General features: G+C 44.5%; 1 protein-coding gene and 1 long non-coding RNA gene across 5 annotated transcripts; both read right to left on the reverse strand.

Annotated features, from left to right (window-relative positions):
• Positions 1-2002: 2002 nt before the first annotated feature.
• On the reverse strand, positions 2003-51455 carry LOC132388054 (NACHT, LRR and PYD domains-containing protein 3-like). Of its 4 annotated transcripts, none has more exons than XM_059960413.1 (10): positions 51270-51455; positions 28713-28946; positions 15693-15859; positions 15264-15435; positions 15101-15166; positions 5363-7076; positions 4242-4328; positions 3597-3767; positions 3274-3441; positions 2003-3106 (listed from the first exon to the last, which is right to left on the reverse strand). In XM_059960413.1, the coding sequence occupies exons 2-10, from the start codon at positions 28927-28929 to the stop codon at positions 3019-3021; spliced, it is 2850 nt and encodes a 949-aa protein (XP_059816396.1). In that variant the 5' UTR covers positions 28930-28946; positions 51270-51455; the 3' UTR covers positions 2003-3018. The 4 variants fall into 4 exon arrangements, with proteins under 4 accessions (XP_059816396.1, XP_059816395.1, XP_059816394.1 ...); XM_059960412.1 differs by lacking the exon at positions 51270-51455 and adding an exon at positions 48067-48189; XM_059960411.1 differs by lacking the exon at positions 51270-51455 and adding an exon at positions 39083-39143.
• A 13499-nt stretch (positions 51456-64954) lies between these two features.
• On the reverse strand, positions 64955-70631 carry LOC132388056 (uncharacterized). The gene is made up of 3 exons (XR_009510127.1): positions 70474-70631; positions 66761-66929; positions 64955-65074 (listed from the first exon to the last, which is right to left on the reverse strand). It is a non-coding gene; the product is annotated as an uncharacterized LOC132388056 (long non-coding RNA).
• Positions 70632-72089: the final 1458 nt, after the last annotated feature.

Here is a 72089-nt window from a genome sequence, read left to right on the forward strand (position 1 = left end):
AAAGGAAAGGAAAGTATAAAACTGATTTGGTAATTGCATTTAACTGCCATGTGATGAAAAAGTATAGTGATTATACTCAGGTCTATACAGATGGTGCCAAGGAACCTGAGACAGCAGTGACAGGGTGTGGGGTGGCTATACCAGCAAAAGCAATTGCAATCAGCAGAAGAACATCTGATAAGTTAGCGGTGTATACAGTGGAGATGTTGGCAGTGTTGGTTGTGTTGCGTTGGGTGGAGAAAACTAAACCAGTCAAAGCGTTGATATGCTCAGATTCATCTTCAGTACTAGCAAGTTTAAGGTCTTTTCACTCAAACAGCCAGCAAGATGTACTTCATGAAGTCCTTCAGTCAGTCACAAGAGTTGCAAATCAGGGAGGTCAGGTAAAATTTCTATGGGTTCCAGCTCATGTAGGGGTGAAGTGCAATGAAAGGGTGGATGAGTTGGCAAAGAGGGCAAGAAAGAAAGAAAATATAGAAATGCACATTATTATCAGTAAAGCAGAATTTAAGTGTATAATCTGTGAATAAATTAACCAAATGTGGCAAGAAAGATAGGACAGGGAGGGGAAAGGGAGGCATTTACATCAAATACAACAAAGTGTTGCAGGTACTAGGGTAGGAAGTAGATACAGAAGAGAGGAAATTGTGCGGAATTGTGCGGACCAGTTTAAGGTTGGGGCACTGTGCACTAAACCAAACATTGAAATTGATAGGGAAACACCAGACAGGACGGTGTGAGGAAAGTCAGGAAGTGGATTCAGTAGAGCATGTAGTTCTGAGTTGCAGGAAGTATGGGATACAGAGAGAGACGATGAGAATTAATCTGAATTTGGGGTGCAGGAATTCACAGGGTTTTGTTTTATAGGATATGATGGATAAACAGAAATAGGGTACTAGGATGGGGAGGATAAAGTGTAGGTTAGGGTATGTGTATGTGTGCGATTGGGTGAAGGGATTTAGAATGTGAGTCCATCGCATACTCTGGAGCAGAAGGAGGCGGGAATGCACCATTAAGCTGGGTGCCAACCGCCGTAATACGATAGAGAGAGAGAGAGAGAGAGAGAGAGAGAGAGAGAGAGAGAGAGAGAGAGAGAGAGAGAGAGAGAGAGAGAGAGAGAGAGAGAGAGAGAGAGAGAGAGAGAGAGAGAGAGAGAGAGCGAGCGCGTAGCGGGGGCTCGTCCCATCAGTCTCCGCTTGGAGTAACCCACCGGTGAAAGGCGAGTACACCCCGAGATTGTGTGATGGGATGGTGTGGAGGGAGGTTCAGTCTTTGTCTGATCCTGGGATTGTGTGATGAGACGGTGTGGAGGGAGCTGTACTCTGTTTGACTCCGGGAGGGTGTGATGGGACGGTCTGGATGGACCTTCAGTCTCTATATGAACCCGTGAGTATGCGGTCGGTCGCTGTTGAGCGATACTGACTCTGTGTCTGACCCTGAGATTGTATGACAGGCAGGTTTGGCGGGAGCCTCCCTTTGTGTCTGTCCCTGTGTGCGTGTGATGGGACGATGCGTGGGCAGCTTCAGTCTGTGTCAGATCCCAAGATTATCTGATGGGACTGTGTGTACGAAACGTCTTTCTGTGTCTGACCACGGGAGAGTGTCATGGGCGGTATGGAGAGAGCTTTACATTGTTTTGATCACGTGATTGTGCTGTGGCAAGAGGCAGAGAGAGTTTGACCCTGGGAGTGTGTGATGGGAAGGTGCGTTGGGAGCTTCACCGCTGCTCTATTGTCCATGCCTCTCCTGTTCGGGGCCTTTGTGGACGCAGGTCAGATTTAATACAATATATGGGCTTTTGTCGTTTTGTCTGCGAGAGCGAGAAGGGTGCGCGGATCTGGGCAGCGACCGAGTTCCTGGGCACCAGACTGTGAGACCGACCTACCTCAGCCTGCAGTTTGAGGCACTATGGACCACTGTTTCTTTGCACTGTTCCGCGGAGCAGCAGTAACCTCAGACCCGTTTCTCTCCTCGAATAAAACTCAAGACCGACACCAAGAAAGGAATTTACATCGGTTTAATGATTGCATCGTGGCAAATGTAAATTCAACAACGTCTGACCTCCATGAATATATGTTGCTCATTATTTTTTTAAACAAAACTATAAAAGTTTATTTGCGCAACGTATACAGAAGACAGGGAGTACACTCAGATTAAAATATGATTACTACCGTCCATTAAACAGTCAGATGCCTGCGGGCCACCGCTCCCGATGATCCCCCAATGTACCTATTGCGATCGGATACTCCCTGTCCAAAGACAGCCGGTCACGAACGTATCGTCGGAAGAGGGGCAAGCAGGCAGATCAGGTAGAATCCTCCATTTTCTGACTGCGAGATCGGTAAATGAGTATCACTGCCAGGCACAGGAGCAAGCGCACCAGGAGCTCCTCCTAGGGTCCCACCCCGTTGTGTACTGGGTGTCCGTATATGAGGAGCGCCGAGCTAAGATGCTGCCAGAACCTAAGCAGTAGTCCCATCAGATACTCAAAGAGGGGCTGCAACCTCCCTGTCAGTCACACATAATTGACTGACCGGCGACAACGAGTGACCGGTTGAATAATCAGTCCCGTTTCTCACCGTCATTCTGGTCGGGGGACCGATGAGTATAAAATCACACTTCACGGAGGTGTCCGAGATCGCTGCAGATCCAGGGTCACTGCCGAGGGATTTGTCAATTTAACATCATTATATCGGCTACACTGTGGAATGTACCGTTTTCAGCCCGAAGTGAGCATAAGGATTCTCTCCCTGGATAATCCATCCCAGGAACACTGAGGTCCCAGACTGTGTAAGTCCCTGGCGCTTCACTTGGAGGAGCTCCCGAAACCAGTCACCAGGAGATAGCAGCGCCGCTGGGCAGGACACGTAATTACGCCAGACCTCTTGTGACGTCACAGGACACTCGGCTGGAGCGTGGTCCGTTGGAAACATTGGTTATTAAATAGGGAAGGCAGCTCTTAAAAGGGAGTACGGGGAAATTCGGCAAAAAATGTCCCAATTCCGTGGGCGCGAATGTTCACACGGATACTCTCAGACCGGGTCTGGTTTCATCCAAAGAACTCAGTTCCTTCCTCCCGGTCTCACTGAACTTATTCACAATCAGCCTGAAACAGATGGGTGGGAGAATAAAGATGAAATAAACAGATTACACAATAGTGTCAGTAACAGGGGACCGGGGTTAATGTTTCAACGACACGCACAGACAACTATCACCAGAATACCCGCGGATCCGCTAATATTTTATCAATTGAACATTCACACAAACACTCACTCGATCCGCTGCAGATTCGGGAGGGTCTGTATGAGGCGGCGAAGAGCAGTCACAGATTGGTCTGTGAGAAAATTGTAACTTAAGTACAGCCCCGTCAGTGATGGGTTTGTACTGAACGCGAAGACAAGGTGGTCGACACCAGCGCTTGTGAGACAGACACGGCACAAACTGGAGATGAGAGAAAGTGAGAGTGAAGGACACAGAGAGACAGGAGACGGTACAAATCCCCAGTGTTTATCTGTAACACAATTACTGATCACATTAATGTTCAGTGTCAGATAGCCAGTGACTGTAAACACAATCTCCCACAGTCTGGTACTTACCACAGTTTCTGTATTTTACACTCTGACTTCCTCAGAGCCGCAGACACCAGTTTCACCCCTGAATCTCCCAGTATATTATCACTCAGATCCAGTACCGTCAGTGATGAGTTTGTACTGAGAGCGGAGGCGAGGTCCTCGGCACCAGAATCTGTGAGACCGACGTCAATCAACCTGCAAATACAAGACAGGGGGTAACGCGCAAGTACACAGGAGACGGTACAAATCCCCAGTGTTTATCAGTAACACAGTTTCTGATCACATTAATGTTCAGTGTCAGACATCTAGTGACTGTAAACACAATCTCCCACAATATGGTACTTACTCCAGTTTCTGTATTTTACCCTTCCACTTCTTCAGAGCCACAGACACCAGTTTCACTCCTGAATCTCCCAATATATTATCACTCAGGTTCAGCTCTGCCAGTGATCGGTTTGTACTGAGAGCGGAGGCGAGATACACGGCACCCGAATCTGTGAGACCGACACGGGTCAACTTGGAGATGAGAGAGAGTGAGGGTGGGCGCAGAGAAACAGGAGACGGTACAAATCCCCAATGTTTATCAGTGACACAATTACTGATCACATTAATGTTCAGTGTCAGACACCCAGTGACTGTAAACACTATCTCCCACAGTCCAGTACTTACCGTAGTTTCTGTATTTCACACCCCGGGTTCTTCAGAGCCGCAGACACCAGTTTCACTCCTGAATCTCCCAGCTTATTGTGACCAAGGCTAAGCACAAACAGAAAAAATGATGAACAAAGTGATTCAAACCGTGGGTCTGAGGGAATTTCTCTCACTCGGATATTTCAGGAAACATTAAACCCTCCAGAAAATCACTGATCAGAGTTCCCATCACTGTCAATGTCCGTCACTGCCCAGCTCAAGGGGATTCACCGAATGTCAGTAATTTAGTCAGTCAATGTGACCCTGCAAACTCCACATATTCTGTCTCATACTCTGAATGATAGAAAAGTGTTCCAGACGTGAAAAGGTGTGGAAGGAGCCCGGGTCAAAAGTGGGAGAGAGTGCCACAGTGAGGAAGATTTGTGAATGGGAAAGTGTCAGTGAGACCCACCTGAGAAAAAGGGATAGGCAGAAAGAATCTGCAGGAGGAAGTGGAATGGGGTGTAGAAGGAAGAAGGAGAGATGGCACAGAATGTATGGGAAATGGGGAGCAGAGAGATCCCCATGAGAAAATGGGATGGGGATGAGCGGTCCCACAGGAGGATATCAATGGGAAAAAAAGAATCTGGCAGACGAGGGGATGGCCTAAAGACATGGCACAGGCGGTGTGGGTTTTCAATGAAGCCCACAATCGGGACAGGTGATACGCCTATGGTTGTGGGCAGGGGTGGAAAATCTCACAATGTTATTTCTTTCTTTCTCACTGGGACAGTGTGATGACGGTCTCTTGTCTCTCACCTGGAAGGTGGTGTGAATCTCTGACCCACCTGCTGCAGTCAGTATCGGTCTGGGTGTCAGTAACAGTGAGAAGGAACATTGTCAATGGACGTGTCACAGGCAGCGAGAAACACGGACATTCCTGTGATTTACTCCCATTAAACCAATGGCCGTTGTTCACTGATCTGATGAAGTCTCCAACATCCCTTCACAAGGAACCACAGAACCCTCCCGTCCTTGGGGAATTACTGACCGATACCCTGGGCATTTGTCACAATTCTTCTCAATCTGATTTACTACAGTTTTACCCAAATCCCTATGGAACAGTTTCACAGATCAGAGTAAAAGATAAATCAAGTTACCTCAAATCCTGGCACTTGTGCAGCCCGGGTCCCAGCCGCTGTATTCCTTCACACTGAATGTGGCAGTTCCCCAGGTCGAGGTGTTTTATTGTATCACAGAGTCCGATGACCTGAGACAGGACCGCGCAGTCAATCGGGGTCAGTGTCATTCCACTGAATGAAAGTGTTTCCACAGATCCCAGTGCGGCCTGAGCCAGTCCACGATTCTGAGACTCAAACAGGTAGTGCAATGTGTTCAGGAAACTCCTTTTACCAGCTTCACTCCATGTGTTTCCACTCTGGCGTTTAACCTCCTCCTTCACCCAGTCAATAACCCGGCAGGTTGTTTGATGAGGAAATGGACCCAGAAACTCCTCCAGGCCCGCAACGGTCATTGGGGAGGAGAGACCAGCAACAAAACGGAGAAATAACTCAAACCGCCCATCTGTCGTGTTGTGGGCTTCAGTGAGGAATTTCAAGATATCCCCGGGATGTGGATTCAGGAATTGTGCGACTGCAGCTACAAACTCTTGGATGGTGAGGTGTGGGAATGTGTACACCACGCTCCGGTCATAATCCTCTCTTTCCAAAAGCTCTATGAGGAACCCGGACAGGAACTGGGAAGGCTGCAGTTTGTAGTTGATCAAATCCCCATCTGTAAACACAATTTTCCTCTCGAACACTCCTCTGAAGGCCATCTGACCAACCCTGAGTAACACATCACGGGGGTTCTCAATCTCACGGCCGTGATTTCTCAGGATGTTGTAAATATAGTAAGAGTACAGTTGGGTGATGGTCTTGGGAACTTGTTGCGGGTCCCTGACTGTTTGTGTGAAGAAGGGGCCCAGTGCCAGAGCGAGGATCCAGCAGTAGGAGGGGTTGTAGCTCATGGTGTACAGGATCTCGTTCTGCTTCACGTGTTTGAAGACAGCTTCTGCCACCGTCTGATCTTCAAAATGCCTGTGGAAATATTTCTCCTGTTCCTCACCAACAAATCCCAGGATTTCAGCACAGAGATTTATCTCCGACTTTTTCAATAATTGTAACGTAGTGGGGCGTGTTGTCACCAGCACCGAACACCCTGGGAGCAGCCTGTGCTGGATTAAACCGACCACAATATCAGACACCTTACACCAGGATTCAGGATCTATGCATGTGTGCTGAGGATCTGTATCTCTCTGACAGTCAGCAAAACCAATTATGTCATTGAATTCATCCAAACCATCGAATATAAACAGCAATCCCTCTGGGTTCTTCAAGACCTCCCTCAGGATATTCCGGAAGTAAGGATACTGATCAAGAATCAATTCCCTCAGGTTTATTCGACAGTTGATAGAGTTTAAATACCGGAATTTAAAACTGAAGACGAACTTGAATTGTTTGTATATTTTCCCTGTGGCCCAGTCATAAACAATCTTTTGTACCATTGTTGTTTTCCCGATCCCAGCGACTCCGGCTACTGCTGCCGAAATCCCAGATTTTGATTTACTCCTGGAAAAGCTGCTCTGGAACAACTGATCGAACCGGAATTTTTCTGTGCAGTCCTCATGGTCTCTGCCTCTTGCCAGCAGCTCATGTTCCACCAGTCTCCGATTTCCAACAGTAGAAATGACCGTGAGCTCAGCGTATCGATCAACCAGCTGGAAAACCTTCACCTTCTCCCTCATCAGGATCGTGTTCACTCTCAGTGTTTCAGTTTGTGCCCGCAGAGTCTCCTTGTGTTTCTGTTGAACATCTTCCATGGGAACAGACAGTGGACAAACTGTTAGATGCCTCAACTCAGAACTCAGTATTTAAGCACATAAGTGTTAGCTCAAAGCTATTGCATTAATTGGATTCATCAATGGATGTTCGTGCAGTAAAGTAAATTCAATTAACAGACTGCCGACTGGACAGAGTGACTTAGTCCAGATAAAAACCAGATCATCACATTTTCATATTAACTGTGCTGTGAAGGTGAGTATTTCCCTGGTAGTTTACTGACCCCCAACTGTCCGGTACTGGACATCCTCCCATTAATGCCAGAGATGTCATTGTTCCTGTGGAAGAACTTTGAAAGTCCAGTATTGACGTGGCGTATGGAGATAGAGAAGAGTGTAGTGGGTATTCAAACAAAGGAGCAGATCGGGAATCACAGCTATCCCTCCCCTCTCCCCGTCATTGATTCAAGAAGTACTGTCTTTGATCAGTATGTCCACTGTGTGGGATGTGATGGGGGGGGAGAAAATGTCATTGTCTTTTCAGGAGATTGAGACAGTCAGCATTTTGACATTAAAAAGCAAACAATCCCCCCCCCCATCATCACAGATGCTGATCAGCTCACTGAGTTCTTCCAGAAAATAGTTGAGCCGACTACACAATTTGGATAGCGGAGGATGAGAGGTGACCTGATAGAGGTGTGTAAGATGATGAGAGGCATTGATCGTGTGGATAGTCAGAGGCTTTTTCCCCAGGGCAGAAATGGTTGCCACAAAAGGACACAGGTTGAAGGTGCTGGGGAGTCGGTACAGAGGAGATGTCAGGGTTAAGTTTTTATTTTACTCAGAGAGTGGTGAGTGCAAGGAATGAGCTGCCGGCAACGGTGGTGGAGGCTGATACGATAGGGTCCTTTAAAATACTTTCAGATAGTACATGGAGCTTAGAAAGATGGAGAGCTATGGGTAAGCCGAGTAATTTCTAAGGTGCGGGCATGTTCCGCGCAAATGTGTGGGTCGAAGTGCTTGTATTGTGCTCTGGCTTTACTATGTTACTATTTTTTCTGTGTTTCTATGGTCTATGACTTTAAATACAAGTTTGGAGACCACGGCGATTTCAAATCGGGTGCTGCAGAAAGCAACTGAGACCGGGAAGTTTCGTTAGCAGGTGGTTCAGGTTTTCAGCTGCTCCAGGACCTGCATGGAACATAGAACAGCACGGGAATGCGAACCTCTGCCAATAACGTTTTAGTGCCAGACTGATGGCACATTAAACTCTGCCTTCCTCAATTTAGCTGCAGACCTGTCCGTATTCACAGCCATATTACAACAGAATTTGTGTTCACTGCTCCCAACGGCTCTCCCAGGCAATATGGGGAGTGCTCAAGGTTAAGACAGATGCGATCATCCCCAGTAGAGATAGAGGATTTGATATGCAGGTAAATTCTGGAAAGATGCAATAGCAGCTAGTTTACTGCAGAAGGTAATTTTAACATTCCATGTGTTGCTGATGACCCAGCATATTCTGTCCCGTCTTTCCTTACTGCAAGTGTATTTCAGGAATCATCTCCGATGGTGGGATGTGTTCTGGGAATAATGTGTGTAATATCTGAACTAATGAAGAGGCCATATTGCAGCTGGTATCTCTACTGGGGATGATCGCATCTGCCTTAACCTTGAGCACTCCCCATATTGCCTTAGTGCTTGAACTCGCCAGAATTTCCTCTCAGTGCAGCTGCCAAATTTCCAAGATCAGTAAATAATGCTCCCCAATCACTTTAACCTCGCCCTCAAATCTGAAATATCAGAACTCTAGAAAATTGGGCTGCCAATTCCGTCTCTCTCAATCAAATAAGATCAACAAATTTTACTACCAAAACTGCACACAATACTGCAGATTCGGCCTCACCGATGCCTTATACAACCTCACCATAACATTCCAACTCTTATACTTAATACGTTGATTTATAAAGGCCAATGTGCCTAAAGCTCTTTTTACGAACCTATCTACCTGTTGAAATTGCTGGGGCCATGGCAGATATATTTAAAAACGTCAGTATCTATGGGTGATGTGCCGGTGGATTGGAGGATAGCTCATGTTGTTCCGTTGTTTAAAAAAGGTTCTAAAATTAAACCGGGAAATTATAAACCGGTAAATTTGCGGTCGGTAGTAGGTAAATTATTGGAAGGAGTATTTGCATAGGCAGGAGCTTATAAGGGAGATTCAACATGTTAGGTCATGCCTACCAAATCTATTCGAGTTTTTCGAGGAGTTCACAAGGAATGTGGATGAAGGGAAGGCAGTGGATGTTGTCTACATGGGCTTCAGTAAAGCCTTTGACAAGGTCCCGCATGGGAGGTTAGTTAGGAAGATTCAGTCGGTAGGAGTACATGGAGAGGTAGTAAATTGGATTACACCTTGGCTTAATGCGAGATGCCAGAATGTGGTAGAGGAGGATTGCTTCTCTGCGTGGAGGCCTGTGACTAGTGGTATGCCACAGGGATCAGTACTGGGTCCATTGTGACTTATCATCTATATCAATGATCTATATGATAATGTAAATTGGATCAGCAATTTTGCTGATGATACAAAGATTGGAGGTGTAGTGGACAGTGAGGAAGGTTTTCGAAGCCTACAGTGGGATTTCGACCAGCTAGAAAGATGGGCTGAGAAACGGCAATTGGAGTTTAATACAGACGAGTGTCAGGCAAGGCACTTTGGAGGGACAAATCATAGTGGAACATACAAGGTAAATGGTCGGGCACTGAGTAGTGCAGTAGAACAGAGAGATGTGGGAATACAGATACAAAGTTCACTAAAAGTGTCGTCTCAGGTAGATTGGGTCATAAAGAGAGCTTTTGGAACGTTGGACTTTATAAATCAAAGTATTGAGTATAAGAGTTGCAATGTTATGGTGAAGTTGTGTAAGGCATTAGTGAGGCCGAACTTGGAGCACTGTGTGCGGTTACGATCAGCAAAATACAGGAAGGATATTACTAAGGTTGAAGGAATACAGAGAAGGTTTACAAGGATGTTGCTGGGACGTGTGAAACTGAGTTAAAGAGAAAGGATCAATAGGTTAGGACTTTATTTCCTGGAGCGTAGACGAATGAAGGGAGATTTGACAGAGGTGTATGAAATTATGATGGGTACAGATAGAGTGAATGCAAGCGGGCTTTTTCCACTGAAAGCTAGGGAATAAAACCAGAGGACATGGGTTAAGAGTGAAGGGGGAAAAGTTTAAAGGGAACATGGGGAGGGGGCTTCTTCACACAGAGAGTGTTAGGAGTGTGGAATGAGCTACCAGTTAAAGTGGTAAATTTGGGCTCACTTTTAACATTTAAGAAAAGCTTGGACAGGTACATGGATGAGAGGGGTATGAAGCGAGATGGTCTAGGTGCAGGTCAGTGGGACTAGGCAGAGAAATGGTTCGGTACAACCAAGAAGGGCCAATGTGCTGTAATGTTCTATGTTTCTATGGTTCTAACATCACACTTCCATGTGCTGATAAACACTCAAAATCCCACTACCTAACCCACAGCTCTTTCCGCTGAACTAACTAGTTCAGACCAAACAATTCCATCATGTTAGTTTTCCTGCCATTGCCGGCCTTACAATAAGTTTTATTAGAATAACCTGTATCTACTAGGCAGGAGATAATGTATCTGGACAAGTGCTTGGAGTGGCGGTGGAGAGCATTGTGTCTCTGTTATGGAAAGGAATGGCGATGCCCTGAATTGAGGACCTGAATTAGGAGAAGGCAGATGTCAATGTAATACATGGTCTGGATGAGGTGTAGGGACAGTTAGTTGCAGCTAAACTACAGATGAGAACAGATTTATATAAGGATGTCGGAAACATGCCAAGTGTGTACAGGAATTCACTGAGATTGCAGAGCCTTTCAGGAGTGTGCAGGATCACAATATGTCAGGACCCTGCCAGGGGTGTGTGGTGTCTCATAGTGTGTCAGGACGCTGTCGGTTGTATGTGGGATCTCACACTGACTCAGTACCCTACTAGGGATGTGTGTGATCTCAGGAACCTGCCGGGGGTTTGTGTGGTCGCAAGAGTGTTCGGAACCAGCCAGGTATGTGTGGTCTAATAGTGTCTTAGGACCCTGTCAGGATGTGTGGGGTCTCACAGTGTCTCAGGACCGTACTAGGGGTGTGGGGGTCTCATGGTGTGTCCGGATCAATTCAGGGGTGTGTTGGGTCACGAAGACAGTCAAGACCCTGCCAGAGGTGTGTGGGGGTCTCACAGTGTTTAGGGTGCTGAAAAAATACACGGAGTTACAAAGGAAGGAAGCTGATAGGTAGGACTGCAAGTGTAGTAATCTCCTAATTCCTACCTGTGCCACCCGACAGTAAGGACAGGTAAACAGTGAGGTATGCATGTCTGAAGAATTGGAGCTGGAAGGAGGGAATCAGATTTCTGAATAATCGGGACAAAAGGGACGTGTTGCACTTAAATTCCGGGAGTGTCAATATTCTTGAAGGCAGATTTACTGAAGCTATTGAAGCAGTATAAACTGATATGGCAGGGGGATTGGAACCAGAATGATAGAGCTGGGGATCAGCCATCAGCTTTACAAGTAGCTGATAGGTGTAACATGAATGGAAGGAAGGACAATCGCATGACTGGCTACAAATGCAGTCAGAGCAAAGAATGAAATTGTATCAACGTTGCAAATTTCAAAAGGACAAAGGATGCAGAATGGAAGGTGCAGTATATAAATGTACGTAGCATTCAGTATAAGGTGGATGAACTTGTTGCACAATTAGAAATCGGTCGGTATGAGATGAAAGGCATTACTGAGTCGTAGGTGAAAGAAGACGACAGTTGGGAGCTTAACGTCAAAAGCTATACTTTCGATCGAAAGGGCCGGCAGGAAGGCTTATAAGGGCTCTGTTGGTAAGTGATAGAATTAAGTCTTTAGAAAGAAGTATTATAGGGTCGGAGAATGTTGATTTTATAGTTGTTGTTAAGAAGTTGCAATAGTTAAGAAAATATTAATGGAGACTTAAATCGGCCTTCAAATATTATCCACACTGGAAAGGCATGCTATAGGGTAATGACAAAATTGCAATGGGGTCTTAAATATGCAAGAGGATTGTGAAACTCAGGTTGGTATTGGATGACAAGAGAGGTAATTTGTTGCACGCCTACGAGATGGCTTTAGAGCAGCTAGTGATTGACACTGCTCTGGAAAGTCTGTCTTCGAGTTGGTACTGTGTAATTAGCCAGATGCTATTAGGAAGCTTAACGTGAAGGAACCCTGAGGAAGCAGTGATCATAATATGATTGAATTCATAGTGCAATTTGAGACCGAGAAGCATAGCTGACTTGTATCTGTATAGCAATGGAATTACAGAGACATGAGAGAGGAGCTTGCAGCGGAGGATTGAAGAAGGATACTTGCGCGGAGCAGAGACGGCGGGAGTTTCTGGGAATAGTTCACAGGGCGCAGGATATGTATGTCCCACAGAGGAATAAGTTCTCAAATGGCAAGGGTAGACAACCGTGGCTAACAAAGGATGTTAAGGACTGCTAAAAGGCTGGGGAAGGGCATATGCTAGCAAAAGTGAGTAAAAGTCGGGTGATTGGCAAGCTTTTAAAATTTAACAAGGCAACTTAAAAACAGCTGTAATAAGTGATCAAGGCTATAGAAAGGAAATTATATTCTGGTTAGATTAACCTCAGTGATTGGCCAAGTGTTGGAGGCTCTTATTAAGGATGAGGTACTTGGAGCCTAATGATAAAATAAGTCAAAGTCAATGTGAAACCTTGCCAAGGGAAATCTTGCCTGAAAAATCTGTTAAGAGTTAAGAGTTGTTATAGGAATTAGCAAGAAAGGTGGGAAAAAAAGAGGCCATGGATTTCATTTACTTGGATTTTGAAAAGACGTTTGATAAAGTGCCATACAAGAGGCTGCCTACCAAGATAAAATTGGAAGAAAGGGAAAAAATTGGCAGATAGAATACAGTGCTGTAAAATATATGATAATGCATTTTTGGTAAAAAAAGAACAACAGAGCCGACATTTATCAAAATGTGGAGAAGGTTCAAACACAAGAGGTGCAGCCTCGTGTAGGACTCTCGGAAGATTAATTTACAGGTTGAGTCTGTGGTAAGGAAGGCAAGTGCAAACGCAATGTGTCAGAATCCTGGAGGGAGTGTGTGCTGTCTCACAGTGTGTCAGCAATCTGACAGCGGGGTCTCAGAGAGTGTCAGGACCCTGTCAGCAGTGTGTGGGGTTTGAAAGTGTGTCAAAACCCTGTTACGGTGTGGGTGTCTGACAGTGTGTCAGGATCCTGTCAGGGGTGTGTGGGATCTCCCTGTGTGTCAGGACCCTGCTGAGAATGTGTGGGTTCTCCATTCAACAGATTTCGGCGAGATGGGGAGCGTGGGAAAACGATGTTTGTTGAAATACAACACGAGTGAATCTGCAGATGCTGGAAATAAATAAAAACACAACATGCTGACAGAACTCAGCGGGCCAGACAGCATCCATGGGAGAAGGTAGTGACGACGTTTCGGGCTGAAGCCCTTCATCAGGAGTCAAAGAACCCTCTCTTCTGTTAAATGTAGCGTTCTGTGATCCAACTCCTTCTGTGATTATGAAGCCTCACAATCTCTTGATCCAATCCTCGGGCTCCACTTTCACCGACACATTGTATTTACGGATGCAGTGAGCTTCTTATACAGACGTTCAGAATTTACATAATCTCAATATTAATTATGATTGTTTTCAGTCCTCTGCACCTTCTTTGCCACAATCCACAACCCTCGGTTTCCCTGTCCTAATTCCCATCTCTCATCCTTCCACAGTGTCCATCACACAACACCGGCAGACAGGAATTTCAGCTTCTGTGTACTGAGCTGTGGAATCTGTCCCCCAGTCTCACCCTCTCTAACACTGTAGCAGTGTTTGCACTAGGGAGTGTAGATGTGAACACAGCGGGTTCATCTACTGCTCTGTGGTTGAACAGACCAGTTGGGATGTTCCCTGCTTTTCTAATTAAAGTGATGCTATTATTACTATTCTGTGACTGGAACTTCAGTGGACGCCCAACTCTGAGAAAATATAATTTGCGGGAACTGGGGGAGTTTGGAAAATGGTTCAGGGTGAGGCTGTTCAGGAGGGGCAGTGCCTGGCAAGGGAAGGTTTTCACTATTTGCTGTGAAGAAATATAAGTTTATTTTCCATTCTCCAGATCGCCCCTTCTCCACTCACTCCGGTGGGGATCTGCAGTTGCAGGCCCCAGAGCGGTGTGACCACTTTCCTCAAACTCGCCAGCTCTCTGCCTCTTTCCACAAAATGTCCTTTGAAAACTCTCCCTCTAGCAAACACGTTTCCCTGTGTCTCACTGTGTTCTCTGTCTCAGTTCCAATATTTACCTGGTCAGATCCTTGGGGCTCAAAAACTGAACCGCCCGACGCAAATTACAACTGTTGGTGGAAACAGAGGCCAAGTTTCAACTTGATGAACTCCGCCTCAGCCTCATCTGGGCCACTGCGTACCGTTCTGATCACCCCACTACCGGAGGGATGTTGAGGCTTTAGAGAGGGAGCAGAAGAAGTTCACCGGGATTCTGCCTGGTTTAGAGGGCATGTGCTATCATGAGAGGCTGGATAAAATTAGCTTGTTTTCTCTGGATCATCGGAGGACGAGGGGGGCTCTGACACAGGTTTACAAGATTATGAGAGGAATAGATCGAGTGGATAGAGAAAATCGGTTTGTCACGGTTGAAATGTCTATTACCAGAGGGAATTCATTGAACGTGAGAGAGTATATAAATGAAGGGGGATGTGAGGGATAGTTTTTTTTTAATCAGTGTCATAGATGCCTGGAAAGCACTGCCTGCTAATTCTTTGAAGTTTTCAAGAGACGTTTGGACAGGCCTATGGATGGAAGGAAGATGGAGGCACATGGACATGGTGCAGGAAGGAAAGACTAGAGTTTGAGTGCATTTGATTTACATCTTAGCTGATTCGGTACAATATTATTTGCCTAATGGCCTATTCCAGTGTATAACCCTTCAATGTTCGATGCATGTTCACTTACCTTTCAGCTCACTGAGAACCTTAAGTAAATCTTGAGCGGGGTTTGATCGATGGGAGGGATCACAGCCTGTATGAATTTGAAGAAATTGAGGGAATAATGTGTAAAATTGTTAAGTGTTCTGTGTTTCAATCCAAATTTAAATTAATCTCTGATATCATCTCACCATATCCCTGTATTTCCTTCAGTATTTTGTCGAACTTTGGGACTGCATTCCGCATTTTGACAAAGGTTTCCCACATCACCCTCCGGGCGCGGGAGCCTTTCTCCATCACCAGGCTCAGGAGGAGTTTAGAACTGTCCGCCCGCTCTCCCTTATCAGCGAGATCAGTGATTTTCTGTGAAGAGTAACGGTGAACATATTGGGGACTGACATCACACAGAGAATAAGAAGTAAATGATGTGCTCTGTAACGGGATCACACTGGGCCGTCACCCTTTTCACCCTTTTCTATCACTGGTTCAGATTCACATGTTTGAGGTTGTATGAACAGTATTTATGTCCTCGCTGTTCTTTTATCTAATTTCATATGCGATGAGACAGATTTCCGACACGTGATGCGCGAGAAGTCAAACCCATTCTCCCTTCCACTCACCCGATGTTCCTCTCCGCTGAACTGATTCTCGACCGTTAACGCCTGGCTCACTTCGTGCACCCCTCCTTCCATCGCCTGCTCCAGCCTGTCCCCGTAGAAGTTCGTCAGCTGCAGCAGCTGGAAATCGTTCCAGCTTGCCAAGAGCTCGGTGATCACTGAACTCGGACCTGTGAAGGAAAATGGGGAGGATTAAGGAAATTACTGAGGCCTGACACCATATCGGGCAGTAACTTTCTCTCTGGTAGCTGAAGATGGTGCGCAGCAGGTCACAAAACATATTCTGAAGTATCTGGGGCAATGGGCGCGGTCCCGGAATGTGTGGTTGGTGGGGTGTGGATTGTGGGGTGTTGGGATGTATAGTTACATCTGCTGAAAGAAGATCTTTCTTGTCCCCGAGAATAAACGTCGACTCTGGAAAGGACACTGCTTATTCCTAAGAATACAGAGACCATTGGACATAACTATCTTCGTACTGCCCATTAGAACTGCTTTGCTCTGGTCAGATTCTGGTGCTCTGCCTGCCTATTCAATCCCTTCCTTGGCAAATCTCTGGGATATTTCACAAAATGTTGGAGGAACTCAGCGGGTCAGGCAGCATCCATGGAGGAGAATAAGCAATTGATATTTCGGGCCAAGGTCATTCATTGGGACTGGAAATGAGGGGACAGAAATTCTAGATTTTGCCACATTACATTCTATTCCTTGTGGTCATGATCTGAAACGTCAACTGTTTATTCCTCACCATGGATGCTTCCTGACCTGTTAAGTTCTGTCAGTATTCAGTGTGTCTTTGTGTTACTTGAAACTTCTAGCATCTGCAGAATGACTTGTGTTCTGGAATACCTCACTGTGTTAATGTGCATCACAGACTGCTAATAAGAACAGCATGTAGACAGTAATTGTACTCCTAAGTTCGCGCAGAGATGTTTCTCTCTCTCTCATCTCTCAGATCAGTCCCTTCACAAATAGTTTGTAAATTGCCGATATTAAATTAAACCCAGACACAGAGTCAAGGCAATATTTATAAATTAAAATAATTCGCCAGCATACCCGTGACCTTTCCCGATATCGTTCTGTTACTCTTGAAAGGGAGCAGTGGAAGACCAGGAAATTATAGACCAGTGAGTCTTACCTCAGTGGTTCATAATTTATAAATATATAACCATATAACAATTACAGCACGGAAACAGGCCATCCCGGCCTTTCTAGTCCGTGCCGAACGCTTAATCTCACCTAAACGGCGCTCAGCCCGTAACCCTCCAATCCTTTCCTGTCCATATACCTATCTAATTTTACTTTAAATGACAATACCGAACCAGCATCTACCACTTCGACTGGAAGCTCGTTCCAGTCAGCTACCACTCTCTGAGTAAAGAAATTCCTCCTCCTGTTACCCTCAAGCTTTTGCCCCCTAAATCTTAACTCATGTTCTCTTGTTCGAATCCCCCTAATCTCGACGGAAAAAAAAGCTTATCCACGTCAACTCTATCTATCTCACTCTTAATTTTAAATGCCTCTATCAAGTTCTCCCTCAACCTTCTACGCTCCAAAGAATAAAGACCTAACTTGTTCAACCTTTCCCTGTAACTTAGGTGCTGAATCCTAGGTAACATTCTAGTAAATGTTCTCTGCACTCTCTCTACTTTGTTGATATAATTCCTATAATTCGGTGACCGCAACTGTACACAATACTCCAAATTCGGCCTTACCAATGACTTGTACAATTTTAACATTACATCCAAACTCCTATATTCAATGCTCTGATTTATAAAGGCCAGCATACAAAAAGCTTTCTTCAACACCCTATCCACATGAGATTCCACCTTAAGGGAACAATTCATTATTATTCCTAGATCACTCTGTTCTGCTGAATTCTTCAATGCTCTACCATTTAATATGTATGTCCTATTTGGATTATTCCTACCAAAATGTAGCACCTCACACTTATCAGCATTAAACTCCATCTGCCATCGTTCAGCCTACGCTTCTAACTGGCCTAAATCTCTCTGAAAGCTTTGAAAACCTACTTCATTATCCACAACGCCACCGACCTTTGTATCATCTGCATACTTACTGGTACAATTTATCACCCCATCATCCAGATCATTAATGTATATGACAAACAACTTTGGACCCAATACAGACCACTGTGGCACACCAGTATTCACCTGCCTCCAACCTGACAAACCATTATCCACAGCTACTCTCTGATATCTCCCATCCAGCCACGGTTGAATCCATTTTACTACTTCAATATTAATACCTAACGATTGAACCTTCCTAACTACCCTTCCGTTCGGAACCATGTTACAAGTCTCACTGGTCCATATAGTCAACATCCGCTGTTTTACCCTGGTCAACTTTCCTCGTAACCTCTTCAAAAATTCAGGTAGTTTGTCAAACTTGACCATCCACGCACAAATCCATGTTGACTGTTCCTAATCAGCACTGTCTATCCAAATAATTATATATAGCATCTCTAATAATATTTTCCTTTAATTTACCCACCACTGACGTCAAACTGACAGGACTGTAATTGCAAGGTTTACTCTTAAAACCCTTCTTAAACAATGGAACCACATGAGCAATACGCCAATCCTCTGGCACCGTCTCCGTTTCTAATGACATTTGAAATATTTCTGTCAGAGCCCCTGCTATTTCTACACTAACTTCCCTCAAGGTGCTAGGGATTATCCTGTCAGGATCTGGAGATTTATCCACTTTTATATTCCTTAAAAGCACCAGTACTTCCTCCTCTTTAATAATTATAGTTTCCATAACTTTCCTACTTGTTTCCTTTATACAATTCAATATCCTGCTCCTCAGTGAATACGAAGAAAATATTTTTTTCAAAATATATCCCATCTCTTTCGGCTCCTCACATAGCTGCCCACTCTGATTCTCTAAGGGACCAATGTTATACCTCACTATCCTGTTGTTATTAATATAACTGTAGAAACCCTTTGGATTTATTTTCACCTTATTTGCCAAAGCAACCTCGTATCTTCTTTTAGCTTTTCTAATCTCTTTCATAGGATTCTTCTTACATTCTTTATAATCCTCGAACACCTCACTTACTCCATGCTGCTGATGTTAATTGTAGATATCTCTCTTTTTACTAAACAAACTTCTAATATGCCTTGAAACCATGTCTCTCTCAAATTTTAACCTTTCCTTTTAACCAAACAGGAACATAAGGATTCTGTACCCTCAAAATTTCAACTTTAAAAGACCTCCAGTTTTCTTTTACATCCTTCCCACAAAACAAATTGTCCCAGTCCACTCCTTTTAAATCCTTTCTCGTCTCCTCAAAGTTGGCCTTTCTCCAATCAAGGATCTCAACCCTGGGTCTATTCCTATCCTTCTCCATTATTATATTGAAACTAATGGTATTGTGATCACTGGACACGAAGTTCTCCCCAATACATACCTCCGTCACCGGACCTATTTCATTCCCTCACAGGAGATCCAACACTGCCCCTTCACTAGTCGGTATCTCTATGTATTGCTGCAAAAAAAAAAACTATCCTGCGTACTTTTTAGAAACTCCAACCCGGTCTATGTGTGGAAAATTAAGATCTCCGACAATCACCGCCCTGTGCCTACTACAAATATCTGCTACCTCTTGCAAATTTGCTCCTCCGATTCTCGCTCCCCATTAGGTGGTCTATAATGCACCCCTATAAGTGTTACTAGACCTTTCCCATTCCTCAATTCCATCTAAATAGCCTCCCTAGACGACCCTCTCATCTATCCCATCGGAGCACTGCTGTAATATTTTCTCTGACAAGCAACGCAACACCTCCCCCACCGCCTTGTCCCTCCGATTCTATCACACCTGAAGCAACGAAATCCAGGAATATTTAGTTCCCAATCAAACCCCTCCTGCAACCATGTTTCACTAATAGCTACAACATCATATTTCCAGGTATAATTCCATGCTCTCTCATCCACCTTTCTTACAATGCTCCTAGCATTAATATAAATGCATTTAAGAAATTCCCCACTTCTTCCGCTCTGTTTATCTCTAACAGTACAAAGAACGTTACTGTCTTCTTATTTTCGCTTCTCCCGTACATCTTTTCCCAAACGCCGGTTCCCCTCCCCCCATCTGATCTAGCTTAAATCCACTGGAGCCTCCCTAGAAAACCTACCTGCAAGAATATTTGTTCCTCTCCAGTTCAGATGTAAATCGTCCCGGCGGAACAGGTTCCACCTTCCCTGGAAAATTGCCCAATTATCTATAAATCTTATAAATATTATCTATAAATCTGAAGCCCTCCCTCCTTCAACATGTCTTCAGCCACGAGTTGATCTGCACTATCTTACTATTTCTAAACCCACCTGCACGTGACACTGGTAGCAATCCTGAGATTGCTATCCTGAAATCGATAGAGAAGATCCTCAGAGGAAGATTTATGGAAATTTGGAAATTAGTCAGCATGGCTTTGTCAAGGGCACGTTGTGCCTTATGAGTCTGATTGTACTTTTTGAGTATGTGTCTGAATACATTGATGAAGGAAGAGCTGTACATGTAGTGTTTATGCATTTCAGCAAGGCATTTGATAAGGTAACCCATGCAAGTCTTATTGAGAAACTAAGGCGGCATGGGATCCAAGGGGACATTGCCTTGTGGATCCAGAACTGGCTTGCCCACAGAAGGCAAAGTGTGGCTGCAGAGGGGTCATACACTGCATGGAGTTTGGTGAATACTGGAGTGCCGTAGGGATCTGTTCTGGGAAACTTACTCTACGTGATTTTTATAAATGACCTGGATGAGGAAATGGAGAGATGACTTAGTAAGTTTGCTGATGACACTAAGGTTGGAAGTGCTCTGGATAGTGTGGAGGGCTGACAGAGGTTAGAGAGGAGCATTGATAGGATGCAAAACTGGGCTCAGAAGTGGCAGATGGAGTTCAACCCAGATAAGTGTTCAGTGGTTCATTTTGGTAAGTCGAATATGATGGCAAAATATAGTATTAATGATAAAACTCTTGGCAGTCTGGAGGATCGGAGGGATCTTGGGGTCCGAGTCCATAGGACGCTCAAAGCAGCTGCGAAGGTTGACTCTGTGGTTAAGAAGGCATATGGTGCATTGGCCTTCATCAATCGTGGAACTGAGTTTAGGCGCAGAGAGGTAATGTGGCAGCTATGTAGGACCCTGGTCAGACCCCACTTGGTGTACTGTGTTCAGCTCTGGTCGACTCACTACAGGAAGGATGTGGAAGCCATAGGAATGATGCAGAGGAGATTTACAAAGATGTTGCCTGGATTGTGGAGCATGCCTTATGAGAATAGTTTGAGTGAACTCGGCCTTTTCACCTTGGCGCGACGGAGGATGAGAGGTGAGTTGACCTGATAGAGGTGTATAAGATGATGAGAGGCATTGATCGTGTGGGTAGTCAGAGGCCTTTTCCCAGGGCAGAAATGGTTGCCACAAGAGGGCACAGGTGTAAGGTGCTTGGGAGTAGGTGCAGAGGAGATATCAGGGCCATTATTTGTACGCAGAGTGTGGTGAGTACATGGAATGGGCTGCCGGCAATAGTGGTGGAGGAGAATACGAAAGGGCCTTTTAAGAGAATTTTGGATAGGTACATGGAGCTTCAAAATAGAGGGCTACGGTAGTCCTAGTAATAGCTAGTGTAGGGTCAGTTTCACCACAACTATAGGTTTTCTAAGTTTCTATGTATTTCGGAGTGGTCTCAGCGAGTTGGCTCAGAGATGACCATGACAAACTGGATTCATTCATCTCCCCAGCTACCAGGGTGGACAATCGTCCAATAGAACGCCATAGTCTTTCTCCTCCTGCCATTCCCACCGCCCCGGCAGAGGAACTCATGCTGCTGGGACGGAACCGCCTTTCTCCCGCTGAGCGGCTCCGGAGACTGAGAGCAGGTGAGTGTCTACATTGCAGCCAGTCCGGCCATTTCCGTGCTACCTATCCCCTTCGGCCCATGAAACTCGCCCCTCTCTTCCTAGGACCTTTCGCGATTGAGCGTATTATAAACCCCATGTCAGTTCGACTCAAACTGCCCAGACCTATGCACATCCATCCTACATTCCATGTTTACCAATTGAAACCGGTCTCTGTCTGCCCTTTGTACCCTCCTGCCCAACACCCTCCATCCGGGCGGATCATTGACGACCACCCACCATACACCGTCTGGCGAATACTGCATGTGGGCCGCCGAGGAAGGGGCATCCGGTACCTGTTCGATTGGGAGGGATACAGCTGGAGCAACGTTTCTGGATTGCCTTCTCCTTCATCTTGTTTGTAGTGAGCTGCTGAAGATGTTCTATCGGTCAGTTGTGGAGAGCGCCCTCTTCTTTGTGGTGGCGTGCTGGGGAGGCAGCATTAAGCAGAGGGACGCCTCACGTCTTAATCAGCTGGTAAGGAAGGCGGGCTCTGTCGTGGGCACAGAACTGGAGAGTATGACATCGGTGGCAGAGAAGAGGGCGCTGAGTAGGCGACGGTCAATCATGGAAAACCCTGAACATCCTCTGCACAGCACCATCCAGAGACAGAGAAGCAGCTTCAGCAGCAGGTTGCTGTCAATGCAATGCTCCTCAGACAGGATGAAGAGATCATTACTCCCCAACGCCATTCGGCTCGACAATTCAACCACCAGGGGCAAGACATGTTAAAGTGCCGGGGTTAGGACTGAGATTAAGTTACCACTCAATGCACTTTAGTAAACTATTTAAGAACTTTTTAAAAGCTATTTATTAATGATTTTTGGGAGGGTGATTTTAGATGCATATATTTATACTGAGTTAAATACTGTATATAATTAGTTTTGCTACAATATGTGTATGGGACACTGGAAAAATGTTGAATTGCCCCTTGGGGATGAATAAAGTAGCTATCTATCTATCTATCTATCTATCTATCTATCTATCTATCTATCTATCTTGGACCCTTCCCTCATTCGTGATTTCCATCCGGCCCATCTGAACAAGCCTGCTGGTTCGCATGGAGGATCCCGTTGAGGGCGGAGGCATTGTCCTGGTCCCGATCGTTAATCCCCTATTCTGCTCCTAATCCCCTTTGATTATGCCTTAATTCCGATTGTTAATTTCCCATTTACTGCTAATTCGTTTTGATGACAGAACACCTGGTCTCCACCAAGAACTGCAGTACAAGAACCTCGGCGTCACAACCACTAGTCTCCAGTCCGTTGGTCTTTTTTCCTATGATGTAACTACGTTCCCTGACCGCTTAGAACCGTTTGTTCTGTCTAGCTCCTTTTTCCGGGTTTACCTCTCAGACTCCACTTCTCTGAGTCAAGGCTCCGCGTCAGGATTTCGTGTCAAGGCTCTAAATCAAGGCTCCATGTCAAGGCTCCATATCAGAGCTCTATTTGCTGTTCGGCGTTTACACCCGTGTAAGAATTTAGACTCAATCTCCGGCCCGTGTCCTGTCCTTGGGTTCGCTCCCTACACTCTTGTAACACTTGGTTTAGTTAAAATTCACCGCTATATTCTCAACAGAAGTTTCTGAATCTGCCGATTATTTCAAATATTCTGAGTTACTTAATGAATACTTTGCTTCAGTATTCACCACGAAATGTGGGGATGACTTACAGTGGACTGAAATCTTGAGTGTATAGCCATTAGGAAAGAGGATGCACTAGAACTTTGGAAAGGTATTAAATTAGATAACCGCCGGGACGAGATATAGCCCAAGCTATTGAGAGAAGCGAGTAGGGAGATTGCTGAGCCTCTGGCGATGATCATTGCATCATCAATAAGGACGGGAGAGGTTCCATCGGATTGGAAGGTTGCAAACATTGTTCCCCTGTTCAAGAAATGGAGTAGAGATAACACAGTAAACTAAAGATCAATGAGACTTACTTCAGTGATAAGCAAAATATTGGAGAAGATACCGAGAGAGCATTTGGAGAGACATAATCTGTTTCGGGTTAGCCAGCATGGCTTTGTGAAGGGCCAGTCATGCCTGATGAACCTGACCGAATTTTTGAGGATGTAACAAAACACGTTGATGAAGAGCGTTGATGTAGAGTATATGGATCTCAGCAAGGCATTTGATAAAGTACCCCATGTAAGGATTATTGAGAAAGTAAGGAGGCATGGGATCCAAGGTGGAAGTTCTAAGCCGTTTCTAGAGTAGGTTACATGGTCATCATAACATTGTGGAACTCTAATATGCTGGAGATTTAATGTGGCTTTTTAACACTGATCAACATAAAAATAATTTTGTGTTCAAAGTAAAAACAGCTCTCTTGAAATGTCATCGGAATTAATAACATATATAAAACACAAAATATTTGATTGCATCGGCATTCATCCTATTTTAACATGAGACACAAAATCAGCACTGGGGCAGCCAATTGGCTTTAGATCTCACATAATTAGTTTAATGGATATCTGTTTTTGGAGTCCTATATATAGTCTAGGTGTTGTAATTGATTGTAGTAAAAATTCAGCTGTATCTGGAAGGCCCAGCTTTCGGTGAGTCAGTATCCTGGCAGAAAATACACCCTAAAGACAAAGGAACACTCAAAGCAACTCCATGAAAAGGTTAGAAGATCGATAAAAGAACATTAACAAGTCAGTAAGTCTCCCTTGGAGTACAGTTAAGTTAATCATGGAGAAATGGAAAGAAAATGACACAGCTGTAAATCTGCCCAGAGCAGATGTTCTCAAAACCTGAGTGCCCGTGCAAGGGCACCAGTGAGGCAGGCCACCAACAGACCTATGACAATGGAGGACTAACAAGCGTCAGTCCCTGAAATGGTGGAGACTGCACAGGCAAGAACTGTTCCTGGGTGCTTCACAAGTCGCAGCTTTATGGGAGAGTGTCAAAGAGAAAGGCACTGTTAAAAACAAAAAAAAAAAAACTCACATTAAATCTCAGCTAGAGTTTGCCAGAAGGCATATGGGAGTCTCTGAAGTCAAGGAGGAGTAGGTTTTAAGGTCTGATAAAAGCAAAATTGAGATTTCTTGACATCAGACTAAATGCTATATTTGAGGGAGGTTAACGGGGTCAGGTCGTGTTCCTTGAGTGGGTTATATGTACAAATTTGGTGCTGAAAATTATGGACGTTGGCTGTTCACCACTGATTTATGCTATCATATCACTATTCCAGACACTGTAGTGAGTTCTGAACCTGTATCCTGCCCAACGTTGATAGAACTGCAGAGTTACGGCAATGCTACCATATCGGCTATTTAAAACTCCACACAGTTCTCTCCTCCTTTCAGCTGCCAGTTTAATTCTTTGACGTGCGATTCTCCCTGGTTCTGCTGTGCAAGGGATTGTATGGGATATCAGGAAGGGGTAGCGCCTCTGGTGGGGAACATGTCGCGTCCTTTTCAGAGAGGTTTGTCCACCTTTGATCCCCACTCTCATTTGTGGTTACCCGCAGCTGTTTGCTTGCGACAGCGGCCACACCCCGGACAACGGGTTCGACAAGCCGGCTAAACCAGGTGAGGGTAGCCGACGGGTATCAAACCCTCGGTGAGATAGGGAGTTGTCTATCCCAGCATGTGAAGGCAGACTCCGGCGGACAGAGCGGACGAGACCAATGGCAGGTCCAACGGTCAAGAAGGCGATCTCTTCAAGCGTCGTGGAACAAGACACAGAAGTTGTCCTGGTCATGCACTGCGCCCAGTCCCATCTCCAGCCGTCTCGACTCTTGTGCTGCCACCGGAACCAGATGGGAATTGGGAAGAGAGTTTGAGGCTGACGTTGTGCAACTCTCCCTCACTTAAATCCAAATTAGGCCCTAGTCTCGACACCATCATCAAATAGTGTCGAGGTCTTCATCGACGACGATGGAAGAGCAGAAGTGTACCCAGGTATCAAAATGGTTGCCAGTCTTCGGATGAAATTTGCCTGATGTTTCTCAACATAAGTAGAACTGTATCAACAGTAAAGGCAAAATTGCGTATTTTAAATCTAACCTGTCAGAAAACGTGTCCACCACTTCCTCAGCCCCTTTCAAGCCCCTTTAAGACCATCCAGCACTGTCTGTTGCAGACTCGGATTCTGCCCTCCGGATAGTGGACCATTGGTCCCCATAAAGGATTTGCTTAAGAAGTTCGGCGGGTAGAGGCAAAGAATATTGTTTGACTTAAGGGTAAGTTTCCTCCTTTTTATTGCACAATCAGAGAGTGAGGATGCCAACACAGTGGAATACACTTCTTGTGGGATGTGAGAATGAAAGACCTCCAGTGTCTTTGCCGACTACATCTGCAAGAAGTTCATCCAGCTGTAGCTTCTGCCAGAGAACATTGCGAAACTGGAGCAGGAGCTGGATGGACTCTGGAATATTTGGGATGCTGAGGATTTGATTGACAGGTAATAAGGACGGGTAGTTATACCTAAGGTGCAGAACACAGTTAATTGTGTAATAGTCAGTAGGGACTAAGCAGATAGTAGACAGTGCAGGGTATCCCTGTCCCCGTTCCTCTCAATAGCATATATACTGATTCGGATACGGTCGGGAGGATGGCTCAGCAGAGGTGATCTGCAGCGTCAGGTGTCTGCCACTGCCTGGCTCTGTGAGGCAGAAGAGACGATGGCAAAGCAGGCAGGCAGTAGTGATAGGGTAGAACAGCATCCCCGATTGTCAGGTTTCCTCCAAGATGCCAGAGACAAGGCCATCTCATATCGAGTCTGTAACATTTTTAACTGGGAGGGTGAGCAGCCTCAGGTATCCGTACACTTCAGTACCGATGAAATAGGTAGGAAGGTAACAAGGTCCTGCAAAGAGTGTTTGGGGACTTGGGTGCTAATTAAATGGCAGGATGACATGACTACCAGGTTTGTTATCTCAGGGAGGTTACCTGTCCCTAGTGCTACCGAGACCAGAAAAAAGGAAGATAACACAGTTTAAAATGTAGCTACCGAGTTGTTTGAGGAGGTATGACCAGATTTGTCGATCATTGGCTCTCTTCCAGGGAAGCTGAGATCTGTATAGACATAGCAGTCTGCACTTTAATTTCACGATGGACGGACTAATATCATTGCGGGGAGGTTTACTATCAGCACTCAGAGGCTTTTTAACTAGAGTTGCAGGGAATGGGAACCACTGGACAGATGGTACGATTACTGGATAATGGGCAGATAGTGGAGGAGCTGCACGGAAAATATGCCAGGCCTGTACATAAATTCATGAATGGAAATTGATTGCAATTGCGTCTATATTAGTGCAGGGAATATTGTTCATAAGGCCTATAAGCTTAGCATATGGATCATAATGTAGCGATTGGTGAGATTTGGTTGAGGGAGAGGCAGGACTGGCAGCTTAATAACCCAGATTTCGGTTCTGGTTGCCTGCTATAGGGAATATATCAATAAGATTGATATAGCGCAGAGAAAAATATACAGCAATGTGCCTGAGTTACAGGACTTCGGTTAGAGGGAATGTTTGAACAGTTTAGGATTTTAGGTTAGGGCGGCATTGTAGCATAGCGGTTAGCAAAGTGTCTTTATGCAGTAGCGACCTGCGTTTAAATCCCGCAGCTGGTTAAGTAGCCTATACGTTCTCCCTGTGTTTCCGGTATCCTACCGAATTCCAAACATGTTTGGGCTAGTAGCTTAATTGATTACTTGCATATATTAGGTGGCGCGAACATATCCTGACGTGTTGTATGAAGGATGGGATGGGGTGTGGTGTACACTGTATGTCAAGTCCACTGGCTCCTGCTCATCGATTTGTCCGGCTACTTTTGATGTGAAGCTTCTAATTAAACATGTCTGCCCTTTGATAAACCTGCTCAAACTGTATGCTATCGTTTCATGAATGTCAGAATCAGTTCTTATGAAGTATTTGACAAGGTACTCAATGGTTTATTTGAAACTATTTTGCAATCTACCAACATGCTTCAGGTTCAAAGCTTCCAGACACTTCCGGAACATCTATGTCAAAGGGAAACCCATTATGAGAATTGGCTCCACTTGTGCATAGCTTTTGAATCTTTGTGTTCATTTTCACTCCATTTTGTGGCATGATCACACTCCTCATGCGGTAGGTTTTCTGATAGAATTTTACTGTGTGCTCCTCCCATTTCGTTTGCTTTGCTATCTGTAAACTTCAAATCCATGTTGAAGCGGAATGAAACACGGAGCTGATGCTGGTTAAGAACTATTAGAAACTGACGCTAGGGAAGATTTATTTGACTACAGTTTCCTGGTCCAATTAAGTGGCAAAATGTCCCAAATAAATGAAATAAATCGCAGATATTTTCTCGATCTGAGTTGTTTTCTTAGGGAGGTGTCTTAAATAAGCGTCCGGCCTATTAATTGATGGCCCAATTAAAGGATTCGACTGCCTTATTAAAGTAATCAATCCCACCCTAGAGTCACATAAATGTTTATTACAACCAGAGATGTTGATCGATTTAAATGATACTTCTTTATTTGTGGATCACGTGCTCCTTTACACAATGGAAACAAAAAAAATGGTAAAGTATGAAAAAGTTAAAATTTAATAAGTGAAATGTTGAACAGTATTCATCCCGCTTTGCCCAGTACTTAGCTGACACTTCTCATGCTGTAATTACAGCCAACATCCGTTTCGGATAAATCCCTTTTAGCTTTGCAAAATATGACTGAGCAGGGTATGCTCATATTTCCTTGCAAGGTTGTTCAACTTGTGCCAGGTTTGTTGTGAAGAGGCTCTGCCTATGGGGTCGATATTTCTCTGCGTGAACGCATGGGCTTCCGGTTTTCTTCCACACTCCAAAGACGTTTGGGCTGATAGGTTAGTTCGACGTATGCGTATAATTGGCGGCATGGATTTTTACCCCGTGCTCGATGTAGGAACGGATGGAGAAATACGTTGTATGACATGCCCACTGACTCACGCTCATCTACCTCAACAGCTACATTTTATAAAAATGTCCAGCAGAGTAATCAAACGTGTCTGTCCTTTTATAATCTGCTGACATAGTAAGCTGTCTTCTCACCAATTTCAGAATTAGGCAGTGTTCTTATGTAATATTTTACATGATACTCAATGGTTAATTTGAAACTGCTTGAAATTTACTAACCTGCTCTATTTCCAAAGCTTTCAGACGATTCCAAAACATCTGTGCTGAAAGCAGCCTCTTCATGTAAAATGGGTTCTGCCTCTGGATCTCCATTATATTGAGTACGTTCGATACAATCTCTTCGTTCACTGTCACTCGATTCTGTGGCACGATCAGCTACTCTGTCCTTGCAGCAGCGTTCCAGCAGAGCTCCGCAGCATGAAAGTATGCCACCCATGTCAGTTGCGTTGCTCCCTGCAAAATGCAAACCCAGGTTAAAGATAATGAAGCAGCAGTCTCCTGTCCCAATTAAGTGGTACAGTGTCCCAAATAAATGATAGAAATTCCGACTTTCAAACAATGTCCCAAATAAGCGGCTTCCTCAATTGACCAGATTCGACTTTGAAACGGTATTCAGCCCCCGATCCTTGGGTCACATAAATTAATATTACAACCATGGATTTTGATCCATGGATTGTATTTGTGAATCACATGCTCCCTTTTTGTTCAACAGCTGAGCCCAAAATCAGGAGAGCATGCCTTACGAGAACAGGTTGAGTGAACTTAGTATTTTCTCCTTGGACAGATGGAGGACGAGAGATGACCTGATAGAGGTCTATAAGATGCTGAGACGCATTGATCATGTGGGTAGACAGAGGCTTTTTCGCAGGGCTGAAATGGTTGCGACAAGAGGACACGGGTTTTAGGTGCTGGTGAGTAGGCACAGAGGAGATGTCAGGAGTAAGCTTTTTACACAGAGAGTGGTGAGTGGTGTAATGGGCTGCCGGAAACAGGGGTGGAGGCGGATACGATAGGGTCTTTTAAGAGACTTTTGGATAGGTACATGAACCTTAGAAAAATAGAGAGCTGTCGGCAAGCCTAGAAATTTCTAATGTAGGGACATGCTCGGCACAAATTTGTGGGCCGAAGGGCCTGTATTGTGCTGCAGATTTTCTATGTTTCTATGTTTCTAAATGATCAAAAAACAAAAAAAAAATCAAAAACTGCAAGGTAAGCAGTTTAAAACTATAGACCTGTCTTTGCTCCGTAATTATTTGAATCACCTCTAGCAGCTGTTAACGGAACAAAGACAGGTCTATAGTTTTAAACTGCTTACCTTGCAGTTTTTGATTTTTTTTTTGTTTTTTTACAGTGGCCTGGGCCACTCCAAGACATCAGTTTTCTCTATTTGAAGCAACTCCATTTTTGTCCTGGCGATATCCTTTGGGTCGTTGTACAGCTGAAAGACGATCTTCCTCTCCAGCTTAAGCTGACTGTCAGAGACCAACAAGTTTTAGCCACGATTTATTTATATTTAGCAGCATTCTTCCTTCCCCCAATCCTGAACAGATTTCCAGATCCCTGCTGCTGAAAAGCATCCCGATAATATGCTGAAACTTCCACACGGTTTCACAGTAGGGATGATATTACCTGGCAGATGCGTAATTAGTCTCACTTTAGTCTCATCCAAACACAAGATTTTCTTAAACATCGTTGCAATATCTTCTAAGTGAGGCTGTGTAAAGTCATTGCGTGCCAGAATATGCACTTTTGTTATCGGTACATGTGGTGTACAGTATATCCAATACTGCGCATCTCTAAACATTTCAACAAAAAACAAACTCCTAGAAGTAAGACAAGAATGATGGGAGACATAACCGTCTGATATTGTTCAATTCATAAACTTTGGATGAATGATTAAGATGATTTTAATTTGGAGTGGCGATAAACACAGATTTGGAAGAGTATGAATCCTGACATTGCCAGACAGTAAATAGGAGATGTGTACTTCTCCTAGCATTTGCGTAAAAGCAGCTACCGTTTAGTGATATCCGCATTGAAGGTTTAAAAGAGCAGAATTTCTAGCCAATTTTCTGTATCTCTTAATCAGACTAACTCACTTTTCTCTTAGTCGGAATGACGATCGATTTTTGAGGCATCACTTCGCGGCAGTTTGTCTGATTCGAAGAGCGAACAATCAGCAACAGGCAGAGTATCGTAAGAGCTATATTTCATTCAAAACTGCGTCGAATATTTAATAAGGAAAGTTTTGCGGCAGTTTTATCTGAGTTGTGCAATCGACGTCAGGGAGTGCTTTTAAATATTTAGCTTTCAATCGAGTTTTTAACGGAAGAGCTTCTCGGCAGTTTCTCTTTGTTGAGGAGAGACGAATCAGCAAAAAATATTCATTAGAAAGAGTCAATAAAATAAGACAGATACAAGCGGGACGTCCATTCTTCGAGCTGCCGTTCTTCAGAGCGTGACAGACTTGAGAGTGGCTTTGTTGAGATAAGGTATGCGTGAGGTAAATTGTCTTGTAAGTTACTTCCTCGGCTTTTATTTGTTCATTCCTCGTCTATGACTTCATAGTATCGTGAGAATGGCTACGTGGGAATTGTTCCGCAATGTTCGCGGGATGTGGGAATTCTGGGAGACATCTAGTCTCCCAGATAAACACATGTATCCCGTGAACTGAGCTGCAGCTCCCGAGAGAAAGCTGCATGATGAATCTCGACATACTGGAGAGGATGATAGATAGGAGCATCCGGTAGGTAGATACACCTAAGTTCCAGCCGACGGATAATTGGGTGACTTTTGGGAGACAGAGTGAACGCTCAGCTAGTGCTGAGAACACACACGTGGCCGTTCCCCTCAATAATAAGTATAGAACTTTAGTTACCATTGAGGGGGACCACCTATCAGTGGGAACTACAGTGACCGGGTGTATGGTACTGCGTCCGGTGCTGTGACTCAGAAAAGTAGGGAGATGAGAAGTAGACCAGTGATGATAGGAGATTCCTTAGTTAGAAGAACAGAGACGTTGTTCGTTAGACGCGCTGGAGACATCCGGATGTTATGATGCATCCCTGGTGCCAGGATCGTGTCCATGGCACTCCGAAGGGTGACGGTGAAGTGCCAGAGGCCTTGGTGTATTTTGACGCCAGTGACATCGGTAGACAATGTGAGTAAGGGTTTCAGGGAGCGATGTGGAATGCTGAGAAACAGGTCTCCCTGGATCTGCACCTGTGTCACGTACGGGTGCTGGTAAGAAAGGGATAATTTGGCACGTGAATGCGTGATGGAAGAACTGATGCAGGGGCTGGTGGTTCTCATTTATGGATGACTAGGAGCTCTCCTGGGGAAGGTAAGACATTTTAAAAAATGGGCTTCACTTGAACCCCTTGGGGTCTAACTGTTTGCCGACGTGTCGTTTATAGTTGTTCCAGTGGGTTTAAACTAATTTGGCAGAGAAATGGGAACCAGCACGATAGTGCTGAATACGAGTTAGATGGACAACGTATAGTGAGACTCATAGCAAGGAGAGGCTGATGACAGAGTAAAACGGCAGTCAACGTGATGTGTTGTAAACAAAACGCGGAAACAACCGAAAAATGTGAACTGCCGTAGAAAAGGTGTCATACTTTAATGCGTGCAGCATACAAAATGGAGATTGATACATTTATAGATCAGTTACAGACTGGTAGATACGATGTTTCTGTCATAGGGGGAAATGGAATAGACCCAAATGCAGGACGCAGGCACTGAAGTACTGGGGCAGGAAAGGAACAACTAAAGGATAGAATAAGATGGGTAAATCGTGACGTGCATGAGGGACGTGGCATTCAAAGGTGATCCTGGGATACAGAGCTTTTTCAGAGAAGGCAGGAGGGTCCCAGAGTTCAGACAAGGTAGGAGGAAGTCGGTTCCCGGAGTTCAGGCAAGACAAGGCGGATCCCGGAGTTCATGCTGACGCAGGATCCTGGAGTTCATGGCCAGACAGGGTCTTGGAGTTCATGGCCAGGCAGAGTCTTGGAGTTCATGGCCAGGCAGAGTCTTGGAGTTCATGGCCAGACAGGGTATTAGAGTTCATGACCAGGCAGGATCCTGGAGATCATGGGCAGGCAGGATCCTGGAGTTCATGGCCAGGCAGGGTCTTGCAGTTCAAGGCCATGCAGGGTCCTGGAGTTCATGGCCAGGCAGGGTCTTGGAGTTCATGGCCAGACAGGGTCTTGGAGTTCATGGCCAGACAGGGTCTTGGAGTTCATGGCCAGGCAGGGTCCTGGAGTTCATGGCCAGGCAGGGTCTTGCAGTTCAAGGCCATGCAGGGTCCTGGAGTTCATGGCCAGGCAGGGTCTTGGAGTTCATGGCCAGACAGGGTCTTGGAGTTCATGGCCAGGCAGGGTCCTGGAGTTCATGGCCAGGCAGGGTCTTGGAGTTCATGGCCAGACAGGGTCTTGGAGTTCATGGCCAGGCAGGATTCTGGAGTTCATTGCCAGGCAGGGTATTGGAGTTCATGGCCTGGCAGAGTCTTGGAGTTCATTTCCAGACAGAGTCTTGGAGTTCATGAACAGACAGGGTCGTGGAGTTCATGGCCAGGCAGGACCCTGTAGTTCATGGCAAGGCAGGGTCTTGGAGTTCATTTCCAGACAGAGTCTTAGAGTTCATGAACAGACAGGGTCTTGGAGTTCATGGCCAGGCAGGACCCTGGAGTTCATGGCAAGGCAGGGTCTTGGCTAGGCTAGAGGATGGATCTTTCGGACAAGGAATGCAGTGAACAGAGCCTCTGGCGGGCTGCATAACTCCTGGGCAGAGCTGCCTCCCAGGCAGGAACACGGGACTGGGCAAGACGCGGGAAACCTGAGCAGGTGCGGGGCACATCTCGTCGGAAGCGAGGGGTAGGAATGAGGCAAAGTCCTCCGCCAGGCAACGGTAACCTGGCCTGTCTTAAGTAGGGGACTCGGCCCAGGGTAACTCTGGAACTGACTCACAGAGCTAGTTGATTAGCGGTGAGTGCACCAAGCCGGGGCGAACAGGATGAACAGAACGAATCCAGGCGAAAAGCGCAAGCAGGGCAGCCATGATGAACGGGTAGAACGGGATAGACAGGCAAACAGCGCGATAGCGCCAGCAAGGAAAACCGGACGGAACAGCTGGACCAGAGCGTACAAGAGAAGCAGGACAAGACAAACAGAACGACCCCCCAACTGGACTTTGTTCCGGAGCCCCTTATCTACACCTGCCAGCCGATGGGCATCAGGTGCGCCTCCTTGAGTCCAAAAAGGCACGACGATCCACAGGTGTGACTTATTGGATCAAGATTCAAAGGAGGGACGGCCACAAGACTCGGAGTCCGGAGTCGGCGGACCAGATCAAGTCCTGGACTGCGGGCTCCGGACCGGACCAGAACAGTTTCAGGGTTCACTGAATCGTGGTTGAAAGGAGATGATGCTGGGAGCTCAATGTCCAGGGATACACATTGTATCGAAAGGATAGCCAGGAAGGCAAAGGGGACGGTGTGGTTCTGTTGGTAGCAAAACAAATGGAGTCATTATGAAGAGGTGACCTCGGGTCGGAAGGTGTTGAGTCTTTGTGGATAGAACTAAGGAACTGCAAGCGTAACAAAATCCCCTTATTGGAGTAATATACTATTTAAGATGTGGTCTTTGCAAGTTTCAACGGGAGATAGAAAACTTCTGCCAAAATATCAGTGTTACAATAGCCATGGGCTATATCAATATGCAGGTAGATTGGAAAAATCAGGTTGGTGTGAGATTCCAAAATGGATAATTCCGATAAAGCCTACGAGATGGCTTTTTTGAGCAGCTGACGGCTGAGCCCACTAAGGAATGAATTAATCTGTATTGGACGTTGTGCAATGAACCAGAGTTGTTTATAAAGCTTAAGGTAAAATAACCCTTAGGGGAAAGTGTTTATTCTATGATTGAATTCACCCTAAAATTAGAAGAAAAAAAGTGAAAGTCAGATGTATCAGTTTTACAATGGAGTAACGGAAATTACAGAGGCATAGAAGAGGAGTTGGCCAGAATTGATTGGAAAATAACAACAGCATGCATGCAGTCAGTTCAGCAATGGTTGGAATTTATGTAGGCAATTCGGAAACGTCCTGATACATACGTCCAAAGAAGAAGAATTAGTCTTAGTGACAAGATAGCACAACCATGGCTTACAATGGCTAATCAAAACCGCCATAAATGCCATATAGGACAGTTAATGCTGCAAAAATTACTAGCAAGCCGAAGCAAAGGAAACTTTTTAAACCAATAGAAGATAACTAAAATGTCATAAAGAAAGTAAAGATGAAGTACAAAAGTAAGTTAGCCAATAATACTAGAGGATACCAAAAGTTTCTTCAGATACATAAAGTGTAAAATCCAGGCGAAAGTGGATATCGGACCACTGGAAAACGATGCTGGAGATGTAGTAATGGGGACAAGGGAATGGCCGACGAGCTCAATGTTTTTGCAACACCGTAGAAGACACTAGCCGTATGGTCGTTGCTCCAGCTGTTAAGGGACATGAAATGTGTGACGTTACCATTACTAGAGAGAAGGTTCTTGGGAAAACTAGAAGGCAGACAAGTTACATAACCAGATAATGTACACACCAGGTTTATGAAGGAGATGGCTGAAGTGATTGTGTGCGCATTATCAATAATCTTGCAAGAATTACATGTTTTCTGAATGGTTCCTGAAGATCGGAAAATTGCAAAAACCTCTCCGATCTCAAGGAGGAAGTGATGCAGAACAAAGGAAATTAGAGACTCGTTAGTCTCATCTCGCTGGTTCGGAAGATGTTGGAATTGATTGTTAAGGATATGATTTCGGGGTACGTGGATGCAGTTAATAAAATTGGCCATAGCAACCAGGTCTTTTCAAGGGGAATCAATCGATATTATGTTCTTGGATTTTCAGAAGAACTTTGATAAGGTGCCACACCTGACGGTGTTTAACAAGCTATGGTATTGTATGAAATATTCGAGCATGGGTAAAAGAGTATCTACTTGGCAAGAGACAAAGAGTGGAAGTATAATGGGGCTTTTCTTCCTGTCTGACGGTGACTTGAGGTTATCGACAGGGGTGCCTCTTGGGACCGCTTATTTTTAATTTAAATGGCAATGATTTGGATGATGGAATTGAGGGCCTTATTTAACTCTTTGCAGAAGACATGAAGATAGGAGGAGGGACAGGTCGTTTTGAGGAATTTGAGGAGCTACAGTAGACCTTAGACATTAGGAATGTGCAAAGAAGGGGTAAATGTAATACAGTATCGAGAAGTAAGCAGCTTGGTAGAAGAAATGAAAATGTTGCCTATTTTCTAAATGAGGAGAAAATACAATACACCGAGGCGCAAAGGGCCTTGGGACTTCGTCTGTAAGACTCCCTACAGGTTAACTTGCATTTTCTGTCTGTGGTAGACCGAGCACGGAAAAGTTACAGCGGAAGTGTGGAAAAGATGCGCGCTATGGTGACTGGGCATTCGGTAGATAGAGCATAGAAATATAGACAACCTGCAGTACAATACAGGCCCTTCGACCCGCAAAGTTGTCCAAAAGCTTAAAAATTAACAGGCTTACCCATAGCCCTCTATTTTTCTAGATATGGGAACGGAAATTAGGATCTATAGATGAGAACAAGATTCCGGGATGTTATGTTGCTTCTCGCGAGCCAGGGTCCGGGAAATCCCGGATACAGTCTCAGCATTCTAAACTGCGAGGGCAAACAGCCAGAACTCGTGGTCCATTTCGGTACCAGTGATGGCGTAGGAGGAGTGACAAGGTTCGGCAAAGAGAGTTCAGGGCGTTAGGTGATGAGTTAAAGGGAGGAACTCCAGCGTTGTAATCTCAGGATTGCTATCAGTGCAACGTGGTATTCAGGCCGGAAGAAAGCTTGTGACTTATGGTTTGGCGAAGGAGGGAGGGCATAAAATTTTGGATCTTTGTGTTTTCTTACAGGGACGTTGGAACCCGAGCAGAAGAGATTGGTTACACATTAACTGGAGTGGAAGTCATATTTTCATCTTCAACAGTGCGGTTTAAACCAGACTTGCAGGGAGATGGGAACCAGAGTGTCAGAGCAGTTCGGGAAGACGTTGTGGAGGAAGATGTTGTGAACAACTCAAGCAAAGTCAGAAACAACAGAAAGTTGAGCATCGTGCGACTCATTTCCAGAGTTGCGTATATTTCAACGCAAGAAGTATCGTACAACAAGCGGATGAGCTCAGGGCATGGATTAACACCCGGAATTATGATCCTCCTGCCATTGTTGCAGGAGTGGTTGGACTGGCAGCTCAATAGTCGGGGGTTCTGTTGTTGTAGACACGAGACAGTGGAGGGGATGAAAGATGGATCCGTCATAGAAACATAGAAAACCTACAGCATAATACAGGCCCTTCGTTTTTGTGCCAAACATGTCCCTATCTTAGAAATTACTAGTGTTACCCACAGCCCTCCATTTGTCTAAGCTGCATGTAGTATCCAAGAGCCTCTTAAAAGATCCTATTGCATCCGCCTCCACCACCGTTGCTGGCAGCCCATTCCACGCACTCACCACTCTCTGAATAAAACACTTACCCTTGACATCTCCTTTGTACCTACTTCCCAGCACTTTGAACCTGTGTCCTCTTGTGGCAACCATTTCAACCTTGGGAAAAATCCAATGACTATCCACACGATCAATGCTTCTCTTCATCTTGTACACCTCTATCAGGTCGTTTCTCATCCTCCGTCGCTCCAAGGAGAAAAGGCCGAGTTTACTCAACCTTCTCACAAGGCATGCTCCCCAATCCAATAATAATGAGATTATTATGACGTGACACGGCCAAGCAAGGAAATATCTAAACTGACCAAAAGTTACTTCGGAAGATAAAAGATATTAAAGTGAACAAACGTTGTGTGGGAATGTGAGCGACTTTACAGAGCTGGGCGGCTAACAGCACAATACCAGTAATGGAGTGATTGCAACTGGATCTCACAGGTGCATAACTGTTACTTTTATGCACATTCTGTCTCACTCCAATTAGTGCCTACCTTCCTTTGTACAGGTATGTAATGTCTAAAGCACCAGTGTTTGAGTGAATGAGACTCAACAAGTTTTCTCCTGACTGAATCAATGGAATCTCCGAGTCAGAAGGGTTTTCTCCAATTTATGTTCTCAGTCCTCCAGCTGTTTAACTTCTTGTTGTTCCCTCGTCTACATTCGTGGTTTTGGGGTTTTCTTCCAATAAAGCTCTCACCACAGGTCTCACTTTAATCAGAGAGATAATAAAGCACCTTAACAATACAAAGGACGAACAAAATATTTCTGTTCTATGTTCCTAAAGACGAAACTGATAGAAATTTAAATGTGGAAGACAAATATTATAATCCCAGTGAACAAATCTATTAATATCCATTTCATTTCACAAACCTCCACCACCCCCCCCCCCAGCACCATCCTTCCCAACTCTACTGAGCACATGTTAACAGCAATGAAATGCTCTTCGTCCATGAAGCCCAAGTCCTGACATTATTATTGTGAACCTCGTTAGCAAAAGCTGTACAGAACATATTTCCAGGAATGACAGGTAAATTGGTACCTGCATAATTTACTGATAAAAGCTGAGGTTTCATTTCTGCTCTTCTAACTATCACAAAATGACGGCCTATCCACAGACCTATCTCCAAGAGATTTAAATGTTTCCAGAGTGAAAGTAATAAATTGAAACAGAAATTACTAAAAAAGCTCAGCAGGTAAGGAACAGCTGTGGGAAGAGGAACAGATCTAACCATTCGGCAATCAGAGATTCCCCACAAGCACTGTTTATCTGCCCGAAACCTCTCCCTCATTGCGGGAGGAGTTCCATCCAGATCCACCTGTAGAAGCGCAATCTATCCGAAAGACAAACTCTGCAAGTTCCATATTCCTGGAGTCCCTATACCAGCATTATAACCCATGGTCCTAAACTCCCAGGACTCTGTGCTGACGGTAATATGCTATAATGTCTCAACTATTTCCAGTTCAAGCCCAAGACTCCTCCATTAACCCGTGACGAAACTGAAAACTGATGACACTTTTCTGGACAGGAATCGGGCTTGAATCCCGGGTACGGGAACAAAGTGTGTACAGATACATTTCAACTTGTTTACACAGTTATATTGAGCACATTTGTTCATTATTTTATTGTGGAGTGGGATTCTTCCCAGGTAAATTAGCCGGCATATTTCCGGTAGTGTAACAGGAGGAAAATGTCTTTAATGTAAAATAGTAAACTTGGAACTCAGTTGAGATCTTTCATTTCTTCTGATGCACAACTATTCACTGAGTGCAAGTTGTCTGTGACATCCTGAGCAGATTTGCAGAGATTCAATCCCAACATTCATTAGTTTTCTATTCATTCCAACACAGGCATCATATATTCCATACAGTAAATGATCAAGGCATTTACTGAGGGGCAGTGACCAGAGAGAGATGAAAATCTTCAACACCCCTTGAACCTGTTACACCTGCGACTGATGAAGTGGATCACCAGAACGAACCAGAAAAGTAAACAGCAGACCAAACCTCAAATCATCTGAGTTTCATTATGAACACAATGAACACTGGGAACTCAACTCTTTGGTAATGGGGCAGCTAAAATTCCAGTTGTGGTTTCAACCATGTCTCGAGGTGCATTCAGTAAATCCGCTGATTGCTTCAGTTCTACGGAACTTTCAGCAAGTGTAGAGCTGGCTGAAAATCAAAATTTTAATTGCAGGATACGCCCTGTCTGCCCTAATTATCGGTAATGGGTTATTATACAATACATTGCAATACAATATTATAAAATACAATGATATCCATGAATTTTCTTTCTTTCCTGAATTAAATGTCAATAATTCTATCAAATTAATGTACTTTCGAGAAGCGGAAAACTTTTGTTGACAATACAGGCGAAATTCCAAACAGATTGTTGGATGGAGGAGAAGGGTCCTATTTACAACTGAATGGACTGTGAGGCTGTGCCCTCAGATCCTGGACTCCCTGATGATGAAAACATCTTCTTCCCGTCCGCGTATCCAGGCATACAAGGTTTTCCTATAGCGCCAACTCACCTCCTTAGAGAACAGGCCCAGATCCAGCAAATGTTCCTCATGCATAAAGCTTTTCGTTCCAGAAAACCTTCTTGAGAACTTTGTAAACAAAAACTACAATGAGCACATTTCCAGGACTAACAGACCTTTTGCTAGCAAGAAAATTTATTTATCATACCCGATGGTTCCTTACTGCCCCATTCACTGTCACAAAAGAACTCCTGAACATCTAGGTATGGAGCCGAATGGGATGGGGGAGATCGTCAATGACTTTCCTTTACATCTATTTACATGGGAGACAGATACACAGATTATTGAAATGAAGAAAGGTTAGTCAAGTCCTAGAAGGTGTACAGATTGCAGAACAGCAGCTTGCTGTCTAGAGGTAAATTTAAATGGATAAATCACAAAGGCCGGACAACGTGTTCGCTCTTAGCCTCTGAGGCGCTAGTGCTGAAACTGTTCGAGCGCTTGCACTGACATTCAAAATGACCAAGAATGTGAGGACAGCTAGTTTTGCTTATATATGTTAGAAAGGCTCGAAATATTAGAACGGATATTATAGGGACGTGAGCCTGCCATCCGTCTTGTGTTTGTCGTTGTAAGGTATTTAAGAAACGGAATGTATAGGATTTCGGACGACTGGCCGAGGATTAGACAAACTGGCAGGTCATATCTAATCAAGTTATTGAGATTTTGAGGAACTTATAATAAGATTGATGATGGGAAAGTGGGTGTCATTGCCTACATTGACATTTACAGGGCGATTGACAAAGTTCTGCATGGGAGGCTAGTCCGAAAGGGAAAGATCATTGGAACTCAGGATGAAGCAAGTGGAGAAAACAGAGACTGCTTGCAGATCGTTGACTGTCCAAATGGAGGCATGAGTTTCGCGAGGTACTGCAGGGAAATCGACTGGAAGTTTGGCATTGATATTAATGATTTAGATGACAGTTGAAAATGTGGCAAACTGGAGCAGCAAATATGTGGATTATACCGAGATAGGATGTAGCAGGCAGTGAGCAAGGCTGCCAAAGGTGCATTGTGCTCTGGACCAGCTGGGAAGTCAGGTTACAAAATAGTAGAGGGAATTTAATACCGACAACAGCGAATTGTTGGAATTTAGCAAGATAAACCAGGGTATGACTGACACTGTGAATGGGAAATATTTTCCGTGTATGACAAAATAAACTGACATTGCTATACAGATTCACAGTCTTTGAAAATGGTCCCACAGTTAGCTGTATTAACAAGCTACAAATGAAAGGCACACTCAAACGATAAGGAACCGAAAATAAACGAAAGGGGAAATGCCTGATTTCACATCATCTGCTGTGAGTTTCATTATGACAATGATTAATACTGCAATAAATTTGTAACTGTGAAACTAATATTGTAATGGCTGATTTCCATTAAATCGCTGGTAGTTCTTGCTACAACATCTGAGTCCTGAATGACTCATTGCGACAAGAGGTGCAAATGATACATATCATTGAGGTGGCGGGATATAGGCTGGACTGAGGTTCAACACGATGGTAGGTATATATCGTTCAGGTGGCGGGATACAGGCTGGACAGCGGTTGAGCAAAATGCCCGATATATATTATTGAGCTGGTGCGATGCAGGCTGGACTGAGGTTGAACGGGATGTTTGATATATGTCATTGACATGACAAAAAAAAAAAGGATAGAGCCTGAACAAAATAAGCTGAATTGCCAAGGTGATAGAAGGGATCAAGGACACTCACAGATGGTCCTCCAGCAATACAACAGATACTAAATTTATAATACCTTTTATTACATACAAATATTCTCAAATGAGAGAGATGGAACAAACAATAGGGACTTTGTCATGTGACCTTTGACACTCAGCAAATTTCATCAACCTGCCGTAGACAGTATCCCCAACAGGATACCTTAAGTGTTCGGACGGCTCCTGCTTTACTCGTGACTTCAAGGAGCTGCCGAGACCTGTGGACGGCTGAGGGCATCAGGAAAACCAGACTACCTGCCGGTGACTGTGTCTGAACTTTCAGTTGTATCAGCAAAGCAGGCAGCATAGCCTTACAATCCTGGATATTCTCGCTTTCCATCTGGGGTGAAGAATAAACACTGAAAAACACAAACCACCAGATTCAAGGACGCCATCCATTCTGCTGTTATAAGCAAATTGAATGGTCCCCAACTAGATAAGATGCATTTTAACCTCACAATGTAACTTGCTATGATCTTGCACCATATGCCTACTTGCTCTTCAGTTTCTCTGAAACAATAATACTTTGTTACACACTGTTATTGTTTTACCTTATATCACCTTAATTTACTGTTGTGTTCTTTTGATCTGTATGATGGTATGCAAAACAAGATTTTCATTGCACATCGGTACATGCGAATAACAAACAGATTTCCAATTTTAATTGTGTGGAGATAATGGACAAGCTGGGCTCAAAATTAAAAAAAAATGTCAACAGGCACAAAGAGTCTTGGCAGTGCTTGTGCAAGTTCCTTACAAGTTAATATATAGGTTTATTTGTTGTAAAGAGGGCAAATGCGATCTCTGCATTCGTTTCAAGAGAACTGTAATATAAAAGAAGTCATGTACAGTTGAGAGTTTATAAATTCCTGATGATGCAACGCTTGGAGTATCCTTAGCAGGTTTCGGCCCCTAACATGAGAAAGGATGTGTTAAAAATTGAGTGATTTAGAAGAAGTTTCAGGAAACTGATTCCGAGTCTAATTCAAAAAGAATGTGTTCCTGTGATGTACTATTCTACGTTCTCTGATATGTTCTATCTCCATTCGACCATACGATATAGGAGCCGAATTAGGCCATTTGGCCCATCGTGTCCACTGTACAGTTTCATCATGACTGATCCAAGTTTCTTCTCATTCCCAATCTCCTGCCTTTTCACCATACCCTTTCATGCTCTGACCAACCAGGCATCAATCAACCTCTGTCTTAAATATACACAAAGATTTGACCACCACAGCTGTCTGTGGCAAAATAAAACTTCCACGGATTCAACATACCATGGTAAAATAAATTCCAGCACACTCCGTTCTAATAGGGCGCCTCTCTTTTCTGAGGTACTGTCACCTGCTTGTAGATTATCCCACCAGAGGAAACACAGAATAGAGGGAGTACAGAAAAGATTTACTGGAATGTTACCTGGGTTTCAGCACCGAAGTTACAGGGAAAGTTTGAACAAGTTAGTTCTTTTTTCTTTGGATCGTAGAAGATTGAGGGAGGACTTGATAGAGGTATTTATAATAATGAGGGGGATAGATTCAGTTGACCCGGATAGGCTTTTTCGATTGAGAGTAGGGGAGATTCAAACAAGCGAACATGATTTGAGAGTTAGGGGCAAACGTTTAAGGATAACACGAGGGGGAATTTCTTTACTCAGAGAGTGGTAGCTGTGTGGAATTAGTTTCCAGTAGAAGTGGTAGAGGCACGATCGGTATAGTCATTTGAAGTAAATCTAGCTAAGTATATGGACAGGAAAGGAATGGAGGGTTATGGGCTCAGTGCGGGCCAGTGGGACTAGGTGAGAGTAAGAGTCGGCACGGACTAGAAAGGCCGAGTTGGCCTGCTTCCGTGCTGTAGTTGTTATATGGTTATATATGGTTATCATCTCCACAGCAAGTCTATCAAGGCTTTTCACCACTCGACGGGTTTTAAAAAGGTCACCCTTCATTCTTCTGAATTCCGGTGAATACTGGCTCAGAACTATCAAACGTGCTTCATATGACAAGACATTCAATCGTGGAATCATTTTTGTGAATAACCTTTGAATCTTATATATTTTCAGCACATTCATTTCGAAGATAAGAGGCCCAAACATGCTCACAATACTCCAAGTGCGGCACAAAGACCCCCAAGTACCTTTGCATCTCAGTTTATTTTTGTATGTAGAAAATAGCTATCCCTTTCATTTCGTCTACCAAGATGAATGACCATATACTTCTCGTATATTGTATTCTACTTCTTTGCCGAGTGTCCTAATCTGTCTATGTACTTCTGTACCTTTTCTAATTCATCAAAACAAAGGCCCCTCCGCCTATTTTCATACGGTCTGCAATCTTTACAACAAAGACATCAATTCCATCGCCCAAATCTTTAACATATGACGTAGATATAATCAGTCCCAACACACACTCCTGAGGAACACCACTAGTCACTGGAAGCCATTCAGAAAAGGTTCATGCTGTTCCTACGCTTAGCTCCCTCCCAATTAACCACTGTTTTATCCATGTCAGATTTTTTTCTCGCAATACTGTGATCTCGTAGCTCGTTAAACAGCTTTATGTCTGACAACATAACAAAGATCTTCTGAAAAGCCAAATACACAGCATCAACCTATTCTCCTTTCTATATTATGGTTGTTATTTCTGCAAAGAACTCCATCAGATTTGTCAGGCAAGATTTTCCCTTGAGGGAATCATGCCGACTACGGCCTATTTTATGTCTGGTCTCCAAGTACCCTTAATAACAGACTCCGATATCTTTTCAAATACTGAGATCAGACAAACTGGCACCATTCCTTTCTCCAAGAGTGAAGTGACATTTGCAATTTTCCAGTCTTCTGGAACCATTAGAGAAGCTAGTAATTCTTGAAAGGAGGTTATTAACGTCTCACGATCTCTTCAGCGACGGCTTTTAGAATTCTGGGGACACGCCATCTAGTCCAGGTGACATATCTAAGTTCAGACCTTTCAGTTTCCCAAGAAATCTCTCTCCAGTTATGGTAACTTCACACACCTGATGCCCCCTGACAGCTGGAACTACCAATATACTACCACTGTCTTCCTCCATGAAGACGGGTGCAAAATACTTATTCAGTTCGGCCCCCATTCCTTGTCCCATTTACTATATCCCCAGTTTGCAGCGTTCCGATATCCAGTCGTGTCTCTCTTTTACACTTTATGCATCTGAAGAAACGTTTAGGAACCTCTTTAGTATTATTGGCTCGATTACTTTGGTATTCAAACTTTACATTTTTAATAACTTTTCTTGTCTTCTGTTTGTGTTTGCAACCTTGCCAACCCTCCAGCTTCCCACAAATTGCTGCTCTGTAATTTCCCATCATTTCCAATCAATTCTGGCCAATTTCCCTTCTCATACCTCTGTAATTCCCTATATACCACTGTAATGCTGGTACTTCTGTAATACCGAGACGTCTGTCTTTACCTTCTCCTTCTGCAGTTTCTGTTTGGTTTCCACTATCTGACCGAAGGGAACAGTGAGAGGGACTTTCCAAACACTGATTGAACACTAAACCCCCGGTCCATGTTTACTGCTGCAAACACGGAACAGCCCACTAACTCACAGCCACTCACTGTGAGGGAAGGAAGGGCAACTTATTCCCTTCTTTGTTTCCAAAGGGACTCCAGAACCAAACATGTGAGCACAGAGCATTAACACTAACGCATTACCTCATACGCCTGAGCAGCGTGTACGAGGGGTCTTTTATACGTGTCAAAACCTTTGTGATATACCAGAGGTTCGCACATTTTTTCCCTTGCCTCACACAGCAGAGTGTAATCAGAATTCCCGCAACCCGTGCTTATCTGTCCGAGACGTCTGCTTTATCGCGGAGGGAGGAATGCCCAGTGCCGTCTGTAGAAGCAACAAGATGGTCCAACACCCCCAGGACTCCTTTCTGCCGCTAATGTGCTGCAGCGTCTCAGCTATACACAGTTCGAAAAAATAACACTCCTCCACCTACACATTCTACATGACAGAATTGTAACCTGAGGAACCGTTGTCTGGACGGGGATCGGGTTGACCTCTGCGCCATGGTTCACAAAATGGCCCCGGATACATTATACCTTGTCTCCACAGATAAATTCGGCATATTGTTGATCATTTTATTGTTGAGTGGGATCTACACCAAATCAGTTAGCCGCCACGTTTCCCGTAGTGGAGCAGGAACAAAATATTATAATACTAAATGGTAAATATAGCCCTGGAAACAGAGTATAAGGGTTTTTTTCTTTCCTTTTGATGTACAGATATTAACTGATTGCAAAATGATTGTGACATTCTAGAAAGATTTGCATAAATACAATCCCAACGTTGATTAGTCATCATATATTCCATACAGTAAATGCTCAAAGCATCCTCTAATCCACACTGGATCCTGAGGCCACTGAATCTCCACTAAAGGGCTGTGACTACAGAGTGTTAAAAAGCTCCAACACTCTTTGTAGTTCTGGTGGGCTGTTTCCCTGGTGACTGAGGAAAAGCCCCACCAGTATTAAACGAAAAATGAAGTGACGTTCTAAACCACATATGCTCTGAATTTCCTTATGACCACAATGAATACTGAACACTTAGCCAATTTGGTGAAAATACCAGTTGCTGTTTCGACCCTTCCGAGGTGCATCCAGTCAATCTGCTGCTAGTTCCAGCTCTACACATCTAAAGAGAAGCTGTTTCAAATTAAAAGACTTTGTTGAATACGATCAATCTGCTTCAAATGCCGATAATTTGTTATTTACAAAACACATTATATTGTGTTGATATTCCTGACGTTTCCGTCTTTGCTTAGTTAAGCGATGAAAAAGTTTATCAAATTTCTGTACATTTGAATTACGTAAACCTGCATTTGACAATACAATCAAGTTCGACCCCTGCTACTGGATAGAATGATGGAGGATAAGGTTGCTAGATAGAACTAAATAGATTGTGAGGTTTTCTTCCTAGTTCCTGGACCACTACTGATGAAAACAGCTTCGACGGTCCATTCTGCCATGTACTTAAGAGACAGAGAAAGAGTCGATAGAAATGAGGAAACGTTCGTCAAGTCATGTACATAAACATATACTGGTTACAGAATAGGCGCTTGCTCTCTTGAAGTGAAATTGAACGTTTAAATCTCCAGGGCCTGACAACGTGTTTCCTCTGAGCATTTGCGACGCCAGTGAGACGCTCAATTTAGATTCATTCTCTAACAGCGCAGAAACAGGTCTTTCAACCCATTCGTGCTATTCCCTACAATATCCAATCCACTTTCACCCCCGTGTAATTTCCCCTGGAATCTTTCAAACAGTAAAGCCTCGCTTTATTCACACTCCTTGTCTCTTACATATCAACTACTGCGTTATCCATGCTAGAATTTCTCCTGTCATAACCCGGGTTTGTAGCTTGTAGCTCTTACCCTACTAGGTGGTGCAGCATTCAATTAAACGTCTTGTCGTTCTAGCTAACAACACCGATTCCTGGAAAACTCAGTGAGATAGAGTGTGCAAGATAACACTTCACAATGAGTCAAATGTTACAGGTAACTTTACTGATATACTGTACATCATTGAGGTGGGTACACACGGGCTGGAGAGAGGTTGCACAAGATGTGAGTGAATGAGGAGATGGAGCCATGTGAGTGAGGGATCAAGGACAGTCACTGGTGGTTATTCAGCGATACACGGGCACTGAATAAAACGTTAGAAAAAGATACTAAAATGACAAGCCTAGATCAAACAACAATAACTTTGGCTTAGGCACATTGCCCCTCCCCAGACCTTATCAAAACGCCATATAAAGTGTCCCATCCCGGCACATAACGCCTTCATAAGGCTACCATCTACCCTTGACTGCAAGGAACTGCAGGAAACTGTGGGCACCGCTGAGGACATAACGGGAACCAGACTCCCCTCCCTGGACTGTGACTGCACTTCCCATTGCATCCGTAAAGCAGGCAGTATCAAAGATCCTCATAACCCTCGCTATTCTCTCTTCTCAGCCGGATGGAAGATGTTAAAATAACATTGAAAACACATAGCACCAGGCTCCAGGAAACCATTCAGGCTGCTGTTGTAAGCACATTGAATGTTCCCCGGTGATAAGTTGGACTCTTGATCCCACAGTCTAACTCGATGTACACTGTACACTTCTGACAAGCCCAGATAACTGGAAAAAGCTTATTTCTTGCATTTAATGGGGTTATAAAACAGAAAACACTGACTGCGCTTCGGCAAGTCGGAACAGTGGCATGGATTCAACAAAAATAAATACAACGATGGCCACCCAGAACGAGAGGCCGTGAGAGATCTGGATCTCACTGCCTTGTCTGAACGGGTGAAAGATGGATCTACTCAGACAGATGGAGCAGTGTCCCGAAAGTGCGATTACTCGGGTTAACCTTCTCTGTCTGCAAGAACACAACAGGTGGAAGGGCCGCTTCCCGCGCCCTGGAATGATGTAAAATCATTGTAGACACTGGCTATCGATCCAGGTGAAGTTTGGACCCGATACGGGACCGGGTGAGGAAGGTAATGTTCCCGGGATAAACCTCAGTGGATGAGTGCGGTCTCGGTATCACCACCCCATCTCGCTCCCAGGACCAGGGCAAGAGGGGCTGAGCGGCGGCTCATCTCAGTCGGTATGTTGTGAAGGTCCCACAAGTCAGACCGACCCCGGCAGGTTCTGTCCAGCAAGCGCAGAGAGGCCGCCAGATCGGGGAAGTTAACTGGGTGCATTACCTTACATCAGACGTCCACACTGGGGACCAGCCTCAGTACTCACCGATGAGAACTTGTTTTCACGCCCGGACAGTGAACCCTCCCCCGGATTCCCGACTCTGGGGGTGATGGTCGTCTCCTAATCCGGATCCTACAAACGACCCGCCGCCGCCGCCGACCCGCTTCAACACAGAACTGAAGGGAAGTCTGGACTGTAATCTATATCATCAGAGCTGGGGGCGGAGCCTCGGAAACAAGGCAGATCTGCGGTAAAATGGGAGCGGGGAAAGGACTCTCGTGACTTACACATACATGTACGTCCGTGAAATTTCGCAAGATTTTGCAATTTTCTCGGTCAGCTGAGATTCTAACAACAAAACTTTCTTAAGAATACAGCATGCGAATACATCACAGATCTTGTAGGTAAGTTTAGATATACTGTTACGTATTCAGGCAACAATAAATGTATGAGTTCGGCAAGGGTTTTTATAACAAACAACACGTTTATTAAACACAGAAAACAAACCCCCCAAAAGTAAACAAACACCAACGTAACCGGAAATCAACTGCTGTGCGGCAGCTCAAACGGTTCTTAAAGCGATATTGCAAAAACAGTTCTTTAAAGTGGTATTGCCAAAAGTTCGAAATGCTCACAGTCCATTTAAAAGGAGAGACTTTATAAGACGATTTAAATTCTCTTTCAAGTCGCTTTGCTTCGATCCCCGGCGTCGAACCTTTCCCACGAAGAGTTTACGAAACGGAACGGCTTAAAGGCACTGAACTTTCCTTCCACACTATCCTCAATCCTTTCTGTTATTCCCAGGGATTAACACGAGAATAGTCAACGAAATCCTTCCCAATAAGGATCAAACAAAGGCCGAACCCGTTTCACCGTAGAAATCGATTCTCCTCGATCTTTAACTCCCGAACTCCGATCTTCACTCTCCACTGATTCTCAACCTAGCAGAATTGTAAAGAACCTGCTGGCAATGACCTTTTAAACTTTAGGCATTAGATAAAACTTCATCTTTCAACTAAACTGCGTTATCACAGTAAATCACGCAGTAGCATGAAGTCAACTTGGCAAATCCAGCCACGAACTGCCCGTCCTCACAGGGTGGGGTCTTCCTTTTATAACCTGAAAAAAAACCTGTCACTTGATCTCTGCTGGCGGGAAAATGACGTCAATCCACCATCACAAGACCATTACCTCAAGTCCAGTATAGCTTCAACCCCAGTCACGTGACAAAGGTACCACTGTCATGTACCACAAGTACGTAACAATACAAACATGACAGATTGTACCGCAGTCGACTGAGCACACATCCTTCAGGTGTGCCTGTGTTAACTCTCAGCGAGCAAGAAGTAGTTTTTACTGATCTGTATTGACTGTGAACTCCCGCCGAGGGAACTGCGGATCCGTTTGCAGAGAGAGGAGCGGAGCCCGTCTGAATCTTGTTGATTCGTACTGAGCGGATGATGGTGTGAAACGCCGAGTTCCATCGGGAACAGCAGCCTGAGGTGTTGTTGCTGTTTGTGTGGGGTTGTTTCGGAGTGGAGAGCCGGTGGGAGTGTATCACTGAGACTGGAATCCCCGTCAAGCAATGATTAAATCCGACCAGTGTCTATTTTTAGAATCATCGGTCCGTCCGTGATTTTCAAACTCCTGCAACCCTTCGATATTTCCAACAACTACTCTGTTTGTTCCTGTCTCCTCTACTCAGTTAAATTGTCGGCATGTTTTGTTTCTCTGTTCCTGCTAGTTCTGTTCTCCTCAAATCTGTCTGTCCTTAACCATTCATGATCCCACGTAACAAACCTGCAGAAAACAAGGGAGCGGATTGCGTGCAACGGGAGGGGGGGGGGGGAGATGCGCAAGTCCGCACAGAAAATGCACAGACACCTTTATGACCCCTGGGACACGAGGAGCCTGTGGCGAGGACACACACCAGAACGGATTGCAAGTGGCCTCCATTCCTCACAGGCTGAATGCTTCCTGTGCACAATTTAACCAATTCAATGTCGTGCCGCTGAGGAGAGGCCTCCTCCCTTCCAGAGGAACAGACACTCAGTCTGGCCGGAGCCGAGGTGAGGAGGACGCTACCCAGGGGAAACCCACGCATACCCGCAGAGCCGGACAATTTACCCGGGCAGGGGCAAAGGGACCATACTTCCCGGGTAACAGAAGTCACCCCTCCACCCCACCACTCCCCAGGGACGGATTAACCTAGTAGCAGAAGTAGCAGATGCGACCCGCCCTCACTAAATGCTTGCAAGCTGCAGCCTGGTGAAATCGGCATCTCACCGTATTCTCACCACTGTCAGAGTGAGTTTTGGGTCGACGATTCATTTACACTTAAGTAAATGACTTCAGCCATCTGTTTTTGACAAAGTACTGTGGATTGAGTTCCTGCATTTCCGACAAACTGTGAACGCAGTTTCATTCTGATATTAAAGTCGTGCACTTTGTTTTGGGGAACTTCCTTTGATTCTGAGAGCAAACTGAGACTGACAGTACCAGCTCCCGGTAGCAACCCGTTCTCAAACACACTCTCAGCCAATCAGCGAGTACTGCTGGGAGAATCATGCTCTCATTGGCTGAGTGGTGTCAGTGGGCGGGACGATGTGCGTTCGAAGCGGTCTGCGGAGAGGCCGGAGATTGGGAGCTGCACTTCGGTTGAAGGCTGCAATACCGGACGGGGTCTAGTTGCGCATCTATTTGTCACTCATGGTTACCAACTGCGGTGGAGAATGCTCATTTTCAAAACAGAAAAGCATTAAAAATGAACTAAGGAGCACCATGGGTCAAAACAGATTGAACAATCTCACACCAATGAGTATTGAACATGAACTTCTGCGTGAAATAGACATTTCCAGTAAGATCGACAAACTTGCTCATGCCAAATCTAGAAAATCTAACTTTTAAATTGTAGTTTTGTTACTTTTGACATTTGAAATTGATACCTGCATGTAAGTAATACTATTACTGAATTGCGGGACATTTGTCGTATTATCTGGCTGTATAGCAAATGAAAAAAATTCAATTACTTTACTGTGCAAGTAAATAATTTATGTTTTAATACGTATGTGCATGTTTTTAAATTTAGGGCACCTTTGTAGCATATGCTACAGGACCCGCACTAGCTTAATCCCGCCCCGCCGCTGCTCCTCTGAGTTGTAGAAACATAAAAGCATAGAAAACCTAAATAAAATGCAGGCCCTTCGGCCCACAGTGCTGTGCCGAACATGACACTACATTAGAATTACCTCGGTTTTACCCACAGCCATCTACATTTCTAAGCTCCGTGTCGCCATCCCGGAGTTAAAAGATTCCACCACCGCGGTCGGCAGCCCATTCCACTCACTCACCGCTCTCTGTGTAAAAAAAAACACATACCGCTGACATCTCCTCTGTACCTACTTCCAAACACCTAAAAATATGCTCTCTTGTGCTAGCCATTTTAGCCCTGGGAGAAAAAGCCTTTGACTATCCACACGAACAATAGCCATATAACAATTACAGCACGGAAACAGGCCATCTCGGCCTCCTAGTCCGTGCCAAACGCTTACTCTCACCTAGTCCCACCAACAGGCACTTAGCCCATAACCCTCTATTCCTCTCCTGTCCATATACCTATCCAATTTTAAATGACAATATGCAACCTGCCTTTACCACTTCTACTGGAAGCTCGTTCCACACAGCTACCACTCTCTGAGTAAAGAAGTTCCCCCTCGTGTTACTCCTAAACTTTTGCCCCCGAATTCTCAACTCGTCCTCTTGTTTGAATCTCCTCTACACTCAATGGAAAAAGCCTATCCACGTCAAATCTGTCTAACCCCTCATAATTTTAAATACCTCTATCAAGTTCCCCCTCAATCTTCTACGCTCCAAAGAATAAAGACCTAACATGTTCAGCCTTTCCCTGTAACTTAGGTGCTGAAACCCAGGTAACATTCTGGTAAATCTTCTCTGTACTCTCTTTATTTTGTTGACATATTTTCTATAATTCGGTGACCAGAACTGTAAACAGTTCTCCAAATTAAGCCTGACCAGTGCCTTGTACAATTTTAACATTACATCCCAACTCCTATACTCAATGCTCTGATTTCTAAAGGCCAGAATACCAAAAGCTTTCTTCATCAACCTATCCACATGAGATTCTACCTTCAGGGAACTGCACCATTATTCCTAGGTCATTCTTCTACAGCATTCCTCAATAACTGTCAATATCTTGTACGCCTCTATCCGTTCGCCTCTCATCCTCGGTTATCCGGACTCTGTACTCAGTCCGCCGCTATCCAAACTGCTGTCTGATGTCAACACTGCCAGATTCAGCTCAAACAACATCATCAGGTTCTGTGATGATATTGCAGTGGTCGGTATCATCAGCAACAATGGTGAATCAGCACACGGAGAGGAGGTTGAGAGGTTTGTCAAATGGTGCGAGAACAACTGCACGAGTGTCAGCGTGGAGACGAGAAAGCGAAGCGATGTTGGGGGACCAAGAAGGCAGAGATCGACCACTTTCCATTGATCATCAATGGTTCTGCTCTGGAGAGGGTGGAGAGGATGATGTTCTTTGGTGTGCACATAACAAACGATCTAACCTGGACCCACAACACCTCCACACAAGTCAAGAGGCCACAGCAGCGTATACTGGAGCACCATGGAGAGCGTCATGTCCGGCGCCATCTTTGTATGGTACGGAAGCTGCAAGGCATCGAACCACAAGACAATACAGGGGAGAGTAAAAACATCCGAGAGGTTGATCGGTGTCTCACTCGGCCCTGTTTGTGACACTTTCCGAGAGCGTTGCAGACGAAGGGGCCAAAGCATTGTTGACAATCCCTACCAGCCAACCCATGATCTCTTTGACACACGGCGGTCAGGATGAAGGTGCATGCATATTAGCACTAGGAATGCCGGGTAATAACTTCTTCCCTCGGGTTGAGAGACTAATGAATATCCCACCACCACTGAGGTCTCGTCACTTGACAGCGAGCTGGTTACTAAATGTTTACTGTTTCCCAGTGCTGGGCTTTACTGCACGCACTTTGTATTCCATTAACCGGATTATAGTACAATATATTGGTTTGTCTGTTGTGTGTGATATAGGATTTTTGGTTGCACCAGGGTCCTGAGGAAGGTTCTATCGCTTGCGTGGAGAAATTTGGTCAGCTGGGCTGGGTGAATTCGTTTGCGGGAGTATAGCTTCCGTGTTTGTGTTGCGTAATGTCTGGATCAGTATAAAACCCTGATGGCGCCCTCTAACGTCGACAAAATACTACGTCGTACTGCCCACTGGCCTTCAGCGGTACACCACGAGGCCACGTGACTATAGTGTTTTTTTTCCCTCAGCTTGTTCAGAACAATACCAAATAATTAAATGTTTACAAACCACACCCGTTAGAATCAACCATAAGGATTGTAAGCGAGGGCGTTTCTCTCCGGAGGGACTGCTCTCCATGTCACGTAAATAAAGAGTCTCCTAACGAGAACCCAGGTCCCAGTCTTGTGTGGAAAGGAAAATCCCTGACAATCTGGCGGCGAGGATTGGATCCCTGTGTACGGGATCCAGCTGAACCCCGACAGAGTAATTGGCCCCTCGGACAGGAATCTCATCCCTGCCTGTAAGACTTCCCTGAGAGACGGGAATCAAGATCAGGACCAGGGCGAGGCGGGAGTAAGGCCGCCCCTGACCGGCCGGTGCCCAGTTCCTGAGCTCTGGTAAGAACAAGAATGAAACTGGGAGAGGAGATCAGACCTAATTGACGATATATTTCTGTTAAATTTAAGGGGAACCTGGTATCTGTATATCTTAATCAGCTGATTACGAAGCACAGTTAGCATAGGAAATAGAACGTAGAATACTAATAACTGGAATAAACGATGATAGAAATACATGTTAAAATGGGAAACGAGGCCAGTAAGTCTTGGTCAAGCGAACTAGAAAAGAACAAAGGACGCCCCGGTGAACGGCACCCTGCTGATCCGAACACGGAGACCCCAGTGAATAAGGACACGGAGGGGAAGATTGCAAAATATAAGAACACAGAACAATTATTGTGGGACACGTTAACTCCATCGGGTTCGTCCGCCTATAAGGTTTGGTTGAAAACAGGGGACAACAGGTACCCAGCTACCTTTTCTAGTGATTTACGTGTTGGATCAGGTAGATTGGCCCAATGGAGTCTCTTTCGGTTTGGTAAAATTCGGATATCGGAAGGAAGAATCTGAGAATGGGCGTGGGGATCCTAATTGGGAACTGACTTACATGGTTTTCTGAATGGGAAGAGGTGGAAAGCGGCACCGGCGCCCAAAGGTAAAGACCAAGAAATGGGAGAATAATAGTCCAATGGCAGATTCTAACGTCAGTCCGAAGCCCCATTGGGAGGTCTGTAAACTCAGCTGGCGCTTCCGCCGCCCTATGACTCCCCATAAATAGTATCGAGATTATAGAAATGGCAGCGGGATTGCCACAATAAAGACCCCAGAACGGATAGCTAGCCCAGGGTGTGACGGAACCAGATGTTCGCTGGCCTGGTATGGAACCCTGCCCCCTTGCCCTATTCTTCCGGAGCCTACGGGCGGGAACGGACGCTCTGTTCACAGAAGGTCGAGTTTCCACCAGGCAGGGGAGAGGGACCTCTCAAATCCCATGGATAATAGTGGATGATACCCCTAATTTAAAACCCTGGACCACGGCTGACGTTCGCAGTCCGATCAGCGACGCCCCGGATCCACTAAAAACCTGTAGCTTTTCATAATTAGCTCACTCGGAACTGTCAAATGTTTAACCCGCTGCCTGGAGATTTACGGGCGCTCCTCTGTATCATATACGGAACTTCCTGGACTGGGAGGAGACCAACTTCTCGCTGCCAAGACTACTCCCGAGAGAGACTGGCCAGCGTCAGTCGGAGAGGAAGCCCGACGGGCTATGGAAAGGAGGGTACGCGAACTTAAAGCCCCTATCCTTGCCACAGGGATTAACACAAAAATATCAACATCACACAATAAAAAAAAACAAATTCAAGAGAACTAAAGCAGAAAATGTCAACAGAAACCAGGAACTATCCAAAACATTCCAGGAACCTGCAAAATTTTTATTCAATCTGATTACTCACGCAGGCGCCATCTAGTGGCGCGCATCGTTCACCAAAATCTCTCTTTAAAATAAAATTCACGAAAGATACCAGACTTTATTCTAAATACATTTCTGAACAATTTTAGGGTCAGAGTCCTACAATTATTTTACGACCAATGCATTAATAGAGATAGTGCGATACATCATACACGTCCGGATATAATCGTAAGTCCCTTGGAAGATGATAAGATGATATTGATATTGTTGATAAGGAAATGACATTGAACGACTATTTTGTGCCGGTCTGCAAGGTGCAGGACACGTCTAATATGCCAATCTGGGATGTTATGAACGAAATCGGAGGTGAGGACCTCGATAAAATCATTGTCACTAAAGAGAGAGTGATGTGAAAACGAGGGCCTGAAGGTAGCTAAGTCCCTTGGTCCTGAAGCGATGCATCCCAGGGTGTTGTAGGAATTGTCGGAGGTTATAGTAGACGCGTTGGTAATCATTTATCAAAACTCTCTAAACTCTGGGCAGGTCCCGGCGGATTGGAGGACAACAAATGTCACGCCACTTCTTAAAAAAGGCTGTAGGTAAAAGACGGGCAATTATAGGCCAGTCAGCTTAACCTCTGTAGTCAGGTTAATGCTTGAAACTGTCATTAATTTAGAAATAGCGAAACATTTAGAAAGGAGTGGTTCGATTAGACAGACGCAGCATGGATTCAGAAAGGACAGTTCCTGTTTGACAAATTTACTGGAGTTCTTTGAGGACATAATGAGTGCAGTGGATAGAGGGGAAGTCTTGGATGTCGTATACTTGGATTTCCAGAAGCCGTTCGATAAGGTGTCCCACAAGAGACTTATAAATGAGATTCGGATGCGTAGAGTCGGAGGAAGTATATTGTCATGGATAGCGGATTGGCTAACCAACAGAAGGCAGAGAGTTGGTATAAATCGGTGTTTCTCCGGTTGGGACTCTGTGGTGAGTGGGGTGCCGCGGTGGTCGGAGCTGGGACCGCAGCTGTTTACCATTTACATTGATGACTTGGAAGAGGGGACTGAACGTAGCGTAGCAAAATTTGCTGATGAGACTAAACTGAGTGGAAAAGCAAGTTGTACAGAGGATGTGGAGAGTCTACAGATGGATATAGACATGTCAAGTGAGTGGGCCAAGATCTGGCAGATGGAATACAAAGTGCTAAATGCGAGATAATCCACTTTGGAAGAAATAATAGAAGAACAGATATTTATTTAATGGTGAAAGTTTGCAGCATGCTGTTGTGTAAAGGGACTTGGGAGTGCCTGTCCATGAATCGCAAAATGTGGGCTTGCAGGTACAACATGTAATTAAGAAGGCAAATGGAACATTGGCCTCTATCGCTAGAGGGATTGAATTCAAGAGCAGGGGGGTGCTGCTGTAAATATACAGGGTACTGGCGAGACTGCTCCTGGAGTAATGTGTGCAGTTCTGGTCTCCATACTTGAGGAAGGATATACTGGCTTTAGAGGCGGTGCAGAGGAGGTACACAGGGTTGAAACCAGGGATGAAGAGATTAATCTATGAGGAGAAATTGAGTTGCTTGGGACTATACTCACTGAAGTTCAGATAACGAGAGGGGAATTATAGAAACATGCAAAATTTTGAAAAGGATAGATAAGATAGAAGCAAAGAGTTTACATTGGTACATGAGACTAGATCTAGGGGACATTGTCTCAACATTCAGGGGAGAAGATTTAAGACAGAGATGAGGCGAAACTGTTTTCCCCAGAATATGGTGAATCTGTGGAATTCTTTGCCCAGGGAAGCATGTTTCTTCACTAAATATATTTATGAAACAGTTAGATAGATTTTGACATTGTAGGGGAATTAAGGCAGGTGATGGAGCTGAGTTTACACGCAGATCAGCTATGAACTTATTGAATGGCGGTACAGGCTCGATGGTCCGGATGGCCAAAGCCTGCTCCTATTTCTTATGTTCTGACAACACAGTCGCATATCTTCTCTGAACTCTTTTAACTTTAACCGAGCCTTTTCAAACGTTGTGGCTAAAACCATACTTTGTACTGTAAACACAGTATCAGCAACGACTTATACAGCGGCCCCACAGTAGTTAACACAAGTCTTTACAGTTCTTACGACCCGGTTTCAATTCCGGCCGCTGCCTGTAAGAGTTTGCAGGTTCTCACAGTGATCGCATATCGCATGGGTCTCCTCCGGGCCCTCCAGTTGCACCACCGCTCCCGCCGTCCCCCCAACCACACATGCACACAGGTTTAAGATGGACAGGTGGGCAGTTTAATTGGTCATTATAAATTGTCCTGTAATAAGACTCGGATTAAATCGGGGGACTTAATGGGCCAGCGCGACTCGCTGTATCTCAATTAAAATAAAATAATGTCCCAACTCCTGCACTCAGTACCCTAACTGTTGAAGGATGGCTTGGGAAAGACCTCTTCACCAGCCGGTGTCACCGCATTGAGCGAACTGGGCACTTAACCTTCTCGGCCCCTCTGTTCTCTTGCAATCTCAGACCATTAACTGCTTGTTGCAACATTCAGAATGAAACTGAAGAGCACTAGGAAAACCAATGTACCAGAAGTTTGATGTTACCCGCATCCTTCAGGAATATGCCGAATAAACATGGTGAAGAGAAATCCAGAAGAACTATGGATAAAAGTAAGGTGCATTATACAAGAGGTGCCAACAAAAAGTATTGCAAACAGGAAGAAGACCAGGAAAACAAAATGACTTTCCGTGGAGGTTGAGCAGCGAAGAGAAGTGAAGGCCAATGAAGGTTGCAATAAATACATCCAACTGAACACAAGGTTCGAGACGATAGGAAGGAGAGAAAAAGAAACTTACTTAAAGGAACGATGCAAATAAGCTGAAGAAGCCAACAATTTTTTTAAATAGATCTATTCAAGAATATTAGACAAATCGAAGGACCATTTAATGCAAAAATGAGTATCGTAAAAGACAAGAAAGAGAAGGACCTTACGGAAGCAGAAGACATCAAAAAGTGATAACTGACCATTTAGAAATAAATGATACGTTTAGAGAATTTTCCTCTAAAATTTTTAGCTCTGATTCTCCGAAAGATAATACTGTAATGAATAATTTCTTAGATCAATTAAATATCCCTACATTTTCTGATGATAACCGAGAACACCTATTCAACTATCCACCTATTTCTAAATAGGAAATTGCCGAGGCAGTATGTTCATTGCACTCTGAGAAGGCTCCGGGTCCTGACTGTTTTTCTGGAGAATTTTATAAGGCTGTTTGCACATTGCTTACATCTCATTTATAGTTAGTCCTCTCGGACTCCTTTAAATTGGGTAGTTTACCACAATCTTTTTATGAAGATTCTATTTCGCTTATTCTTAAAAAGAATAAGAACCCAACCAAATGTGCGTCATAGAGACCTATCTCCGTACTTAATGTTGACACAAATATCCTATTCAAAGTTCTGGCTCGTACGATTGAAAATATTTTACCATCTGTTATATTTGACGATAAGAATGGATTTATTAAAAATCTATATTTCCATTTTAATATTCGTCGTTTATGAATGTTATTTATTCACCTTCTAAAGACACATTGGAATGTGTGATATCCTTAGACGCTGAGAAAGCCTTCGATCGGGTTGAATGGAATTATTCATTTAAAACCTTAGGAAAATTTAATTTTGGGTCCGATTTTATTCAAAGGATTAAATTATTTATCTCCCTCTGCTTGGGTCCTTACTAACTCTCAGAATTCCAAACCATTTAAACTTCAACATGGAACTAGACAAGGTTGTTCCTTGAGCCCTTTGAATCTTGATCTGGCTTTAAAACTCTCAGCTATTGCTTTCAGAGAATCCAATGATATCACTGGCATTTTAAGGAGAGGTATCACTCACGATGTTTCTCTTTATGCTGAAGACCTTTTCCTTTATATTTCTAATGTTGAGACTTCATTACCTTCCATACTTTTCTGCTCTTTTAGTCAGTTTTCAGGATATAAACTAAATTTTCGTAAGACTGAGCTTTTCCCTTTGAATAATTTGGTAGAAATTGATACTAACAGTCCCTTTAGTATTGCAAGAAATCAATTCACTTATTTCGGCGTAGCATTTACTAAGAATCTTACTTAGAGGGGTTTTTTTTTTTTACCTTGCTGAATTATGTAAAAAGGGTACTCTCAAAATGGTTGCCCCTTTCAGTATCGTTGATTGGCCGAATTAATTCTACTAAATTGAATAACTTGTCTAAATGTTCATGCTTTTGAAGCCTTAGCTGTTTTTATTCCTAAATCTTTATTTTTTTTATCCTCTTGATATTATCATATCTTCATGTATATGGAGAAGTAAATATTTTCGACTAAATAAAGTTCATTTTCTAAAAATTAAAAAAGAATGGAGGTTTAGCTTTACCAAATATTACGTTTAATTACTGGGCAATCAATATGCAGAATCTTACGTTTTGGTTATATTATATTAACCGAGAGAACAGGCTGGTTTGGGTTTATTTAGAAGCTGACTCTGTTAATACATTTTCTATCATCTCTCTTCTCGGATTCTCAATTCCATTATTTTTAAGTAAACTAACTGATAGTTTTGTAGTTAAACATACTTTGAGGTGTTGGATACAATATTTTGGTTTGTTGAGATTTTCTCTTTCAAGTCCCATTTTTATAACTATTTTTAAATCTTCTATGACTGTTGTAATGTTGAAAGTTTGCGATAGACTGGGTATTAAATGCTTCCAGGATTTATTTGTTGGAGCATGTCTCTTTTCGTTTGAGCAGTTGTCAGCTAAATATAACTTACCAAAAACCCACATTTTTCAACATTTACAGATTAGTGACTTTCTGCGATCTCAATTACATACATTTCCTGAAAGTCCTGATACGAATTTATTACGTGTAATGTTTAATTTGAAACCTTTTCATAATGGATCAATATCTAATATTTATGGTTTGTTGTTGGGAACGAAAGACTTTGCTATAGACAAAATTAAACATCTCAGGGAACAAGATTTACAGATTATAATTTCTGAGGAAACTTGAAATGAAATTTTAAAATTGGTTAATACCTCATCGTTTTGTGCCCGTCACTCCCTCTTACAATTTAATGTGGTCCATAGAGCCCACATGACAAAAGATAAGCTGCCTCGTTTCAATTCGTATATATCTACCCATTGTGACAGAATTGTGTCACAATGGAGAGGCTTCATTAATTCATCTGTTCTGGACACGCCCGAGTCTTGTAAAATACTGGAAGAAAGTATTTCAAACCTTTTCTGTACTTTTTAAAGTAAATTATAAACCAAACCATTTGACTGTCTTATTCAGTATTGTTGGAGAAAAGATATTATCTTGGAGACACCCGATTTGCACATTTTGGCTTTTATTTCTCTTATAGCGAGGAGGGCGTTGTTACTAAGTTGGATAGATGTTGCTCTGCCTACTCATGCTCAATGTCATGTTTAAATTTAGAGAAGATTTGGTGTTCAATTTCTGAATCAAGACAAGACTTTCTCACATTGTGGGGAACTTTTTAAAATTATTATCAAAATCTTTGATTTGTTATCGAGTACAGATGTTGGCTAATAATATGTTTTACTATATGATAAGGATTTTTTTTTCCTTTTTCCTTTCTTTACCAAACAGCTATTTTGGTAGTGGGTTTAGATATTTTTTGATTATAAAATTATATCTTTTCAATATTAACATTCAATTTAATTTACTTGAGTATGGGGTAATGAGACTGTAAGCGTGATTCTAATATATTGTAATTGACATATGATATATATCCTCCTGTACTCTGTATTCTCTTTTGTAAGAAATCAATAAAAATATTTTAAAAAATAGAGATGGCAGGAAAACACCAAATTGTACAGGAGATATCCCAACAGCGAAGACACCTGCAATGACTCCCTCATCGCCTCGAGCCAGACATTCTGGAAGTGTAGTCAAATGGGCGATGGAAAACATTGTCAATAATAAGGCTGCAGGATGTGACAGGAGTCCAGTTGAATTGTTTAAAATTTTAAAGGGTGATGGTATAAGAGTGTTGCATGGAATTTGACCTTAGATCTGGCAAACCTAATAATGCCCTTTAGACTGGGGGGTGGGGGGGGGAGTTTTTTATCCCAATTCCCAAGAACGGAAATATAAAGGAATGTTCAAATTACCGAATAATTTCACTAATTTCACTAATTTCACATGATAGCAAGATAATGCTAAAGATAATGCAAGCAGGCCTCCAGCAATATATGGAACGAGAACTGCCGGATGTGCAAGCTGGTTTTAGAACAGGCAGAGGCACCAGAGACCAAATTGCAAACATACGCTGTATAATAGAGAAATCGAGAAAATTCCAGGAAGGTACTTATCTATGTTTTAATTACTACTCTAAAACCTTTGACATTGTGGACCATAATAAACTGTGGCAAGTCCTTAATGATATAGGGATAACTAAACATCTGATCTTATGAGAAACTTGTATGAAGATCAAGAAGCAACAGTTAGAACTGACCACGGAACAACAATCTGGTTCAAGAGTGGGAAAAGAGAGCGATAACGCTGCATACTGTCACCCTGCGTATTTAATCTATATGCTGAACACATCACGAGGAGCAGTGTCCCGAGGGTGCGATTACTCTGTTTAACCCTCCGTCTGCAAGGACACAATGTACCGAACGTCCGCTTCCAGTGTGCTGGAAATATGTAAAACAATTATCGACCCCAGACATCGATCCAGGTGAAGACTAGATCCACTACCGGGCTGAGTGATGGAGGTAAAGTTCCCCAGGTACAACTTAACGGATGGGCTTAGTCCTGACATCGCTCCTGGGACCAGAACACCAGGGGCTGAGCGGCAGTTCATGTCAGACGGTTTTGTGTGAAGGTCCCATAACCAGAACGACCACAACAGGTTGTATCCAGGAAGTGGGACGAGGCCGCCAGTTCGAGGAAATTTATGGGACTCACTTCCTAACATCAGGTTCCCCCCTGCCCCAGTAGTCACCGATGGGAAATTGTCAGTCGCGTTCACCCCGAGTGACCAGCCTCAATACTGACCGATGAGAACTTGATCAATTTGTCCCGCAGACAGTGATCGGTTCACTGGCTCCCAGTCGACGATCCCCTTCAACAGAGAATGGAAAGAAAACCCCAGCCCATCCGGAGACTGTGAGAGTGGGGGCGGGGCCTCGGAAGCGAAAACCTCAGATGCTACAGATCTGCATTTGAAATGGGAGTGAGAACCTGGATCACGTGACGGGTGGAGGGTCTCCCGTCTGAACTGGCGACTACGTTCCTAGCCCCTCACACACTGTCCGACCGACCTGCCGCATTTTACACGTTATTTCATATTTACACCAGTTACATTTTTAATTTTTCCCTCTGTATCTTCCCGTCCCCATTGCTCCACCTCCCGGTTCTCGGAGTTACGGGCTCGATTCCCATCCCGGTCCGACGTAAAATTCCCACCCGAACAGGAATTGTGCAGGTTTCATTGGAATCACACTATTTTCTATCCACATCCATCCGGAGCTTCACTGGACAAGAACACTGAAACATCAAGTGAGAATCCGCTGGAGGTGGTCATTTAGCCCCTCAAACCATCAACAAGATGTTGGCTGCTCTCCCATCTCAGGCAAATGTTTCTGCCCGATCCTCATTTCCTTGATCCCTTCAGTCTCCACACATTTGCCAGTCTCTGTTTTACGTGAGGATGATCATTGAGTCTTCACCGCCCTCTGTGGTGGGGTTTTTCAGACATTCACCACCCTCAGAGTGGAGGCATTTCCTCTCATCTCAGTCCATCCCCTTTTTCAGAGACTGGGCCAGATGGACTGCATCCCAGCTCACTAGGTTTTTTAATCCTCCATGGAATTAATTTCCATCTTCTGCAGCCCCGTGTTGTCCCAACCACTCACCTTCCACTCATGTCATTATTTCCACCTTCCCACCTCCCCCTCACCTGGATCCACCTCTCACTCCCCAGCTCTTGCCCCATCCCCAACTCTCCCCTCTTTTCTCTGACTATTTCCCGTCCACTCTCAGTCCAGAGGGAGGGTCTCGGCCCGAAATGTTGACGGTCCATTTCCCTCCACAGATGCTGCCCGACCCACTGAGTTCCTCCGGCAGTTTGTTCTTTGGTCTGTATAACCCGTGTTAGTATGGGGAGCGGGATTTTACACCATATTCCAGGTACAATCTCAACAAAGTCCAAATAATCGTTAAAGTCATTTTCACTCTTATACCTAATAACTCTTACAATAAATACAATGTCAAGACAAGTCACTTTTATTGTCATTGCGACCATAACTGCTGGTACAGTACATAGTAAAAATGAGACAACGTTTTTCAGGACCATGGTGTTAATTACAAAAACTAGACTGAACTACGTAAAAAAACAACACATAGCAGAAAAAAAAACAAACACAACAACGACACCAGACTACAGACCTACACAGGACTGCATAAAGAGCACAAAAACAGTGCAGGCATTACAATAAATAATAAATAGGACAATAGGGCAAGGTGTCAGTCCAGGTGCTGGCTATTGAGGAGTCTGATAGCTTGGGGGAAGAAACTGTTACATAGTCTGGTCGTGAGAGCCTGAATGCTTCGGAGCCTTTTCCCACACCTTCTACCCAATGTACCTTCTACCTCCCTCCCTACCCACTGCACCTCAGTCCCTCACCATTAAACACACAGTTTCTGTTTCTCCTACAGAACTGGGTGATCTCACACTGGGCTCCAGCTGACCTGTTGCTCCCACTCACTCCTTTTGCCTCCGTCTGCCTGAAACCTCTTGACAAAAGACACAGAACATTGAACAGTACAGTACCTGAACATGCCCTTCGGCCCAAAATGTTTTGCTCAGCTAATTAAATTAGGAATCAAATGGCCAAATAATCCCTTCTGCTGACATAATGTCCACAGCTTCCTCACATCCAGGTGCTGATTTAAATATCTCTTAATATTGTGTCTGCCAGAACCATCACCCCGGGCAGCACATCATAGCAACCCTCCACTCTGTCTGGTAAAAACACTTGTACCTCACACCTCCTTTCAAACTAGCCGCTCTCACATCAAATACATGGCCTTTTGTATTAGACATTTACAACCAGGATAAAAAAATATTGTCTGTCTTCTCTATCTATGCCTCTCATAATTTTATACACCTCCATCGTCTCACCCTAGCCTATGTCACTCCAGAGAAAACAACCCAAGTTGTTATAGCTCATGCCCTCGAATCCAGGCAATATCCTGGTAAGCCTTTTCTGCACGCTCTCCAGGGACATTGACATCCTCCCTGGAATGAGGCAGCCAGAAATGTATGAAATACTCCAGATGTGGCCAAACTCACGTTTCATGAAGCTGCAACATAACTTCCTGAATTTTGAATGCTATATCATGACTAATAAAGGCAAGCATGTCATTTGCCTTCTTAACCAGCCTGTCAATCTGTGTAGCCACTTTCAGGGGGCGATGAACTTGGGACTCCAAGATCCCTCTATTCATCGACACTGTTAAGGTCTTGTACTTGACACTGTAGTATCTCTATCATTGGCCTAGCGAGCTGCCAAGATGATCATCACTAATCAAGTCTCACAGAGATTTCTCAGGTCCTGTTGAATTTATTACCAAGTGCACAAGTACGGGAAGGTACAGGTACAAAGAGACACCGATTTGTGGCAGCATCACAGGCAAGTACATTCAGATAACACACGGAACACAAATTATACGATTCTCTATCAGTAACAATCTGTAAATATAAGTTTTATATCATTAACAATATGGAAACAAAAATGTATCAATAATCATAAATATACATTCTCTGTCATTAACATTATACAAATATACATTTTTTCCAAGAGCTGACTTGGAAATGTTTAATTTGGTCCGTCAGCCAAATTGTTGACACAGTTTGGGAACAACTGAGCTCCAAGCACTGGTCGCTAAAACACCAACTGGGACATCCTGTAGGGCCAAGAAGGGTCTGGTTATTCTTTCTCTTTAAACACAGGACCAGGAACAGGCCACTTGGCCCATCATGTCCATCCTGTAATTTAATAATACCCAACACCAGTCCATCCTTGCTCCCATCACCACTCCAATCTACTTTGCCCAGACCATTAGCCCCACTTGCAGGTCAACAGTCTGCCAGCAATTGTCCCCCAAAGTGGTGAATATATCTGCTCGCCACCACCATGGCCTCAGACATTTCCACAGACGAGCCCCCTTATCCCTTGTGTCATTGCGTCACACCAATGGGAAGAGAGTAATTCCTCTGTTGACTGTGGGGTGGGGTGGGTGGGTCAGACCATTGTTACCTCAGCCAGTAAAGTTCAACTGTTTCTGCGCCAGTGTGATGTAAGGAATTGCACACGCGATGTCAGATCCCAATGTGGGGAACCCACACGTGACATCAGGTATGTGGGGGCGCAGAGTGACAGCACATGTGGGTGAGAACTTGTTTTCAAAAGCTGTTTACTGGACATTTTTAATGATTTCATGGGGATAATGAAGGAAGCATAACAGATGTCATCGCTGAACCCAGTGTTGTGTGAGGAAAAGTCCCCTGCCACATGCCCGGATTTGCCATGTTGTTGACGGAGTGGGCAGCATGGCCATTTTCTTGAATTGGGTCACAAAACCCCAAATGTTTCTGGGGAGGACTTTCCAGGGTGATCTGGTTTGGGTGGTTCAGCCAGTGCAGTAATCTACTGTTTACTATTTTCATAAACAATGGCTTGACTGATGTAAACCGGATTCGGCTGCAGTGTAAACTCAGGAGTCTTTGTCTCCTGGTAAACAAAACACCCTGACAATGAGAACCACAGATACCCCTTCCTGTAAGTCAGTGTATCATTCAAACAGCTGTTTGCTGAGAGGAATGGTCATTGAAGTTCTCCCAGATATAGTTGAATAGAGTTGAAGTGGAGTTCAGGGGTGTCACATTAAAAGGACAGGTCAGCCAAACCCTCTGTTTTGTCCATCTGACTAACCTTCCTGAACATTGTGTTTGTGACAGAGCCCCAGAGTCTGGGAACAGCTGAATGGCAGGAAGCAGGGGGTGATGCTGAGGGCAAACACGAGGAAATCTGCAGATGCTGGAAATTCAAACACACACAAAAGGCTGGTAGAACACAGCAGGCCAGGCAACATCTATAAGGAGAAGCATCGTCGATGTTTCAGCTCGAGACCCTTCATCTCCTGACCTGACGAATGGTCTCGGCCTGAAACGTTGACAGTGCTTCTCCTTATAGATGCTGACTGGCCTGCTGTCTTCCACCAGCATTTTGAGTGTGTTGTTGAGAAAAGCTCAAGCAAGTTTGCAGCAAGTAATTTCAAAGTATTTTTTTATTTGGAAAGATATTAAGTATAAACTCTCCCCTTCGTTTCCATCTCCCCACTCAGAAGTGACCAAAAGCTGCTTCACAGGATGGAAGACCTTGAAATGAACAAACACTGAGGGAATGTGAGTGAATTTAAAGAGCTGGGATACTGACAGCACATCACCAGAGCTGGAGTGATTGCAACTGTTCTGACAGAGGCATAACTGGTACTTTTGGGCACATTCGGTCTCACTCCAGCTATTTCCTACCTTCCTTTGCACAGGTATGTAATGTCTAAAGGACCAGTGTTTGAGTAAAGGAGACTCACCAAACTTTCTCCTGACTGAATCAGTGGAATCTCCGAGTCAGATGGGTTCTCTCCAGTTGATGCTCTCAGTCCTCGGGCTGGTTCACTTGTTGCTGTTCCCTCGTCTTCAGTCGTGGTTTGCTTCCAGTTGTGGGCTTTTCTTCCAATAAATCTCTCACCACAGGTCTAACTTTAACATGAAAGATAATGAAGTATGTTAACAATACAAAGGAGGTCAAAACATTTCTGCTCACTGAAATCTAAAGATTGAAGACAAATATAATGATCTGAATGTTCCTAAATAAAAACTCACTGAAAGACATAAGTCACAGGAACCGAATGAGGTGATTTTATCCATCGAGTCTGCTCCACCATTCAACCATGGCTGATTTTATTCCAAAACAATATTCCTGCCTTCCTCCTGTAACCCTGAAGCTCAACTCAAGTCAAGTCATTTTTATTGCCATTTCGACCACAACTGCTGGCATTGTACATAGCAAAAATGAGACAACGTTTTTCCAGAACATGGTGTTACAGGACACAGTACAAAATCTAGATGGAACTACGTAAAAAAAACAACACAAAGAGAAAAAAAAAACACACACACAAACAACAACTACACTAGACTACAGACCTACACAGGACTGCATAAAGTGCAGGCATTACAATAAATAATAAACAGGGCAATAGGACAGTAAGGTGTCAGTCCAGGCTCTGGGTATTGAGGAGTCTGATAGCTTGGGGGAAGAAACTGTTACATAGTCTGGTCATGAGAGCCCAAATGCTTCGGTGCCCTTTCCCAGATGGCAGGAGGGAGAAGAGTTTGTATGAGGGGTGCGTCGGGTCCGTCATAATGTTGCTTGATTTGTGGATGCAGCGTGTAGTGTAAATGTCCGTTACGGTGGGAAGAGAGACCCCAATGATCTTCTCAGCTGACCTCATTATCCGCTGGAGGGTCTTGCGATCCAAGATGGTGCAATTTCGAACCAGGCAATGATGCAGCTGCTCCAATACTCTCAATACAACCCCTGTAGAATGTGATGAGGATGGGGGGTGGGAGATGGACATTCCTCAGTCTTGACAGAAAGTAGAGACGCTGATGTGTTTTCTTTGCTATGGAGCTGGTGTTGAGGGACCAGGTGAGATTCTCCGCCAGGTGAACACCAAGAAATTTGGTGCTCTTTATGATCTCTACTGAGGAGCTGTTGATGTTCAGTGGAGAGTGGTTGCTCCATGTCCTCCTGAAGTCAACAACCATCTTTTTTGTTTTGTTCGTATTCAGAGACAGGTTGCTGGCTCTGCACCAGTCCGTTAACCGCTGCACCTCCTCTCTGTAAGCTGACTCATCGTTCTTGCTAATGAGACCCACCATGGTCCTGTCATTGGCGAACTTGGTGATGTGGTTCGAGCTGTGTGTTGCAGCACAGTCGTGGGTCAGCAGAGTGAACAGCAGTGGACTGAGAAGGCAACCCTGGGGAGCCCCTGTGCTCAGTGTGCTGGTGTTGTAGATGCTGCTCCCGATCCGGACTGACTGAGGTCTCCCAGTCAGGAAGTCTAGGATCCAGTTGCAGAGGGAGGTGTTCAGACCCAGTAGTCACAGCTTTCCAATCAGTTTCTGGGGGATGATTGTGTTGAATGTTGAACTGAAGTCTATGAACAGCGTCCGAACGCATGTGTCTTTTTTGTCCAGGTTGGTTAGGGCCAGGTGGAGGCTGGTTGCAATGGCGTCATCTGTTCAGCAGTTGGTACGGTATGCAAGCTGCAGGGGGTCCAGTGAGGGGGGCAGCAGGGTCTTGATATGCCTCATGACGAGCCTCTCAAAACACTTCATGATGATGGATGTAAGTGCAACAGGGCGGTAGTAATTTAGTCAGGACGCTGAAGACATCTTCGGCACAGGGACGATGGTGGCGGCCTTGAAGCACGTTGGAATGGTGGCGCTGCTCGGGGAGATGTTGAAGATGTCAGTGAGAACATCTGCTAGCTGGTCTGCACATCCTCTGAGCATCCTCATTCTCTCCTCAGATTATCACTCATTGCCTCCAAAGGAACCCCAAAAACAAACAACTGAGACCAGACCAGAAACACTCTGTCAACACCTGATGAGCCCGAGCAGCCCGATCTCCAGATCCACTTCACCAAGGCCACAATCTGTGATAGGGTCACACAGCTGAACGTGACACTTACCGACCCCAGAATCCTCACACATCCTCCCCACATCAGGGATTCCCCCACAACCAATGTCCAGCAACCCGAGACTTCTGATTCATTGTGGAAGGAGGAACATTCAGCCCCAGCTACAGAAGTACTGACCTGGTCAAATCCCAAATACTGACTGTTCCATCTTCCCGGAGTCTACACCCCAGGTATACAGTCCAAACACCAATTTTCAGAGGACTCCCTTACTGCCGGTAACATGTGTCCGCCATTCAGAGTTCAAAGGCTGACACTCCTGCATCAACCGATGGCAGAATGGGAACCTGATAAACCTCTGACTGGGCCAGATATTGGGCTGGAAAACCTGGGCGCGGGTCACCAGCAGGCAGGGATACGTTTCACATTGTCTCCACCAGCTAAACTGAAAGCATTTTATCATTATCCGATTGTTAAATGAGAATTTGCCCAGTACAATTTGCCGTCGCATTTCCTGTAGGCTAACAGGAACAACAGGCTTTTCATTTCAAATTGAAATTAAATGCTGGAAACTCGGTACATCAGATTGGATCTATGGAAAGAGAAACTGTGGAAGACTCACTATCAGAATTGACGCTGCCCGATCTGCTGAACGGTTTCAGCATTTTCTCTTTTGACTTTAAATGATGCACAACTATTGACTGATTACAAGATGTTTGTGACGGCCTGAACGAAGTTGCACAAATTTAAGTCCCACATTCATTAGTTTTCTCTGCATTCCAACACAGGGTTAATGCATTCGACACAGTGAATGCTCACAACATCCTCCCCACCCACTATCAGTCTGTTACATCTGCTCCCGAGGCCACTAACTCTCAATGAGAGGAAGTGACCAGAGAGCGATAAAACTGTGCTCCACTCCCTGCAGATCCTGTGGCTGTTCCTGGCAACAGGGAATTTGCCTCTCCAAACATGACCAAAACAGGAAATATCGGACTCAACTTTAAATACTGGGAGTTTCCGTCTGGCAAAGATTAACACAGCGGCCGTTTGGTAACTTTGAAACTAAAATTGTAGTGACTGCCTTTATCCTCCCTCATTCTGCATTAAATAAATCCTCTGGCAGTTCCAGGTAACAAACACTGATTTCAGAAATAACTCCGTGAGGCAAAAGACTTCACAATGAAGGCAACGGTAGAAGAGAGATTGTCGACATTTATCATCGAGGTGGTGGGATACAGGCTGGACAGAGGTTGAACAAGATGGGCAGGGATTAAGCAGATGGAACGGGGGGGGGGGAGCAGGGATCAAGGACGATCACTGATGGCCCTCCGGCAATACACAGATACAGCATTAACAGTACACACTACTATGTGCTAAAATGACAAAGATAGAGCAACAGGAACTTTGGCATTTACCCTTCTCCCTGAACCAACTTTTATCAACACATCGTAGAAAATATCCCCAGGTTCGAGGTGAAGGTCTCACAACCCGGACAGACCCCGGTAGGTTTTGTTCAGGAAGCGGGGTGAGACCGCGAGTTCGGGGAAGTTACTGGGACTCACTGCCCAGCATCGGTCGGGACCGAACTCAATACTCACCGCATGGATCTTGTCGGTCCCGCTCCGCAGAGAATGATCCGACCGGCCCCCCCGGCTCGCCGCCCGAGGGGGCGAGGACCCTCTCCCGATCCGGATCCCGTGGACAATCCACCGCTCCAGACCCGCTTCAACACAAAGAAAAAAAAATCACTGCCCAGCCCGGGAATGTGAGCATGCGCAGTGTGCTTATTGCGTCATCAGAGCGTGGGCGGGGCCTCGGAGACAAATCCGCAGATGCTGCCGATTCAAGTCAAGTCACTCTTATTGTCATTTCGACCATAACTGCTGGTACAGTACACAGTAAAAATGAGACAACGTGTTTTTTTTTCCAAGACCATGGTGTTACATGACAGAGTACAAAAACTGGACTGAACCACATAAAAAATAACACAGAAAAGAAAAAAAAACTACACCAGACCACAGACCTACCCAGGACTGCATAAAGTGCACAAAACAGTGCAGGCATTTCAATAAATAATAAACAAGACAATAGGGCAGTAAGGTGAATGTCCAGGCTCTGTGTATTGAGGAGTCCGATAGCTTGCGGGAAGAAACAGTTACATAGTCTGGTTGTGAGAGCCCGAATGCTTCAGTGCCTTTTCCCAGAGGGAAGGAGGGAGAAGTGATTGTATGCGGGGTGCGTGGGGTCCTTCATGATGCTGTTTGCTTTGCGGATGCCGCGTGTTGGGTAAATGTCCGTGATGGCGGGAAGAGAGGCCCCGATGATCATCTCAGCTGACCTCACTATCTGTTGCAGGGTCTTGCTATCCGAGATGTTGCAATTTCCGAACCAGGCAGTGATGCAGCTGCTCAGGATGCTCTCAATACAACCCCTGTAGAATGTGATGAGGATGGGGGGGGGGGGAGATGGACTTTCCACGGCCTTTGCAGAAAGTAAAGACGCTGCTGGGCTTTCTTTGCTATGGAGCTGCTGTTGAGGGACCAGGTGAGATTCTCCGCCAGGTGAACACCAAGAAATCTGGTGCTCTTAAAGATCTCCAGCGAGGAGCCGTCGATGTTCAGCGGGGAGTGGTCGCTCCGTGTCTTCCTGAAGTCAACAACCATCTCTTTTGTTTTGTTCAAATTCAGAGACAGGTTGTTGGCTCTGCACCAGACCGTTAGCCACTGCACCTCCTCTCTGTAAGCTGACTCGTCGTTCTTGCTGATGAGACACACCACGGTTGTGTCATTGGCGAACTTGATGATGTGGTTCGAGCTGTGAGTTGCAGCACAGTCGTGGGTCAGTAGAGTGAACAACAGTGGACTGAGCACGCAATCCTGGGGAGCCCCCGTGCTCAGTGTGATGGTGTTGGAGCGGCTGATCCCGATCCGGATTGACTTAGGTCTCCCAGTCAGGAAGTCTAGTGGACTGAACCATAAGAGAAAGAGAGAGACTGGAAAAGCTGATCGCTTCAGTTAGTCGCAGCTGAGGCTTGGAACTCTCCTATGCCCACAAGAGTGGGTTGATCATCGGTACACGGAACCACAACGAATGTGTGTGGCTGTCACTTCGCATAATCCATAGGAGTGGCGTTTGGAATATCTTGTGTTAACCCTTGCCTGGGTATGTTGTGTGGTAACCCCTGGAAGACGGTATTCCGTGACAGGTCACTTTC

This window comes from Hypanus sabinus, unplaced genomic scaffold, assembly GCF_030144855.1.
Source record: "Hypanus sabinus isolate sHypSab1 unplaced genomic scaffold, sHypSab1.hap1 scaffold_259, whole genome shotgun sequence".
Lineage (NCBI taxonomy): Eukaryota > Metazoa > Chordata > Chondrichthyes > Myliobatiformes > Dasyatidae > Hypanus > Hypanus sabinus.

What these genes read in the sequence shown, in the direction of transcription:
- LOC132388054 (XM_059960411.1), bottom strand. Translation starts at nt 39,128, where the DNA reads ATGGTTGAAACCACAACTGGAATTTTAGCTGCCCCATTACCAAAGA. An exon ending in GAAGGAAATACAGGGATATG is followed by an intron (nt 15,167 to 15,263) that starts GTGAGATGATAT and finishes AAATTCATACAG; the next exon opens with GCTGTGATCCCTCCCATCGA. An exon ending in CCGAATCTGCAGCGGATCGA is followed by an intron (nt 3,107 to 3,273) that starts GTGAGTGTTTGT and finishes CATCTGTTTCAG; the next exon opens with GCTGATTGTGAATAAGTTCA.